Source organism: Capricornis sumatraensis, chromosome X, assembly GCF_032405125.1.
Source record: "Capricornis sumatraensis isolate serow.1 chromosome X, serow.2, whole genome shotgun sequence".
Taxonomy (NCBI): Eukaryota; Metazoa; Chordata; class Mammalia; order Artiodactyla; family Bovidae; genus Capricornis; species Capricornis sumatraensis.
In genome coordinates, this window is record NC_091092.1 from 26160389 (window position 1) to 26215223 (window position 54835).

Here is a 54835-nt window from a genome sequence, read left to right on the forward strand (position 1 = left end):
CACTGGTTAATTTCAGATTTTGTTGTTGGATACCATAAGATTCTTGCTGTAGCGTATTTCTGTCCGTTTCGTTTAATGTAGTGCGATCACATACTTCCGCGTTTAATTGACCTCTCAGGTCATGGATAGGGTCATTCAGGGCTCTCCGCTGCTCCCTAAACTCTTTAATTCTGGATATGGAGCCTGTCCACCTCCCGTCTGACAATCGCTCTTTCCTCAAACTGGTTCCTTTCCCCTGCAGTCCGCGTGGCTCTCGGTCATGGAGCTCTTTTAGTGTTTGCCAGGTTTTTTTAAAATCGTCAGAAGACACATCACAGAGGCTAATCTGTATTTTATCTCCTTCGGAAGAGTTCTGCCCACTTTCCCTGTCTTCTTCACCCATGTCCCCTGCCTTCATCTTGATTCCCTGACTGGGGTTGGGAAACAGTGGAGACAGGCACCACCAAAAAATGGCGGAAGGGCCCCAGACGGGATGACAGTTTAAACTCTCGTACAGACCTGTGAAGCGGCCTCAGGGCACTGAGTGGGCGATCGGCGGAAAAGCGGAGGGATCGAAGACAGCTCGGGGTGGACAGGAGGGTGCAGTTGGGGGGTTGGAAGGAGACACCAGCCTCCTTTTGCGGAGAAGAGCGAAGGCACATGGAAGGGAAGATGGCGCCTTCAAGGCACCCTGTGCCGGACCGGAGATTCGAGAGACCGGAAACGCAATGACTTCTGGGAAAGCCCCACGGAGCTGAAGTGCGTCCCAAAAGGCGGGGGTGGGGAAACTTACCCCTTGGTTTATTTTTGAAACAAGTTAATTTGACCCAATTTTAGCATCTTTCTTCCTGACAGTCAGTATTTTATAATCATGGAAAAGCACAAATACCCATGGTCCTTAGAAAGTTGGACGTAAAGTCAAAAGCCACGCACTCTTTCCTCCCTGTCACCCCTCCGTCTAGGCAACATTGCTTAGTCGCCCATTCCAAAACTGGCAATTCTGTAACTGATTAGTGTTGCCACCCATGCTAGAGCTTTGCTGGTGGCTCAGTAGGTAATGCGGGAGAGCCAGGTTCAAACTCTGGATCGGGAAGATCCCCTGGAGAAGGAAATGCAACCCACTCCAGTATTCCTGCCTGGAGAATTCCAGGGATAGAAGAGCCTAACACATGAATTTTCAAATATTATTTGTTAAAATGCAAAGTATGGTAATATAGGACTAAGATGCTACTGTTGTTCTTCCTAGAGTGTGTTTGGTTCACTTTAGATACATGGGGCAAAGAATCATAGCAAGGTAATTCCCATAGCACTGCAATTTCCTCTTGTTTTCTTCTCTTCCAACAGAGGGCAGTCTTAATCATGCCATGCAAAACCTAGATGCTTCCTTTTGAGTTAGCCTTAAGATACCCATGATTTATTGAATGCTTCTCAACTCAAAGTTGAAATTAACCTGATGGGAAGTGATACATTTTTAAAAGTTTTCCAGAAGGTCATGGTTAGACTGATGTGCACAGTTTCCGGTTTAATCCTAGAACAGTTGCTTGTCTCTACTGAAGCTCGTGAGAAAGGGCTAGATCCAGGGGAAGGCATCAAGTGAAGACAACTGTCAGGTCTGTACTTTTGTTACCCACTCCAGTGTTCTTGCCTGGAGAATCCCAGGGACGGGGGAGCCTGGCGGGCTGCCGTCTATGGGGTCGCAGAGAGTCGGACACGACTGAAGCTACGCAGCAGCAGCAGCAGCAGCAGTATTTATGTTTACAACCTATCAATACTCACTTCAGTTACTAATGTAAACAGAAGTCCCCAACAGCAATTGAGACATATGCTATATATTATTTCTTTCTTCTTTTTGCTGTGTAAGTCTTAGTGGAATAAATACTTAAGGAAACGTTTGTGCGACCCTAAGGAAAAGATTACGTGCTTATTTCGAATAGATATGTTTCAGAGGTAGAGTTAGTCATTAAAGGAAGTTAAATAGATTTGTTTTCTCTTTTAAAATCACTTTCATAGCACTTGGAAAAACTAAAGAGGTAGTTTGGATGGGGTTTATTGCTGAGTCTCTGGGACATCCTAATAATTCAGATGACAATTTCTAGTGTCTCCCCAGCACTGGGAACTGGTTGGGAACTGCTATGGTAACTACCACCATCAATCTTAATCACTGAGATTCTGCTGACCTGCCCTCTGTGTTTAGTAGAGGATGGACAAAGGCTTTTTCCTCAGTGCTTGTATTACCCAGTTGTTAATTTTTTAATGAAACCCTAAAATTCAACGAGAACAAAATAAAAATGTGGGAATAAACATGTTTATCGAGTAAAAAAGTTCTGATCCAAGTTTAACTCCAGCCCAGAGACAGATTGGATAGGCCTCATTCTTAAACAGCTAACTTCAGGAAACCACCCCCCACCCCTGCATGCAACCTGTGTCTCTGAGTGTCCCTCTCACTGTTTTCTCTGACTCTTGCCTTTCCTTATCTCCTGAGAAAAAGACGGAAAATTATTGGAGTATTGTCCACTCTACTCTGATATTTTTGAGGAGAGGAAGGAAAGTAAGAAATTTCTCTAAATTCCTTACTTGTATTCTTATAATATAAGCTATTTTAAATACATAGTAAGCATCATACAGTTTCCAGTGATGTCTCATTTACGCTGAGTAATAGTTGGTAGGATATTGAGTGTAGCACAGTGTTTATGTGGAAATCTAGTCATTTATTAATTAATCTAACATTGAGATACAGTATTAAAGAACTTCATTTCGTAACTTTAACCTTTATTTTAGGGTGCATAATGCCTGGCTGTCAAAACACTTCAGAGTAACCTGAAAATGGCAAACCATGCCAGCTCTGTGAAACAGATCAGGAATAATGCAGGCCAGGCTTCAGCATCTTAATAGCCTGGAAAGTTTATTTACACTTCACCACAGTCAGTGCAAAATGTAGGTAGGGTACTCATTTGAAACAGACATTAATACTATTTAACCTAAATCACCAGTACAGCTGGAGATCATTTTACATACATCGATACATTTGCATATCTGTTTCTGTAGTCATTTCATCATATGTGAATATAAGATCAAATATGCATGGATTATTCTGGCAATTTTAGTTAATAGTGAGTTCTTAGTTTAATATGAAGGAGATTAATATTCTCATAGAACTATTATAATTATGTGATTTTACATTCAATATCCTTTATCTGTACTTCAATGAAAATAATGAATCTGAATAAAACAGTTATATAATATTTGTTTAGAATGACTATTTTTCATTTAGTGATTTTTTTCAGGGGTTACCCATGCTGAGCTGTCTGCAGAGGTAAATGCTATTTTGACAAAGCCATATTTCACACAGGTTGAAATATTAACAAGTTCAGTAGGAAGCTAGAGGGTTATATAAATGAAAGCTATTCTCTGAAAGCAAATCTTAATAAAAAGTCAGAGTGAGAGAATGTTCATCACCAGACAGTCCTTTAGAGGTTGCGTAAGAGGAAGCAAGCAGAACTGGCTTTGCGATATGGACTTATAATAAACACAAATGTCTTGAGCAGATGGATGCTGAGCTACTAGATTCAGGACCTTTCAAAAAAACATGGGAGGGCTACAGCCTTCAGCTTTGCTCTTTGTCTCTTGTAACAATGTATGAAACCTGTGTCTTTCAGTTGGCCCAGATGCTTTGTTTTCCTTCTGATTTAGAAACAAGTCTCACACCACTGGCATCATTGAAAACATCAGGCCATAGGGAACCCCTGTACATAACATAGCTGCTTTTCTATGATTTCTCATTTTTGCACATATAATGAGCAGCACAGCCTAAAATGCCTCCCACGTTATTTCTTAGGTACATACCTAGATCATCACTCACATCTTGTCTACAAAGAAGTAGGCACCTATTTATTTGCTACAGAGCTGTTGATACAGAGCTGCAGTAAACAATAGCAGAATTGATTAACCCAGATCGTATTTGATTAAGGAGTAAATACAGCGAAACTCGTTAAGTCTGCAGGTACTGAGAGCCTGGTGTCTTTTTGCTTGTCTCTCTCTCTGAGTCTTTGGGAGAGAAAGTCATTCCAAACTGTTACGTGAATCCCTGTGTCATACAGTTTTAATTTCCTTTTTAAAAAAATCTCAGGTTCTACAACTGAAGCAAACATTTTCCATCAGGCACTTCTTGAAGGAAATACTGCTACCGAAGTTTCCCTAACAGTGTTATATACCATACCATTTTTCACTCAGTGTTTCAAGGTAAAAATGAAAAGGTAGAATTCAGTCAGTATCATTGCAAAGAAAATACACAAAAGATAACTAGGCAGATGAAGCTTAGTACAGTAGAAAAGCCCCCAGTGAGCAGTCAGGAAACTTGGGTGAAAGACCTAGAATGACCTCAGGAAATCACAGAGACTCAGCCTTAAAATGAGAGAGTTGGACTGTTAATAATTTGTTCCTTATTCTCCTTCTCTGTTATTTTTGTGTTTAAAAACAGGGTTTTTTCATACTTTTATGAAAATATCCAGTCATTTTTAGCCCAAATTATGATTGAGTCTGTTTATCCAAATACCCATTGAAATGAGGTGTCTTGTGAAGCCAGAAGATGTCCAGGCAGGCTGGCTGGCTGGCTTCCGTTGTCAGGTGCTTGTTGGTTTTACTCAGATGCTTGCCTCTCAGTACAAAGCATCATTGCTAGGAGTAAAAAAATAGAAGAAGAAGAAGAAATTGAAAGCAGTTATCTTGCAGGGTTGTTGAAGGTGTAAAATGAGATAATGGATGTTAGAGAGCTTTGAAGAAACACTATATAACTATGTGCTTTGCTGAGTTGCTCCGTTGTGTCTGACTCTCTGGGACCGCATGGATTGTAGCCCAAGGGGCTCCTCTGTCCCTGGGATTCTCCAGGCAAGAATGCTGGAGTGGGTTGTCATTTGCTCCTCCAGGGGATCTTCCCAGCTGAGAGACTGAACCCAGGTTTTCCGCATTGCAGGAGGATTCTTTACCTGCTGAGCTACCAGGGGAGCCCATATAACCATGATGTGAGGTAACAGTAGTGGGAGAAGTCACAAGTGAAAACTTGCTGGCTTTTCATCTGAGTTACACAGATTTTTTTCTTTTCTTTCCCCTTCTCAAAGTAATTCAGTTAATTGCTCAGGCCTCCAGATTTACTATGGAAACCAGGCCTGTGCTTTTCAAAGAGGCTTATAAGGGAAAACTAAATTACATACTAATCAGAAATAAAGTGCAGTATCTTTATATGAAGAATTAAGTTTGTTCTGGTTAAAATGCAACCCAAATTAATTTTTTATTATGCCAGTAAATAAGACATTTGGTTTCATGGTTTGCATTGTATTTCTTCCTCCTGTTCAGACATTTCTTATTGATGTAATAGACATCTCTTGGTAGATGACAGGTACTATCCTAAGTGATTTAGAAATATTCGCTCATTTTTTATTGTGGGACTGGAGGTAGAAAAGGGGACTGCAGATGGGCACCACGGATCATTTTGAAATGATGGGAGTGACTAGATTGTAATATATGGACAACTCTGTAAATTTACTAAAAATCATTGAATGATAAATTTAAAATCGGTAAATTTTGTTGTATGTAAATTAAACCTCAATCAAAGTAAAAGTACAAATGAGAACTGACCTGTAATTCTCACACTAGCTTTGTGATGTAGATGCTGTTATTTTTCCCATTAATTTTTTTTTTCCTTGTTTAGCTCCATGGGTCTTAGTTGCAGCACTCAGGACCTTTGATGTTCTCGGGATGCAGGATCTTTTCATTGTGGCATGCAGACTCTTAGGTGCAGCGTGTGGGATCTAGTTCCTTGACTGGGCCCCTTTGAACCTAGGCCCCTCACGTTGCCAGTGCGGAGTCTTAACCAACGGACCACCAGGGAAGTCTCTATGTTTCCCATTTTCAAGTGAGAGAAGTGAAGCTCACAGGGAACTTAATGTCACACAGCTAGTTGGTAGCAGATCCGGATTCTGATCTTGGCAATTTAATGAGTCCATGCTTCTAAACACTACCCTATTCCTTTAAAAAAGTAGACTAAGGAAATAGCCAGAAAGGAGCACCATCCCGGGATTCTATCATCGTTACCAATAAATCTGTTACAAGTTGCATATTGTTTTGGCTTTTTTTTTTTAGATCTCATTCTAATGTTTTTTTTTTAATTAAAGGATAATTGCTTTACAGATGGAGAAGGCAATGGCACCCCACTCCAATACTCTTGCCTGGAAGATCCCATGGGCGGAGGAGCCTGGTAGGCTGCAGTCCATGGGGTTGCTAAGAGTTGGACACGACTGAGCAACTTCATTTTCAGTTTTCACTTTCATGCATTGGAGGAGGAAATGGCAACCCACTCCAGTGTTCTTGCCTGGAGAATCCCAGGGACAGGGGAGCCGGGTGGGCTGCCGTCCCTGGGGTCACACAGAGTTGGACAGGATTGAAGCGACTTAGCAGTAGCAGCAGCAGCAGTAGCAGTAATTTTTTTTAGTACATATGTGCTTTTAAAGTGGAGAACAAGATTAAGTATCAAAAGAAGGCCTTGTTTGAGGCTTCTTTTCCCTACATCACTGGTATGCCTGTGAAATTGCCAGAAAACCAAATACTGAAATTACATACCTGCAGTTAAAAATAAACTAACAAATATGAAACCCCTCATTGGAAAAGACTCTGATGCTGGGAGGGATTGGGGGCAGGAGGAGAAGGGGACGACAGAGGATGAGATGGCTGGATGGCATCACTGACTCGATGGACGCGAGTCTGAGTGAACTCCGGGAGTTGGTGGTGGACAGGGAGGCCTGGCGTGCTGCGATTCATGGGGTCGCAAAGAGTAGGACACGACTGAGCGACTGAACTGAACTGAACTGAAACACAACTAATTAAGGTTTTAGGTGTGTCTTTCAGATATATTAGCTGAATATTATCTCATCTTTTCAATTAGTAGAAATTTGAAATAAGAGTTTTATGTCTACTAAGTAGAAACCTACACCCATTAGATACTGAAGATAGTTAACTATATTAAAGTATTTCCTTAGAATATTTTCAGAGGGGCAAAAACCTTAAAACTAAGCAAAAATCAAGAACTGTTTGTCTCCATTATCAGTTCTTAAGCTTTAGAATTATAACTCTAGGATTGGAGAAAATAGGAACTGAAATATACAAATTTGCTGTGAATTTTTTTAGACATTAGCTTGAGGCAGCCAGCCTGAATAGCAAACAATGTGACATGTTTCAAGAAGTGGAAACAGTGCTTTTAACCGATCATTGAAATACTGATTTTACAAAACCTTCAAGGGTTGTTGTTTTTTTGTTGTTGTTTCTGAATTTATCCTTCGTAGAAATCAAAGAGCCCTTCTCTGTGTAGGAAAAAAGGATGTTTTGCATTTTAACAAAAGTAATGTTAAATCTAGGAGAAGTTTACATATTTATTTATAGGTACCATCTATTTTTAAGCCTGGAAAATTCTACTCACTTAAACTAGAAAATCTTATTCTGAAATTGTTGCAGTAGTAAATCCTTAGGGTTTCTCTCCCTTAGCCTCTTTGATTCCAATGATCCGAAACACCTGATTTTGTAAATTTTGTGATTAAAGTATCATAGTCATGCCAATGTAACCACGAGTGTTAAAACACAAGTTAAAATCTTAATCTGTTAACCTGTCTTCCAGTCTGAGAAATCCATAACCTAGGTAAGACCTGGATATTCAGAGTAAATAAAAGTACATTTGAGTCCAGGACTGACAGAAAAAATTCCATTTACACTTAAGACAAACTTATTTATCAAAAATAATAGAGCAATTGTAGAACCCTTTGCTGTCTATCAAATATCTTTTATGATTAAAACAAAATCTCTGACATATCAATTGCCAAAATTTTTCAGTTTTCTCAAATTCTATGCCATCTCTGTTGAAGTCATCATAAAGCTTTCTTTTTGATCAGGATGGAATGAAACACTACAGCTGACGCATTGGAGACAGATGTTCGCCTATTTAGAGTGTTTAAGGGAAAAACTAGTTTGTGCCATTGGGTGGTGGGCTGAGTGAGCCAAGACCTGGTCCCCGGGCATCCCGAGGGGACCGCAGAACAGCAGAACGGGGCCATTTCTGGATCCTGCTTCTCAGGCTTCAGGCGCTGAACTGAAAGGCAAGGTGGGGAGAGAGGTGCAGCGCGCCCTGCCTCACCCCCACCCGCAGACTTCTTTCAGCCAGAGTTCTGGCTCTTTGTACCAGAGATCTCAGGGATCACATTTTCTTCCCTTTTCCTAAGTTACCTCTAAGCGGTGATAGGAGGTGTTAGTTACTCCCTGTCCCCAAAATACGTGATCAAAAAACGGATCTAAATTTCCTTACTTCTACTTTGTCTGCAAACCTCAACATGTTCGAGGTGTCATTCTCTGGAGATTAGCCTCCTGTACCTCTTCCTCTTGTCTTCCTGAGACAGTGCACAGCTGTTTCCCCCAGGGTAGACAAGAATCAAGTGTGCATTCTCCCACCGCCACACAGCATCCGAGATTCAGCAAAGTTTCAAGCCTGTAGAGCTCCTCCATCACCCCAGGAAAAGGAATCTCCTTTCCCATAGAGTCTGTTCTTGTCATGCCTTATAGGGTAACGTTGGTCCTTTTCCCAAGTCTCTACACCCGGGATCTGACAGCTTCTGTTCTGCGTAGCTTTTCCTTTCCTCAGTTCCTTCCCAGTTACAGCCTTTCCCCTTTAGCCCTCCACCTGGGGCTCTTATGTTGCTAATCCTCTTCTCACTAGCAGTCTTATTTTAGCAAGGGTAGCTTTCCCACCCTCCCAACTCTCCTCCACTTTGTTCACGGGACCATTCGTGCTCAAGGTAGTGGTCTAGTTGGACACTTTGCATCTTGCTCGCCCGAGGATAACATCAGGAAAACAGAAGCCACAGCTCTGAAGGGCAGAATCAGGAATCCAGGTCACATTCCAGAAAGATTTAAAGCAGACCCTTTAAGACCATGTGACGTAATGGTCCATAGGGCTGGAGAAGAGCCCTCACACACATTTACACTGGCCTAAATTTAGTCACTTGTTTCCTCTGAAACAAGACTAAAGGGAATCAAAGTTTTCCCCAAGCATTTTGAAGACCCACAAAAAAGAGTCCTCTTATCATTGGATAGTTTGTTGGGTGTTGATAACTTAAACAAGGACATGTATATTTATATATATGCATATGTGTGTGTTCGTGTATATATATGTGCTTGTCTATTTGGAGATGTGTCATCAGGCATAGGAATCAACATAATGCATTTAGCAAGAAGAGTGGACTCTGAAGCTGAAAAAATCCTTTAGAGTACACCAGATGATGTAGACCAGAGAGTCCAAAAGTAGCTCTCAATCTGTTTGTTTCTGGCAGGAACCATAGTTTACCCTCCCTCTACTTGAGATACACCTTGAAAGACCCTTTCCTGAGATGCTTTGGCCCCTTTTTATCCTCTCCTGAATCCTGGCCTTTTCTGGAAACCCTGGATGTGGGAATCATTTCAAATAATAATATCCTCAGAGTAGACAGAATTTTTCCCCCAGTCATGGATGTAGCTGCCTGAGCCCTTCAGGGGGTTGACTCTTTTCTTTGTTAAGGACGACATTCTTTACCTGTTCTCGAGTTTGGGGGCCCTCTTCCTTAACTGCCTAACTAACGTTTCACTTCATGAATCAAGTGGGATGTTTTCTACTAAATTTCAAAAAGTTCTCGCGATGCACTGCTACTCAACGAGTGTCCCATAGACCAAGCCATGTGACCCTTTTCCCATCAGAATGCTGAAGAATCTCAGTATGAGGTTTGGCTTTCTTAAAGCTTCCTTCTTCCTTCTCCAGCCTCTAACACCAGGAAGCTTACCAAATATTTAGTCGTGAGAACATCATCATTTCTAAGCATCACTATTGGATTGTAGAACAGTAGATGGCAAAAGCTGTTTGTCCCCTTTGCGACCAGTGATTTTCTACTAACTGGCAGCTTCTGTTATAAGGAGACTGAATTTTCCTTGAAAGTGACAACCCACTAATATAGGGGTAAATGCAAGCACAGCAAGATTGTTTGGACATGTTCCTAAGTGCAAAATCTGTAGGGCAACCATGTGGCCTTCTATCCCCAGACTCTTGTTTGATGGTAACAGTTTGGTCCACAATCCTACAGCAATAGTTTTCAGCTGGGGCTCACTACTTAACCTCCCAGTCGTCCAACTGCAGTCGCTATACCAACTGCTAGCAATTATTTAATTTTATCTTCAGAAACCTAGTTTACTTATTGGTAGCTTTGGTAAAACAAATTTATTAAACACTTGTTGTGTGTTAGGTACCGCTCCAAACACTTTACATTTCATTGAGTTCTTATAAGTAGTTCTTATAAGTCATCTGTTTTCCAGATACAGTCCTAGAGAGAGAAACATGTCTAAAATCACACAGTTAATGATAAAATTGGGTCTGTCTAAGTTCAAAAGCTCTGGTTGTTCCAGTGCCCCATCCTGTTTCTCTGAGGATCCCTTATCCCTGGCATCTATTTTATTTCCTGTCTCTCTTTACAAGCCCTAGGGCACTTTTCCAATTCTCCAGTAAAACTAGGAACTAGAGATGATTACAAAAGCTCATTCAATGTTTACCTGAAAAGTACACGCCCTCTTTGTTTAGGTGACAGAAGATAAACATACACAGGATCAAAGTGTTAATAATTTTTAGACTATATTCAGTTCAGTTCAGTCGCTCAGTCGTGTCCGACTCTTTGCGACCCCATGAACCGCAACCCGCCAGGCCTCCCTGTCCATCACCAACTCCTGGAGTTACCCAAACTCATGTCCATTGAGTCGGTGATGCCATCTAACCATCTCATCCTCTGTTGTCCCCTTCTTCTGCCTTCAGTCTTTTGCAACATCAGGTTCTTTTCAAATGAGTCAGCTCTTCGCATCAGGTGGCCAGAGTATTGGAGTTTCCAGGTTCAACATGAGTCCTTCCAATGAACACCCAGGACTGATCTCCTCTAGGATGGACTGGTTGGAGCTCCTTGCAGTCCAGGGGACTCTCAAGAGTCTTCTCTAACACCCAGTTGAAAAGCATCAATTCTCTGCACTCAGCTTTCTTTATAGTCCAACTCTCACATCCATACATGACTACTGGACAAACCATAGCATTGATGAGATGGACCTTTGTTGACAAAGTAATGTCTCTGCTTTTTAATATGGTGTCTAGGTTGGTCATAACTCTCCTTCCAAGGAGTAAGCATCTTTTAATTTCATGGCTGCAATCACCATCTGCAGTGATTTTGGAGTCCCCTAAAATAAAGTCAGCCACTGTTTCCCGTCTATTTGCCACGAGGTGATGGGACCAGGTGCCATCCCAGCAATCTTGCTTCCAGCCTGTGCTTCCTCCAGTCCAGAGTTTCTCATGATGTCAGCCGGGTGACAATATACAGTCTTGACGTACTCCTTTTCTTATTTGGAACTAGTCTGTTGTTCCATGTCCAGTTCTAACTGTTGCTTCCTGACTTGCATACAGGTTTCTCAAGAGGCAGGTCAGGTGGTCTGGTATTCCCATCTCTTGAAGAATTTTCCACAGTTTATTGTGATCCACACAGTCAAAGGCTTTGGCATACTCAATAAATAGATCATGTCAGGAAACTTGTACTATACCAAGCATTGCAGATGAGGGATAGTCAGAGAATGAAACTTATTTGTAAGTACCTTGAGCTCATCATTTGGGGAAAAGATTGGTAGGATATTAGTAGATAGATATAATTGGTTTAAAAAAAATTTTTTTTAATAACAGAAAATTGCACTTATGACTTTGTTCCTTCCCAAAAGTATGTGTTTATTTTCTAAGGATAGGTAATCCATGTAAGTCTGTCTTTCATTTACAAAACACTTTTAAAAAGTAAATTTGCTTCACTGCTTTTTATTTACACAGAATTATTCCCTAATGGATGTTCAGCCTTCAAGAAAATTACTCCCAACATAGATGAAGAAGGAGCAATGAAGGAGGATGCTGGAATGATGGATGTCCATTATAGTGAAGTAAGACTCCAGGGCCTGCATTGTCAGTTAGATAAATGTAACTTCTTTAAAATATTTACATTAAGAAATTATTACAGCTCACTTAATTTGAAAGGTAACTAAGGGTTGATGGGACTTCCTTGGTGGCTCACACGATAAAGTGTCTGTCTACAACGCAGGAGACCAGGGTTCGATCCCTGAGTTGGGAAGATCCCCTGGAGAAGGAAATGGCAATTCACTCCAGTACTATTGCCTGGAAAATCCCATGGACAGAGGAGCCTGGAGGGCTACAGTCCATGGGGTCGCAAACCATCGGACACGACTGAGCGACTTTGCCAAACTTTGCCAAGGGTTGACGAACTATAAGGATTAAACTACCCAGGGATCAGATGTCCGTTTTTGAAATGTGGAGCCCTATCTCTGCAACGGTTCTTTCTGTCTGGTTTTAGAAATGTACCATGTATCATCATCCAATCACCTTCCCAGTAACCAGATCACAGGTACGTACTTTGAAGACATCTCCATAAAAAATGGAGTTCACAATGTAACAGCTGAAGAGAGGAGGCTTCCAGGTGTTTTAAAGATGGAAAATTTCTGCTCTGAGCTTCATATGGATAGCAAACACCTGAAGTTGTCACTCGCTCAGTAAGGCTTTGGACTTGGTGATCGAAGAGGTATAGAATAATTAGATATGGCTGATCTCTGACCTCCAGAGTCTACCTAAAGAGACAACCCACCTACACAAAATGGAGAAAAGCAAGACAGTGCCATTTGAATAATACAGACAACATGCAGAGTCAAAGGTGAGAGGTAGCTTTGGGCTGAGGAGAGTTAGGACTAGAGAGAGGTTTAAAGAACGAGGATATCCTGAAGTCGTTTCAGCAGCAGCGGAGAATAGCTGGGATAAAAGGGAAGAGGTGGGAAAGGGTAAGGCGAGTTTTAGGGGGCAGAGTAAATGGATCATTTTGGCTAAGCCATTGGGTTCTCATAGGAAAGAGCAGTAGAGGAGGTCTGAATTGGAGAAACTTTGAATGTCTGGAGTTTATTGATTAGAATGTTGAATTGCTGTCAAAGGTTTTTGAGCAGAATAATAATAAGATGAAATGAAGCAGGAGGAAAGGTTAAATTGGTGGTAATGTGGGAAATGTATTGGAGGTCGATGGACGGCGGCTGGGGGCAGAGGCTGGAATGTGGGCTGCCCTAAGTGTCCAGTTGTGAAGCAGCCAGGCCTAAACCCAGCTTGTGGCAGGTTCAGGGACCACTGAGGAAAAGAGGAAGACTTGCTGGCTGTGTAGAAGAGTCAAATGTAACACTGAGATTTCAGGTTTGGATATTTATAGAGAAATGATGGATGGATGATTTTACAGGGAAAGTGATGAAGTTCATGTTTTGATGAGTGTTGAATTTGAAGTATCAGTAGAAGGTTATTGAAATGGAAACAACATCAGGTCATTAGACATTAAGAATTGAATCTAAAGAGAGAGATCAGGGTTGCGGAGCTACATCTGGAAGTCATAGCTGTGTGAGAAGCAAAGCACACTGATAATGGGAGATAATATAGCAAGTGAAGCCCAGAGAATCAAGAACTGAATCACAGTGACGTTCACATTTAAGGAATGTGAAGACCAAACAGAGAAACAACAAAAGGAGGGAGACTGAAGTGCTTGCAGGCCCACAGAAATGAATTTTTTTAAGGTAGTATTAAGAAACATAAAAAGCAGCAGTTTAAAGTGATAGAGACACACTTTGTACTCTATGAAGTGTATTTTTTAAATATAAGCAATTTCAAGCTAGCTCTGGTTCATTTTGCTAAAATGATCTATGCCTAGAAGCTTTACCTCCTACCCCTTTTTTTTCTGCCTACTACTTCTCTATGACTCTCTCCTCAGCAGTATAACTAGAGGCACAGATGTAGAGAGCGGACTTGTGGACACAGTCGGGGGAAAGAGAGGATGGGATGAATTGAGAGAGTAGTATTAAAACGTATACCTGACCATATGTAAAATAGACAGCTAGCGGGAAGTCGCTGTATACACAGGGAGGTCAACCCTGTGCTCCGTGATGACCTAGAGGGCTAGGAGCTGGGGGTGGGAGGGAGGCTCAAGAGAGAAGGTACATACACACACACACACACACACACACACACACACACACTTAATGACTGACTCATGTTGTGTGACAGAAATGAACACAACATTGTAAAGCAATTATCCTCCAATTAAACAGAAAAAAGATTCATAAAAGTAGGAGCCCGTCTAGCCTCAAAAATGCTGGAGTGGGTTGCCATTTCCTTCTCCAGGGCCTCTTCCCGACCCAGGGATCAAAACTGGGTCTCCTGCATTGTAGGCAGATTCTTTAGCGTCTGCACCACCAGGGAAGCCCCAAATGATTAGCACATAGTATGAAATCAGTAAATATTTCTTTAGTGAAAAATAATAAAATAAAGATAATAATACTATCCTGGTCACTTCACAATAAACATGAAGGTTCTTTATAAGTGATTAGGTGGTACGTAAATGTCAGGCTTTATGACTGACCAACTGGATAGTAAAGTTGGCTTTTACTCCCAGAACTTAAAAGACTTGATGTTTAAAACGTGTTTGCTGGATCAATTAATCATAACCGAGAATCAGATCCTTGAATTTTAATCCCAGTTCATTGCTTGACTGTGAAGCCTGGGGTAAATTAATTCATTTTGGGGGTTTTAGTTAGACTTAGATGATTTTCGTGTAAGATCTCCAGTTTGTGTGGGCTCAGAGCAGGAAGATTCCAGGGCGTTCACGGGAGATAAATGGATTAGCACAACTGCAGTTATGTCCTTTTTTCCAAACAGCAGCTTCAGCTTCGTCATCGAAGTGGCCTTAAGCCTGACCCTTTTTTTGTACTCCAAGGGAAAGTAGTAATATGTCTCATTAGTCAAGAACTATAATCAGTTTCCTATGTAAACACATTTGTTGGAACTCTTTTGTGTTCTACAGTACTAATTTATATGTGCTTTTCACATATAAATATGTGAAATATGATAGAATCATATTCTCCATAGTGCCATTTTATGTTTCAGTTTATATAATAGGGCTTTTTCCTCGTGCCCTAGCCACTGGAAAATAACTGCCACTGATTTACAAGTTTTATTGAAGTGAAAGATACAAACTATTGTTCATTTAGTGGATTCTTTAAGTAGGTGAATTAAGCCATTAGTAATTTAGTTTGTTTTTAATACTGCATTTCTGACTTTTGAGTTGAAATAGTTTTAAAGATAAATTAGTATACAGTAAAAGGCACACATATTAGGTGGACAACTTGATGGATTTTGACAGTTGTCTACAGCCATATAACACCGTGGTAACACATTGTCACGAGAAACCAAAACGTAGAACATGTGCATTAGAAAGTTCCATTGCCCCCATTTCCCGTCAGTCTGCCTGGCCCCAATATCTGATGTAGATTACTTTTAACAGTATTTGGTGTCATAAAAATGAAATCATTCAGTGTCTACCTTTTGTATCTGCCTCTTTTGGTTGGCAGAAATTTTTTGAGATACATCCATGTTGTGGAGTAAATCATAAGTTCTTCATGGCTAAATATTCTATTCTCTCGATATAACATTTTAAAACCCATTCTCCAGTGGAAGGATTTTGGATTGCTTCCAGTTTGGGACTGTTATGAATAAGGCTGCTTTAAACATTCTTATCTGTGACCTTTTATGGGCATATGCTTTAATTTTTCTTGAGTAAATACCCTGCTGGTTCCTCGGGAAGTTTCATATGTAACTTTATATGAAACTGTCAGTTTTTAAAAGAGGTTGGGCCATTTTATATCCCAACAATGGATGAGAGTTCCAGCTGCTTCACTTCCTCACCACCATTAGCTGTTGCGAATCTTTTCGTATTTTTGCCATCCTAGTAGACAGGAAGTGGTATCTCACTGTGTTTTCATTTCTATTTCTCTAATGCCTAATGGTGTTGAGCATTTTTCACACGGTCTTGGTCTTTCATTTATCTTTTGTGGAATGTTTGTTCAGTTCTTTTGCCCATTTTAGAAATTACATTATTCTTGTTGTTGTTGTTGATTTATGGGGGTTATTTCTATATTCTGGATATAAGTCCATCGTCAGATATATGTGCTGCAGATTATTTACCAGTGTTGGATTCGTTTATGTATTTTCTTCACTAAGTCTTTTATTGAGCGGAAAGTTTTGGTTTTGATAGAGTCCAATTTACTTTTTTTTAATGGTTTATTTGTGTGTGGGGGTGGGCTGGGGTGGGGGTGTATATTTGGTCTGAGAAATCCTTCCTTACCTCGAGACTGTGAAGATATTGCCTGATATGTTCTGCTATGAACTTTCCTGCTGAGTTTTATGTTTCGGTCTATAGTCTCTTTAGAATTCATTTTTGAGCGTATAATGAGATAGAAGTCAAGATTCATTTTTCATAGACAGGTATTTTACATAGGCCACACCATTTGGGGAGAAATAAATCTTCTTTCACCCCTGCTGAATTGCTTTGGCACCTTAGTTAAATTTCAGTTCTTTATATGTTTGTGATCTATTTCTAGACTCTGTTTCGTGCCACTGATCTATTTGCCCATGTTGATACCAATATCACACTGTCTTGATTGCTGCAAGTTTGTCAGTTATGGAATAATATAGTGTTAGTCCTTCAACTGTGTTCTTTTTCAAAGTCACTTTGGCTATTCTGCATCCTTTGATTTCCATATAGAATTTCAGATCATCTTTTCTCTTTCCTCAAAATAGCCTGCTGGAAGCTTTGTCGAGCTTTTGTTACATTTATATATCACTACGTGGAGAATGGACAGCTTGAACAATACTGAGTCTTTCAATCAAGTCTTGTTTAGGTTTTTAATTCCACCCAGCAATATTTTGTGCTTTTTCAGAGTAGAAGTCCTTTTCTGGATATTTTGTTAGATAGTGGATGTTCTGATGCTACTGGAAATAGTATTGTTTGGGTTTTTAATCTTATTTTTCAATTTGTTGTTGCTAGTATCCATAAAATGGAGAAGGCAATGGCAACCCACTCCAGTACTCTTGCCTGGAGAATCCCATGGACGGAGGACCCCGGTAGGCTGTGGTCCATGGGGTCGCTGAGAGTGAGGACACGACTGAGCGATTTCACTTTAACTTTTCACTTTCATGCGTTGGAGAAGGAAACGGCAACCCACTCCAGTATTCTTGCCTGGAGAATCCCAGGGACAGAGGAGTCTGTTGGGCTGCCGTCTATGGGGTCGCACAGAGTCAGACACGACTGACGCGAGTTAGCAGCAGCAGCAGCAGCGTACATAAATACAGTGATTCTATATGGTGATCTTATGATCTGCAACCTTGCTAAATCCTCTTACTTGTTTTACTAGTTTGTATATTCCTTAGGATTTTCTACATACACCATCATGTCATTTGCACAGAAAGATAGTTTCATATTTCCTGATCTCTTTCCCTTCTCTCTTTTTTTCTCTCTTGCCTTCTTACACTGGATAGCACCTTCAGCACAATAATGAATAAAAATGATAAGAGCAGAAAGTTTGTCTTGTTCCCAAACTGAGGAAAAGAGTGTTCAGCCTGCAGGTTTTTAATAAATGTTCTCTAGCAGATTGAGAACAATCTCTTCAATTCCCTGTTCTGGGTGGATTCTTTTTTAATATTGCAAAGGGATATTGAATTTTTGCAAATTCTTTTTCTGCAACTATTGCTAGACATCACGTGTTTTCTCTTTTAGTCTGTTTACGTGGCTCTTTCTATTTACAATGGATTTTTTCCTTATTGTAAACCAACTTTACATTCCTGGGACAAACATTACTAGTTTTTAATAGATTCTTTTTTTATTTCCCCAGAGTTCCTCCTTTCTACTATTGATAGAAAATTTAACTATTAAATGTTAATATATAGATTATTCAAGTAGCAACATTTAATGAACATCTATTTACTACCACCCTGCTAGTGACTGAAAAATACAATATAATCAATATGTTGTCCCTACACTTAAAGAGTCACAGCCTACTTGTAAAGTCAGATACGTATATAACAGCAAGTATAGTGATAAATATCCACCCAACGTAGTATCATAGTAAGAAAAATAGGCCTCTTGTGTCGCTACTCTGTGTTAATCAAGAGAAGGATCCTGGAAGAGGTGAAATCTAACTTTTCTTACAGGGTTAACTAAGTGAAAGGGATTAAAGGACACGAGGGTACAGAATGGACAAAGGCACAAAGTTAAGACAACACCATGGTGCTTCCGACAAACTAATAGTAGTTCATCACTGCTGGACTTAAAGTACAAGGCTAGCTTGAGGAGTGATGATTTCATAAACTTTCAGCCAGATCGCTGCAAACCTTATGTGTCAAATGAAGGAATTTGTCCTTAGTTCTGCAAATGATGGGGAGCCGTGAGATTACAAGGGAAGACGGCTGTAGTCTGGTTTGGATTTTAATCAAAACCCTCTGACAGATGTGTAGAGGATAGATTTGAAAGTGCCAAGGCTGGAGGCAGGAGGATCTGTTAGAAAACAATAATGACATCTTGAACCTTAGCAATGAGTGTAGAAATGGAAAGGAAGGGTCAGATTTGAGAAATATTTAGGAAGTGAAAGTGGCAGAACTTGACGATGAACTGATTAGAGGATGAGTCAAGACTGAGAGTGTATTAGTTTCCTAGAGTTGCCATAACAATGTACACAAACTGGGTGATTTAAAATAATAGAACTTTATTGTCTCACAGTTCTAGAGTCCAGAGGTTGGAAATCCAGGTGTCAGCAGGGCCCTGTTCCCTTGGAGACTCTGGGTAGCAGCCTTCCTTGCCTCCTCCTAGCTCTGATGGTAGCTGTTGGTCTTGGATTTCCTTGGCTCGTAGCGACATTACTCCAGTCACTGCCTCTGTAGTCACATGGTGCTCTCCCTGTTTGTCTCTGTCCTTTTGGAGTAAGGCTCACCCAGTAAATCACTGCTGCAAGTAAGTCACTCCAGTATGACATCAACTTCACTCATCATTATCACCAGTGACCCTGTTTCCAAATAAGGTTACATTTGGAGGCAGTGAAAGTTAGGGCTTCAGCGTATCTTTGTGAGGGACACAGTTCAACCTATAACCAAGAGTAAAGTCAGAAGTGCTTGTAGTTTTCTAGTTCAGAGTCTATAGGATATGACCCCTGGCTAGGTAGGAAGTGCAAGGGAAAGAGCTAGTTTAGAAAAAAGATGAATTCAGAATTGACTACAGGACATACTTTAAGAGCCATTGTAGCAGTCACTTCTATAGGTCTGAAATTCATCTCTTTAAGATAGAAACAAACTGTTCAGACTTATGAATAGTATGAGTAATTGGCATCACCCTTTCATTGCTGGGAACATGAGATGATGGTTGTTTTATAGAAGCTGTTATTATGGCAAAGAGATCTCTCTCTTGAGGTATTATATTATCATTCTCACTAGTTTTAGAACCAACAGTTAGGAAGGAAGCATTGTTGACCAAAATCACATCATTTAATGAACACTGATGCAGCAGCTTGAAAACTGTGAAATTCCCTTAAGACTCTATTAACTGTGTGTAAACGTAATTTTAGTAGGAAGCAAAAATCATGGACATTTATATGCTGAGTGGAATTTACCCTGTTAGACATTTAATATCTTCAGTTTGGAAAATACTTCTCAACATGTTACCATGTGTAACTATGATTAACATCTTGATTATATGCAAAACCAAGGAAATAGTAGTTTACTATTGTCAATATTCATTTCATACTTTCAAGAATGTGGTTTCAATACCAAATACTTTGAGTATGTCTTTTAGAAAATATGGTCACAGAACAATACTCCTTCTGTACATTTCCTTAAATGTAGTACATCCTGTTTTTTATTCCTTTGAAATAGTTCAAATTACATTTGCCCAGAGCTCTAAAAGTATCTCTAATTCCTCATTACATATTTTTCTCAATGCAGGAAGTTTTGCTGGAGTTGCTGCAACATTGTGTGGATGGCTTATGGAAAGCAGAGCATTACGAAGTAATTTCTGAAATTTCCAAGTTGATCATTCCAATTTATGAGAATCGTCGAGAGTTTGAGGTAAGTAACTGATATGTTTGCATCATTTACCTATATATTTTATTTTGGTCTTAAGTTGCTATCTTTAAAAAACACTGAAATGCACTAAAATTAAAGTCCTTCCTTATATTCATTTAAATTTTCCAAATGAAATTAAGGATGCAATGTTTAAAATATGTATTAGAATTAACATTATGCCAGTTGTTCCTACAGCATTTTTACTAGCAATCTCCCCTTCTCCACTCATGGCAGAGAATAATCCATGTTGTCCTCACTAAAAGCAAAAAGTTACTGGATTTCCATGATGTCTGGGAAGAGATATAGGTGTAATTCTATGCTTTCCAATTTAATGGTGAGACTAAAGTTGCTAGCAGATGACAGTAGCGGAGATAATAAGTTACTAGGAATTACCCTTTTATTTCATGCAAAGATGGGCTCGATAAAGGACAGAAATGGTATGGACCTAACAAAAGCAGAAGGTATTAGAAGAGCTGGCAAGAATACATGGAAGAATTGTACAAAAAAGATCTTCACGACCCAGATAATCATAATGATGTGATCACTCATCTAGAGCCAGACATCTTGGAATGTGAAGTCAAGTGGGCCTTAGAAAGCATCGCTACAAACAAAGCTAGTGGAGGTGATGGAATTCCAGTGGAGCTATTTCAAATCCTGAAAGATGATACTGTGAAAGTGCTGCACTCAATATGCCAGCAAATTTGGAAAACTCAGCAGTGGCCACAGGACTGGAAAAGGTCAGTTTTCAGTCCAATCCCAAAGAAAGGCAATGCCAAAGAATGCTCAAACTACCGCACAATTGCACTCATCTCACATGCTAGTAAAGTAATGCTCAAAATTCTCCAAGGCAGACTTCAGCAATACGTGAACCGCGAACTCCCTGATGTTCAAGCTGGTTTTAGGAAAGGCAGAGGAACCAGAGATCAAATTGCCAACTTCCGCTGGATCATGGATAAAGCAAGAGAGTTCCAGAAAAACATCTCTTTCTGCTTTATTGACTATGCCAAAGCCTTTGACTGTGTGGATCACAATCAACTGTGGAAAATTCTGAGAGGGATGGGAATACCAGAACACCTAACCTGCCTCTTGAGCAACTTGTATGCAGGTCAGGAAGCAACAGTTAGAACTGGACATGGAACAACAGACTGGTTCCAAATAGGAAAAGGAGTATGTCAAGGCTGTATATTGTCACTCTGCTGATTTAACTTCCATGCAGAGTACATCATGAGAAACGCTGGACTGGAAGAAACACAAGCCGGAATCAAGATTGCCGGGAGAAATATCAATCACCTCAGATATGCAGATGACACCACCCTTATGGCAGAAAGTGAAGAGGAGCTAAAAAGCCTCTTGATGAAAGTGAAAGAGGAGAGCGGAAAAGTTGACTTAAAGCTCAACATTCAGAAAACGAAGATCATGGCATCCGGTCCCATCACTTCATGGGAAATAGATGGGGAAACAGTGGAAACATGTCTGACTTTATTTTTGGGGGCTCCAAAATCACTGCAGATGGTGACTGCAGCCATGAAATTAAAAGACGCTTGCTCCTTGGAAGAAAAGTTATGACCAACTTAGATAGTATATTCAAAAGCAGAGACATTACTTTGCCAACTAAGGTCCATCTAGTCAAGGCTATGGTTTCTCCTCTGGTCATGTATGGATGTGAGAGTTGGACTGTGAAGAAGGCTGAGCGCTGAAGAATTGATGCTTTCGAACTGTGGTGTTGGAGAAGACTCTTGAGAGTCCCTTGGACTGCAAGGAGATCCAACCAGTCCATTCTGAAGGAGATCAGCCCTGGGATTTCTTTGGAAGGAATGATGCTAAAGCTGAAACTCCAGTACTTTGGCCACCTCATGAGAAGTGTTGACTCATTGGAAAGGACTCTGATGCTGGGAGGGATTAGGGGCAGGAGGAGAAGGGGACGACCGAGGATGAGATGGCTGGATGGCATTACGGACTTGATGGATGTGAGTCTGAGTGAACTCCGGGAGGAGGTGATGAACAGTGATGCCTGGCATGCTGCGATTCATGGGGTCACAAAGAGTCGGACATGACTGAGCGACTGAACTGAACTGAAATGAACTGAGGAGCTTTTCCAGTTTTGTCTGCCACATAAATCTTTGATCAAGGGGAATTACTAAAGAACAGTAGTACAGCTGTTACCACCAGCACGCAACAGGACTTTTTATATTCAAAAATCTGAGTCTGTATCATAATTTTTTACCCCTGCTATGCTGGAAAGGGGTGCTTTAAGACTTAGCCATTTTTAAAAGCAAAGCAATTTATCCTTAAACATATGTAGCAAGTAGTCTTTCATTGTTTAAGGGTCCAAGAGTGAAAAAATACATTTAATGTTATCTGTGTAGTGTTCTAATCTCTTCTCCACATTGGCTCTTATCAAACTCACTTTTTCTTCCTGGGTTCTGGGTCTTCCTACTCTTTGCCCTGCTTTTGCTGTATATGGGGACATGCCTGAAAAGTCATAGTGGATTTCAAGTGATTATATTAAAAAGTGAGTTAAGTAATGAAATCTATGTCCTGCTGATGACAAACAATAGCTTATGAGACAAGACAAGAATTGGCATTGCTCTTTCTGTCAAAGCATTGCCTCCTAATAACCTTTGTAAAAGTTCCAAAGTACCTACTCTCTTATTCTTAGGTTGAAGACCAAGTTATTAGAAACCCAGAGAACATTTTGCTACTCACTTGACTAATAGGGATAAAAGAAAAATATATATTCCCTACACATTAAAGGAAACAATAGATTCTGTTGGGGAGCTATTCCTATTTCCTTGTAGAGAGGCAAGGGTCTGAATAGATTCCGAACCATCCTGCATGGGATGAAGTAATTTTTCAGTGTTCCTTATAGGGTGGGCTGAAGAGTCTCAGCCACAGCAGCCATTAAGGAAGGAAAGCTTCCCTCAAATTGACTTCAACTGCAGAAGACAGTATGGAAAGAATGTGAAAGAAAGAACATCTGCTTCTGGGCTCCCCTTTTAGCATTGAAATGAAATTCACCAGCATACAGTGAACCGTTTTCTAGTTTGCAGTTCAGTGGCATTTAATGCAGTCTTAATATTATGCTCCAACCACCTGTCTCTAGTTTCAAAACATTTTTATCATCCGATGTAAAACTCAATCTCCTTCCAGGAATCACTCTTCACCCCCTCCCTCACCCCACCGGTGACCACTAATCCGCTTTCCGTCTATGGATTTGCCTGTTCTGGATGTGTCATAAAAAAGATGAATGCAAGATGTGACCTTTTGTGTCTGGCTTCTTTTACTTAGCATAATATTTCGAGGTTCATTCAAGTTGTAACCTATATCAGAACTTGATTCCTTTTTCATGGCTGAATGATATTCCATGGTATGGCTACATCAAAATTTGTTTGTATGTTTGGGTTTTTCCGCATTTGGGCTGTTAGAAACAGTGCTGTTCTAAACAGTTATTATAAGTTTCTATGTGGGCATGTTTTTGTTTATCTTGGAAAAATACCTAAGAGGGGAATTGCAGAGTCACAGAGTAATTCTATTAACTTTTGAGAAACCACCTAATTGTTGTCCCTTTTATCTTCCTACCAGCAGATCTGATTGGCAGTTGTGTTTGGGGGTTCTTTTTAGAACCTAGTGAATGTGGCATCCTAGTGAATGTGAAATGGTGTAACATTGTGGTTTTGCTTTCTATTTCCTTAATGATTAATGATTTTGAACAGCTTTTCATGTCTTTGTTGGCCATTTTTATATAGTCTCTGGAGACATGTCTATTCAGGTCCTTTGCTCACTTTTTTTTTTATATATATATATTTTTTCACTTCAATACTGTATTGGTTTTGCCATACATAGACATGAATCCACCACAGGTGTACATGTGTTCCCAACCCTGAAACTCCCTCCCACCACCCACCCCATATCATCTCTCTGGGTCATCCCAATCTTTGCTCACGTTTAAATTGGGTTGTTTGTCATCGTGTTGTTGAACTATGAGAGTTCCTTATATTTTTTGGATAAGAAAACATCAGATATGTGATTTGCTAACATTTTCTCCTGGTCTGTATGGTGTCTTTTCACATTCTAGATAATGTTTTTTACATAGTACATTCCCTTTTCTGAGTGTGTAGAAGAATATATTTTTTGGAAGTGTCTGTGAACTTGTTATAAAAGCATTCCTCACTCAGGCTTTTACTGGTTTTTTTGTGTCTGCATTTTACTTTCCGTTTCTAAAGTGTTTGCATGATCGTTTATTCCCATCTTTCCACTTTAGGGCTCAAGCACACCATTTTGCTTCTTTTTCAGCTACAATAATTCAGACATGAAGATAAAAGTAGTCAATAACACAGTACTTTTAATGTTTATACTACCATTGAGATATGAATGACATGAAGCATGATATTTAGAATTATAGTGTTATTTGACCATTTTAAGCTCTACCCTCTCACCTAAACTTGTTGAGGCATTTTTTCTGTGACCATGGGAGAAGGGACTGCAAATGACCCCACCAAAACCATTTTGAAAAGGAAATGGTGTTGCTTTTTTCCCCTTATGCATTTATTGTAGACATTTCATAACTAACCAAAAGATAAAGCTAATTTGTTAATTCTCATATTTTCGGAAACTTACTCAAGTTTATAGAACTCTTCATGGAGCTTACACAAAAATTTTGGAAGTTACGCACACAAAGAAAAGACTTTTAGGCACCTTCTTCAGAGTTGCCTTTTATGGCCAAGTAAGTATACTTTAGTTCAAAAGTTGCTTGCCTTTTTAAACATTCACCTTGAATTATTAGGTTACCATAGCAGCAGTTACTGGTTCTAGGGTTCTGTCTGGGTAAAGCACCTGTCCCAACAGCAGGTGTGACACTTTTCTGAGTGTAATGTTCACTTTGGTTTCCATATTTAGTCCACGAGGGCAGAGGATAGCATATAAGATTTGAACATTTCCTTCAGTTTCATTTTCAGTCAGGCTTCTTAAATGTTTCTTTAATACCTAGTACTGAAAGTTTTCAAATAAAAATCAGGTAAGTAGGCAAGTGATGAAAAATTGAGTGTAAAAACCTTCAGGCAAATGATAAGCTCATATGACTGTGAGTTTGAACGTTCTCATTTATTTCAGGTACAATATATGTACGTGGCTTCTAGAACTATTATGTAAAATTTAGCAAATACATTATTTCAGATTACTTAGTAGATGTTCTCTACATGCTGCATTTGCTCATAATGCTTATAAAGTATTCTATGTTTAACTTTATAATAGTCTTTTTTGAAGAAGAGGATGGAAAGGAGTACATCTATAAAGAGCCAAATCTCACCGGCCTCTCAGAGATTTCCCTGAGACTTGTTAAACTTTATGGTGAAAAATTTGGTACAGAGAATGTCAAAATAATTCAGGATTCAGACAAGGTAACATGCCCTGCATTTTGAAATCATTATTTATTAGTTCCAGATGTGGCACATTGCTTCTGACTTTTTCCTTTTTTAGCTGGTGGAGGAGAAGAAGGGGAAATAGAGTCTTTCCAGATCCTAAAAGAAAGGACAGGGGCTTTGGAATCAGAGAGAAGGATTCAGATCTCCATTCTCTGCCACTTACTAGCTGTGTGACCATGGGGAATATACTTAACCTCTCTGGGCCTCATTGTTCTCATTAGTAAAATGAACTGAATAATAGTGCCTTCCTCATAGAGTGTTGCATGAATTCAGTTCAGTTCAGTCGTGTCCTACTCTTTGCAACCCCATGGACTGCACCATGCCAGGCTTCCCTGTCCTTCACCAACTCCCGGAGCTTGCTCAAAATCATGTTCATTGAGTCAGTGATGCCATCCAACCATCTCATCGTTTGTCATCCCCTTCTGCTCCTGCCTTCAATCTTTCCCAGCATCAGGGCCTTTGCCAATGAGTCAGTTCTTTGCATCAGGTGGCCAAAGTATTGGAGTTTCAGCCTCAGCATCAGTCCTTCCAAAGAATATTCAGGGTTGATTTGCATTAGTATGGACTGGTTGGATCTCCTTGCAGTCCAAGGGACTCTCAAGAGTCTTCTCCAGCACCACAGTTCAAAAGCATCAGCTTTCCTTATAGTCCAACTCTCACATCCATACATGACTACTGGATAAACCGTAGCTTTCACTAGATGGACCTTTGTCAGCAAAGTAATGTCTCTGCTTTTTAATATGCTGTCTAGGTTGGTCATAGCTTTTCTTCCAGTGAGCAAGCATCTTTTAATTTCATGGCGGCAGTCACCATCTGCAGTGATTTTGGAGCACAAGAAACTAAAGCCTGTCACTGTTTCCATTGTTTTCCCATCAATTTGCCATGAAGTAGTGGGACAGGATTCCATGATCTTCATTTTTTGAATATTGGGTTTTAAGCCAACTTTATCACTCTCCTCTTTCAATTTCATCAAGAGCTCTTTAGTTCCTCTTCACTGTCTGTCATAAGGGTGGTGTCCTCTGCATATCTGAGGTTACTGATATTTCTCCTGGCAATCTTCATCCAGCTTGTGCTTCATCCTGTCTGAAATTTTGCATGGTGTACTCTGCATATATGTTAAATAAGCAGGGTGACAATATACATCCTTGATAGTTGTAGGGATTAAATTACTCAATGTATGGAAACTGATTAGAGTTCCTGATATATAAGAAAGCATTTGATACTAACAGAAACTAGCATGCTCAATAGAAGTTAGCCATTATTGTTAATGTTGTTGTGCCGCATGAGTGTCAATTTCATACTTTATGATTAAAATCATCTTAGGTGGGACTTCTCTGGTGGTCCAGTGGGCAAGAGTTTGCCTGCCAGTGACGGAGACACAGGTTTGATCCCTGGTCCAGGAGGATTCCACATCTGTGGGGAACCTAAACCTGTGCGCCAAGCTACTGTGCCTGCGCTCTGGATCCCGGAGACCACAACTAGAGAGTACTCCCAGCTCACGACAACGAGAGAAAGCCCACACACCGCAGCAAAGAAGATCAAATGCAGCCAAAAATAAACATAAATAAATGCGATTTTTAAAAGAAAAATCATCTTATGACACACCTTTCACTCTTAAGATAGCCTCAGTTCAGTAGTTATATTGGCAGTGATGTAGGTTTAGGAGAGATGCCTTGATCTAAAGATGATCCATCCCACTAGACCCTGCCAAGGCAAGGATGAGAAAGGTTCCAGCAATGAGGCTGTTTCTTAGAAACACATAGTTCCAGATAGACAGAATTGCGGAAGACCACAATGGGAATGACTGATTGTCCTTAGTCACCATGGGCACGTTCAGGATGAGAGCTGATTTTTAAGGTAGGAAAGACCTTTAATACAGTGCAAGATCTGCAGGCCCCAGAAATACGTACGGAGTGACTGTGATGTGCATGGTGCTCTGCAAAACACTTGCAGCATTGCCAGAGTGAAAAGCCCTTGGCGATGGTAAAGACACTTCATTTTCTACCATGAAAATCATTTCTTCACTTTATAAATTTAGCTACAACTTATGGAGATGATTTTACCTTGAACATATGCGTTGGACGTTTAAAAGTACGTATACTGACAGGCCCAGAATTCATGAATATTTGGCAAAACCACTTTGCTGCTTATCAGTTTCCGTCTTCTGTGTTGTTTTATTGAATTAAGACCATAGAGAAATTTCTCTTTTGTAGCCAGCAAGTTTTAGGCTTGCTACCACACTATTGATAGTATAAATGGATAGTTATTAGAAAGCCAGGCTTGCAGAAAAACATGCAGTTTTCTACTTTATGCTGCCTCTGAAAACCTAGCCAACAGGCACTGATGAGAAACCACCATCAGGCAGCTGGACTCCTGACCCTCTTTGTAAACACAATATTTCAGTCACTCTTCATAGGCAACAGAGAAAAGACGCAGTTGCTACTTTTAAAATCCTTCTTCTTTCTTAGTGTGTGAAGTTAAAATTTCAAACAGTCTTTCGCTTGCCAAAGAACTAAATCTGCTTAAGGGCACAAACAGGTTAAAGAACAGTGGGCAATATTTTCCAGTATTCTAAATGTATGTTTTATTGGATCCAATAATTTTGCATTCAAGATTTTATCTTGTAGATGTACACAAAGATGTACGTTTAGGATGTTTATTGCTATAAGGTTTATATAACAAAAACCTGGAAACAATCTGTGTCCATACTGTTAATGAAATGGTACTACCCTCACAATGGATATAGGTAAACTACCTAAAAAATGTATAAGTATTGATACGAACCAACCAAGATACATTCTTGAGAGAAAAAGGTGAGATGCAGACATTATGGGCAGGATGATTACATTTGTGAAAACTGATGTTTACATACACTCACTTGTGTCTGCTTAGGAAATTTCTGGAATGATGCAAAGTTGCTTTTTAATTTACTTATTTTAATAGGAGGATAATTACTTTACAATATTGTGGGGTTTTTTTTGCTGTACCTCAGTATGAATCAGCCATAGATGGAATGATACAAAAGTGTTAATAGTTATCCCTAAGGAGATAGACTAGAGTCTTACAGAGAAGAAAAACATTTATTTTTCAAGGGTAGCCTCATGTACTACTTGAATGTTTTACCATATACTTTATTTTTTATAAGGTTAAAATCAGTCTTGACCTCTTTTTATTTCTTTTCTATGTTTTGCCTTAGGCAGATAATTAACTTCAACTATTTCCTTAGGTTTCTCTGGAGAAATCTAGATATTTAATGGGAAAGAAAAGAAAGAATTTTTGAATTTAGGCTTTTTGGAGAAGTTTTAAAAGCTACTAAGAAAATTTCTATCCCTGTCACATGATTGAATAGTGTTTGCTATGGGTTTTCCACAGTGGCCCTTGGTCAGATTGTAGTCATTGCTTGTATTCCTAGTTTGTTGAGTGTTGTCATTATGAAAAAGTGTTAATTTTGTCAAATGCATTTTCTGCATTGTTTGAGATGATCGTGTTTTTCTTTTCCTTCATTCTGTTAATGCAGTGTATTGCTTCTTTTGTTGCAGAGCGTGGGCTCTAGAGTACATGGGTTCAGTAGTTGTGGTACCGGGGCTTTTTTAGTTGTGGTGCCCTGGCTTAGTCATCCTGCAGCGAGATCTTAGTTCCCCTAGCGGTGAGTAAACCCACGTCCCCTGCAATGGATGGAGGATTCTTAACAACTGGACCACCAGGAAAGTTCTGTACACTAACAATATTTTAATGTAAAGTCTCTTAAATCATGTGGCAATCAAAAAACAGTGATATGTTGCTATTGTTATGATAATACTAGATTTTATAATTACCCATGGATTTACCTTTACCAAGACCTTCATACAGTTTTGAATTACTGTCTGATGTTCTTTCATTGTGACTAGCAGGACTCCCTCTGGTGTTTCATATGGGGCAAGCCTAGTGGTGTAAAAGCTGGCTTAAAACTCAACATTCAAAGAATGAAGATCATGGCATCCCATTCCACTACTTCATGGCAAATTGATGGGGAAACATTGGAAACAGTGACAAGCTTTATTTTCTTGGGCTCCAAAATCACTGCAGATGCTGACTGTAGCCATGGAATTAATAGACACTTGCTTGTTGGAAGAAAAGCTATGACAAAAAAAAAAAAAAAAAGCTATGACTCACCTAGACAGCATATTAAAAAGCAGAGACATTACTTTGCTGACAAAGGTCCATCTAGTCAAACTATGGTTTTTCCAGTATTAATGTATGGATGTGAGAGTTGGTCTATAAAGAAAGCTGAGCGCAGAACAGTTGATGCTTTTAAACTGTGGTGCTGGAGAAGGCTCTTGAGAGTCCCTTGGACTGCCAGGAGATCCAACCAGTCCATCCTAATGGAAATCAACCCTGAATATTCTTTGGAAGGACTGATGCTGAGGCTGAAACTCCAATACTTTGGCCACCTGATGCAAAGAACTGATTCATTGGAAAAGCCAGGAGCAGAAGGGGATGACAAAGGATGAGATGGTTGGATGGCATCACCAACTCAATGGACATGATTTTGAGCAAGCTCCGGGAGTTGGTGAGGAACAGGGAAGCCTGGCATGATGCAGTCCATGGGGTGGCAAAGAGTAGGATACGACTGAGTAACTGAAGTGAACTGAGTGGTAATGAACTCCTTCAGCTCTTCTTTATCTGGGAATGTCTTAATTTCTCCCTCACTATTAAGGACAGTTTTGCAAGATATAGAATTCTTGATTAATAGATTTGTTTTTTTCTTTAAAGTCCACTGCCTTCTGACCTCCAAGGTTTTGATGAGAAATCTGACCCTCTTACTCAGGATTTCTTGTATGTGACAAGTCTTTGTCTCTCACTTCTTGCAAAATTCTCTTTGCGATAGTAAAGTAATTATCCTTCAATTAAAAAACATTGATTTTTTAAAAAAGAAAAAATTCTCTCTTTGGCTTTGACTTTTGACATTTGATTTTCATATGTCTCAGCATGGATCTGTTTGAGTTACCCTGCTTGGAGTTTGTTGAGTTTTGTGTCTTTCATAAGATTTGAGTTTTCACCCATTATTTCTTCAGATAGCCTCCCTGCCCCTTTCTCTCTCTGTTCTCCTTCAAAGACTCCCATAGTGTGCATGTTCACCTGCTGGATGATATTCCTCAGGTTCCATAGCCTCTGTCCTCTTCAATTTTTTTCCTTTGTGTTCCTCTGATCCATCTTTGACATTGTCTTATCTTTACATTGGCTATACCTGCTGAAATGTGTCCTTGAATCCCTCTGGTGATGTTTCATTTCCGTTATTGTAATTTTCAGCTCTGAAAAAAAAGGTTTTGGTTTCCTTTTCGATTTTCTTAGCTATTTATTGATACCGGCATTTTGTTGATACATAATTTCCTTGACTTTTCCCACCACTTCTTTTAGTTCTTTGATCATGAATACTGTTGTTTTAATCTCTTTTTCTAGGGGCTCTCCTATCACTTTTTTTCAGTGATAATGTCTATTGGTTTATTTTTCTGTTTTGAAAGGGCCATACTTTCCTATTTCTTTGTATGCCTTGCAATTTTTTGTTGTTGAAAACTGGACATTTGAATTTAATATTGTGATCTTTCTGGAAATCAGATTCTGTCCCTGTCCCAGAGTTTCCTGGGTTTTGTTTATGTTTTTAATTGTTGTAAGCTGTGTCTGTCCCAAGAATCAGCCTGAGGTATAAATTTGGGGTCTTCTCTAATCTTTTCTGAGCCTGTGCCTTCCCCTGAGCATGTGCAGTGACTTTCTAGTCACCCTCATTTATGCAGTTACCTTTGAACAGTCTAGTGTTGGATGTCCAGCTCCTAAGAGGGGATGGAGAGGAAAATGAAGAGGAGAGGAGAGGAAAGGTGCTGGTCTGTTAAATCCCCTGAAAGTCATTTTAGGCAGAGTGGGAGGGCATTGCAACAAAGGGAAGAGGTGGTATAAAAATGGCCACAGCCCCCTTGACTGTCCCCCTGTGGTCAGAAGCAGCAATCAGCAGTCATAGCACAGATTCACAATATTTGGAAGACAGGGTCTTTGTTCATCCTGGCTCCTACAAGCTGTTATAAGAATATGCACACAGCTATCTGCCGTAGTATTTCAGGGATGAGGTATGGGTTGCTGCCATTATGCCCAGAGTTAAAACTGAACAAAATCAAAATTAAGGTCATTTTCTGTCCAAGTCTTCCCCTGGAAGTTGCAAGTCTTCAACAGACTCCAGAGTTCCAAAATTGTTCCATCAGATAGGTAATGATGGTGTAACTATTGTCTCTGTAAGGAGATAGATGTCTGGTGCTCTGCCATCTTCTGAGAATCCTCTCTGTAATAGGTATTTTTTGAGGTGGAATTCAAATGTTCAGTTAGCCATTTTAATATATGGGGAACACATGTACAACCGTGGTGGATTCAAGTCAATGTATGGCAAAATCAGTGCAGTATTATAAAGAATTAACCTCCAATTAAAATAAATAAATTGATATTTAAAAAATTAAAAAATAAATATACATAAAGATTTAAAAAAAGAAATTGAATGTAACATAAAAGGAAGTAAAAGTAAATTTTTTAAAAAGGAAATGCTCAGCATGATCTCTGGTTTGTCAATAAATATATATGCGTAGAAAAAAAGATTACAAGGAAATATATGAGAATGTAAATGATGGTCATTGCTGAGTGGTAGCATTGCAGTTTTTTCTGTCTACATTTCTATAATCTCCAAATAGGCTTCTGTAACTTCTTAATAATCAGAAGGAGACAATCCTTGAAGAAAGAGCAAAGACCTCTTCCAAGTGTGTATTCATCTCACAGTGTATTCAATGACACTGTTCCTCAGTTGATCTCAGAGGTGTTAGTAGCTTACATGTACCCCGTTTTCCCTTCTGTTTTAAATAAAAAACAAAACTTTCTTAGTTTCCAGGTAAATGTCAAAGAGCTTGATCCCAAATATGCTCATATCCAAGTCACTTATGTGAAGCCCTACTTTAATGATAAAGAACTCACAGAAAGAAAAACTGAGTTTGAAAGAAACCATAATATCAACAGATTTGTTTTAGAGGCTCCTTATACATTGTCAGGCAAAAAGCAAGGTTGTATAGAAGAACAGTGCAAAGGCCGTACAATCTTGACTAGTAAGTAGGACTTGGCATAACTTCTTTGTTTGACATGATCTTTTTTGATACATACCGGCAGCAGCTGGTCAGCAGGAAAATGTAATTGAAGTTTTAATGGTTTATTGTTCCACTGTTCAGTCACTCACTTGCACAAACATGCTATGTTATAAACCATTCCTTTCCCATATATAATTATGTAATTCATGCTTAGTCTGAGTCGTCTCAGAGAGAATTTCTCCTTCAGTCCTGAAGTAATACGGCACCTATTTGGTTTCTAAGGGATTTTCCAGAGAAAATATGGGGAGAATTAAGCACAGTAGATTTTTGTTTTAATTTGGCTGTTTGATTTGCTATCTTAAAAACTCATTTGTCAATCTTAATCTTTCATAGCTTCAAACTCATTTTCATATGTGAAGAAGAGGATCGCTATAAACTATGAACAGCAGATTCATTTAAAGCCAATTGATGTTGCCACTGATGAAATAAAAGATAAAACTGCAGAGCTGCAAAAGCTTTGCTCTTCTGCTGACGTGGACATGATTCAGCTCCAACTTAAATTGCAGGGCTGTGTTTCAGTGCAGGTATGTTGGTTGCTAAGCATGTATTAAACGTTTCTTGTTGTACGTCTTGCTTTCATAAGGGAAAAGCACTAATTGTAATTGTCTTATACTCTGACTGGGTGCAAAAACCTCTACATTTTTTATTAATTCAATAAAGACATTATGTTCAGTTTCTATAAATTTTGTGTTATGTCAGAGAGCTTTAACGTAAATCCCTCTGACTAGAGCCAAGTCCTATATTTAGATAGCAGAAAGTGTTAACTACCTTGCTAGAGTATAATTTTGGCAGATGATTTGCTTTAGTTAATCTTTTTCAAATAAATTTATAATAAGACAGTAAATATGTTTCTCTGGTATGGATCTTTAACATAGTATTCTTTTTAAAAAGAGAAATGCAAAAATTACTTTTTAAATTATATTCTGACAACTCTCATTTTCTCCTTTTGTAATTTAGGTAAATGAAGGCCATTAGCATAAGCGAGGGCTGTCTTAAATGACAGTCAAGCTAGAAAGTATCCACCCAAAAAAGTAAATGCGTTGAAAGACATATTTAGGTAAGTGCTTTGTAGTTTTCAGATCAGACCACTATTTTTTTTTTTTTTACTCCATTGTCTTCTTAAGTAGAACCAAAATATTCACCAAATAATGTGCCTCGAAAAAAATTCTCGGTTCCCTTTTATAACGTTTAAGTTACCTTCTAATGGTATTTTAGGTAGTGAGGAAATGTGTGATCTCTGTATTGCTGCATGACTGTAACAATCTCCTATTGACCCAAGGCATTAAATATGGCAACCACTTCACTGCTCTGGATATTCTGACACAAACGGAAGCCTCCATTCGTTACGTGATTTCCTCCTTTGCCTGGTTGACCTCATGTCACAGCTTTTCCAGATCGTTTAGTGTAGGAAGGGTTGGATAGGCTTACTTCTATCCTGTATCCTTAGTTCGACTTGGATTCTGCCAGTCTAGGGCATACGACATCATCTCTGGACTGAGAGTCCCTCTAAGCCAAGGCATGTTTGAATGGTCACACAGTAGAAAAAGTCTGTTTTGTGTATAAAAGAGTTTACATTCAGAATAAGAGAGAGAGATGAGTAAAGCAGAGTGAGTAGAAAGATAACTTCCACTCATTTGCTCCCAACTTACTTCATTTATTTTTCCTATCTCTGTATTATCAGCTATCTCAGGTTATAGAGCAACCAGTAGTCATTCATTCAATATTTATTAATGCCTGCTGCTGCTGCTACTGCTGAGTCACTTCAGTTGTGTCTGACTCTGTGCGACCCCGTAGATGGCAGCCCACCAGGCTCCCCCATCCCTGGGATTCTCCAGGCAAGAATACTGGAGTGGGTTGCCGTTTCCTTCTCCAGTGCATGAAAGTGAAAAGTGAAAGTGAAGTCCAACTCTTAGCAACCCCATGGACTGCAGCCTACCAGGCAAGAACACTGGAGTGGTGTGCCATTGCCTTCTCTGTATTAATGCCTGGTATGTACAAAAAGATTCTAGTTGCTATGATAGGGATACAGAACAAATGGTCAGTGAGGTACTTTGTCCCCTAAGTTTTGCATTCTCATTATGGACATTAAACATATGAAACACACAAAATAATGGAAACATATTCTTATAAGTCATCAACTCCCTGTTGCCACTCCTACCAACCCAGGGCAGATACTTCATGCCTATAACACCCAGCACTGTACTGGGTACATAGCCCCAAATTAGCTATTTTTGAATAAATGACATTATCTACAGAGATAAACTACTGTGAGCACAACCATAGCTGATATCATATCAAGTAAGTGACTGAGCAGGTAGGCTTCCTAGAGGGTATATATTTTGACCTAGGTTTTGAAAGAGATAAGAAACCAGAAGCAAAGGTGGAAAAGAAAAGAGATTTCAGACTTAGGAGATGACATTAGCAGAAACACAGTGAGAAAATATGGGATTCTAATCTTCCTTCTAGGCAAGCCGTGGTTAAAGTAAATATTAAATGATCAGTGAGACTTTTGAGTAATAAGTAACAAACACTTTATCTTTGCTCTTCATCTACAGGAAGTTCATCCAAGCATGCAGCATTGCACTGGAACTAAATGAGTGGTTAATGAAGGAGGATCAGATTGAATACCATGAAGGGCTCACATCAAATTTCAGAGACATGGTGAAAGAATTGTCTGACATTATTCATGAACAGGCAAGTATTAGAGTGAATGAAAATGAAAACATGATCTCGGGTCCCTAAAGTGTTACTTAGCAAACCTGTTAGTTTGAAATGGTGTTACATTGAAATCAAGTCTGTTCTTTTAAAATTTGTATATTTTTTAACCATTAAATGATGTAATGAAAATTAGAGTTTTAAAAATTCATCTAGTTTTTAACTGAAAGATAATTGCTTTACAGAATTTTGTTGCTTTCTGTCGAACATCAACATGAATCAACCATAACTATACATAGATTCCTCCCTCTTGAACCTCCCTCCCATCTCTCTCCCCTTCCTGCCCCTCTAGATTGATACAGAGCCCCTGTTTGAGTTTCCTGAGAGATATAGCAAATTTCCTTGGCTATCTATTTTACATATGGTGATGTAAGTTTCCATGTTACTCTCTCCATACATCTCCCCTCTCCTCCCCTCTCCCCATGTCCATAAGTCTATTCTTTATGTCTGTTTCTCCATTGCTGCCTGGAAAATAAATTCTTCAGTACCAACTTTTAGATTCGGTATATATTCATCAGTATTCGATATTTAACTTTCTCTTTCTGACTTACTTCACTCTGTATAATAGGCTCTAGGTTCATCCACCTCATCAGAACTGACTCAAATGTGTTCCTTTTTATGGCTGTGTATCTGTATGACAACTTCTTTATCCATTCATCTGTCGATGGACATCTAGGTTGCTTCCATGTTCTAGCTATTGTAAACAGTGCTGCAATGAACAATGGGATACATGTGTCTTTTTCAATTTTGGTTTCCTCAGGGTATATGCCTAAGAGTGGGATTGCTGGGTCATATGTTGGTTTTATTCCTAGGTTTTGAAGGAACCTCCATACCATCTTCCATAGTGGCTGTATCAATTGACATTTCCACCAACAGTGCCAGAGCGTTCCCTTTTCTCCACACCCTCTCCAGCATTTATTGTTTGTAGACTTTTTGACAATGGCCATTCTGAGTGGAGTGAGATGATAGCGCGTTGTAGTTTTGATTTTCATTTCTCTAATAATGAGCGACGTTGAGCTCATTTTCATGTGTTTGTTAGCCATCTGTATGTCTTCTTTGGAGAAATGTCTGTTTAGGTCTTTTTGCCACCTTTTGATTGGATTGTTTGATTTTCCTGGTATTGAGTTGTATGAGCTACTTGTATATATTGGAAATTAATCCTTTGTCCGTTGTTTCATTTGCTATTGTTTCCTCCCATTCTAAGGGTTGTCTTTTCACCTTGCTTACAGTGTCCTTTGCTGTGATAAAGCTATGAAGTTTAATCAGGTCCCACTTGTTTATGTTTGTTTCTATTTCTGTTGCTCTAGGAGGTGGGTCATAGAAGATGTTGCTTTGATTTATGTCATTGAGTGTTTTGCCTATATTTTCCTCTAAGAGTTTTATAGTTTCTGGTCTTACATTTAGACTTTTAGGCCATTTTGAATTTATCTGTGTATGGTCTTAGGAAGTGTTCTAATTTGATTCTTTTACATGTAGCTGTCCAGTTTTCCCTGGACCATTTATTGAAGAGGCTCTCTTTGCCCCATTGTATATTCTTGGCTCCTTTGTCAAAACTAAGGTACCCATAGGTGCGTGAGTTGATTTCTGGGCTTTCTATCTTGTTCCATAGGTGTATATTTCTGTTTTTGTGCCAGTACCATACTATCTTGATGATTGTAGCTTAGTAGTATAATCTGAAATCAGGAAAGTTGATTCCTCCAGCTCCAGTCTTCTTTCTCAAGACTGCTTTGGCTATTCAAGGTCTTTTTGTGTTTCCATATGAGTTGTGAAAGTTTTTGTTTTAGTTCTGTGAAAAATGCCATTGGTCATTTGATAGGGATCACATTGAATCTGTAGCTTACATTTGGTAGTATAGTATTGATTACATTTTGTGAAGAGTTTTAAGCATAATGGGTGCTGGATTTTGTCAAATGATATTTCTGCACCTATTGAGATTATCATATGGTTTTTTATCTTTCCGTTTTTTAATATGGTGTATCGCATCGATTGATTTGTGTATATTGATGAATCCTTGCATCCCTGGAACAAACTCAACTTGATTATGGTGTATGAGCTTTTTAATGTGTTGTTGAATTCTGTTTGCTAAAATTTTGTTGAGGATATTTGCATCTGTGTTCATCAGTGATATTGACCTGTAGTTTTCTTTTTTGTGTTGTCTCTATCTGGTTTTGGTATCAGGGTGATGGTGGTCTCAGAATGTGTTTGGAAGTTTTTCTTCCTCTGCAGTTTTTTGAAAGAGTTTTAGAAGGATAGCCATTAGCTCTTCTCTCAATGTTTGATAGAATTCTCCTGTGAAGCCATCTGGTCCTGGGCTTTTGTTTTTTGGGAGAAATTTGATCACAGCTTCAATTTCAGTGCTTGTAATTGGGTTATTCATAATTTCTATTTCTTCCTTATCCACTCTTTGAAGACTAAACTTTTCTAAGAATCTGTCCATTTCTTCCAGGTTATCCATTTTCTTGCTATATAATTGTTCACAATACTCTCTTATAATCCTTTGTATTTCTGCATTGTCTGTTGTAACCTGTCCTTTTTTATTTCTAGCTTTAATTTGATTTGATTCTTCTCTCTTTTTTTCTTGATGAGTCTGCCTAATGGTTTGTCAATTTTATCTTCTCAAAGAACCGCCTTTTCATTTTATTAACCTTTACTATTGTTTCTTTCATTTCTTTTTCATTTATTTCTGCTCAGATCTTGATGATTTCTTTCCTTCTACTAACTGTGGTTTTTCTGTTCTTCTTTTTACATTTTAGGTGTAAAGTTAGGTTGTCTCTTTAATGTTTTTCTTGTTTCTTGAGGTAGGTTGTATTACTATAAGCTTACGTCTTAGAACTGCATTTGCTGCATCCCATAGGTTTTGAGTTGCCGTGTTTTCATTGTCACTTGTTTCTAGGAATTTTTTGATATCCATTTTGATTTCTTCAGTAATCTCTTTGTTATTTTAAAATGTACTGTTTAATCTCCATATGTTTGTGCTTTCTACATTTTTTTCCTCATAATTGATATCTAGTCTCATAGCATTGTGGTTGGAAAAGATGCTTGATGTGATTTCAATTTTCTTAAATTTACTGAGGCTTCATTTGTGACCCAAGATGTGGTCTATCCTGGAGAATGTTGCAAGGGTACTTGAGAAGAAGGTGTATGCTTCTGCAGGTGGCTGGAATGTCCTGAAGATGTCAATGAGATCCATCTCATCTAATGAATCATTTAAGACTTGTATTTCATTATTAATTTTCTGTTTTGATGATCTTTGCATTGGTGCGAGTGGGGTGTCAAAGTCACCTACTTATTGTGTTACTGTCAAATTCTCCTTTTTGTCTGTTAGTGCTTATCTTATGTATTGAGGTGCTCCTATGTTGGGTGCATAGATATTTACAATTGTTACGTCTTCCTCTTGGATTGATCCCTTGATCATTATGTAGAGTCTTTCCTTATCTCTTATAATATTCTTTATTTTAAGGTCTACTTTTTCTGATATGAGGATTGCTACCCCAGCTTTCTTTTGCTTTCCATTTGCATCGAATATACTTTTCCATCCTCTCACTTTGGTCTATATGTGTCTTTAGATCTGAAGTGGTTTCTTGTAGACAGCATATACATGGGTCTTGTTTTTGTATCCATTCAGCCAGTCTGTGTCTTTTGGTTGGAGCAATTAATTCATTTGCACTTAAAGTAATTATTGATATGTTCCTAATGCCATTGTCTTAATTGTTAGGGGTTTGTTTTCATAGAACTTTTTCTTCTCTTGTATTTCCTGACTATATAGTCCCCCCTTAACATTTGTTGTAAAGCTGGTTTGGTGGTACTGAATTCTGTTAACTTTTGCTTGTTTGAAAAGTTTTTGATTTCTCCATCAAATATGAATGAGATCCTTGCCAGGTAGAGTAGTCTTGGTTGTAGATTTTTCCATTTCAGTACTTTAAATATATCCTGCCATTCTCTTCTGGCCCTGAGTTTCTGCTGAAAGATCAGTTCTTAAACATATGGGGTTTCCCTATATGTTACTTGTTGCTTTTCCCTTGTTGCTTTTCATATTCTTTCTTTGTGTTTAGTCTTTGTTAATTTGATTAGTATGTGTCTTGGTGTGTTTCTCCTTGGGTTTATGCTGTGTGGGACTCTTTGCAACTCTTGGACTTGATTGAACATTTCCTTTTCCGTGTTGGGGAAATACTCAAATATAATCTCTTCAAAAATTTTCTTATACCCTTTCTTTTTCTCTTCTTCTAGGGCCCCTATAATTCGAATATTGCTGTGTTTAATATTGTCCCAGAGGTCTCTGAGACTATCCTCAGTTCTTTTCATTCTTTTTACTTTATTGTGCTTTCAGCAGTTATTTACACCATTTTATTTTCCAGCTCATTCATCCATTCTTCTGCTTCAGATATCCTGCTATTGATTCCTTCTAGAGTATTTTTAATTTCAGTAATTTTATTGTTTGTATATTTATTGTTTAATTCTTTTAGGTCTTTGTTACTTGATTCTTGGGTTTTCTCCATTCTGTTTTCAAGGTTTTTGATCATCTTTACTACCATCATTCTGAATTCTTTTTCAGGTAGTTTGCCTATTTCTTCTTCATTTATTTGGACTTCTGTGTTTCCAGTTTGTTCCTTCATTTGTGTAGTATTTCTCTGCCTTTTCATTATTTTTTAAAGTTATTGTGTTTGAGGTCTCCTTTTCCCAGGCTTCAAGGTTGAACTCTTTCTTCCTTTTGGTTTCTGCCCTCCTAAGATTGGTCCAGTGGATTGTGTAAGCTTCCTGTAGGGTGAGATTTATGCTGAGTTTTTTTTTTCCTCTGTTGGGCATGGCTGAGTGAGGTGGTAATCCTGTCTGTTGATGATTGGGTTTGTATTTTTGTCTTTGTTGTTTGGATGAGGCATCTTGCATTGGTACTACTGGTGGTTGGGTGATGCTGGGTCTTGTATTCAAGTGGTTTCTTTTGTGAGAGTTCTCTCTATTTGATACTCTCTAGTGTTAGGAATTCTCTGGTAATCTAGGGTCTTGGAGTCAGTGCTCCCATTCCAAAGGCTCAGGGCTTGATCTCTGGCCAGGAACAAAGATTCCACAGGTGGTTTGTTATGGCATTAAGTGAGATTAAAATAAATACCCAAACAGGAGAAACCAGAGATGAACCCCAGACAAATGGCAGTTTCAAAATCAGACAAATAATAATTAAACTAATGGAATATACACATACACATAGAAGAAGAAGAAGAAGAAGTGAAGTTGCTCAGTCTTCTCTGAGTGTTTGCGACCCCATGGACTGTAGCCCACCAGGCTCCTCCATCCATGGGATTCTCCAGGCAAGAATACCTGAGTGGGTTGCCATTTCCTTCTCCAGGGGATCTTCCCAACCCAGGGATCGAATCCAGATCTCCCACATTGTGGGCAGATGCTTTATCCTCTGAGCTAGCAGGGAAGCCCAGACACATAGACATATACACCTATAAACAAAATCAAAACAGTCCAACAAAAATAAAGTACAATAGATTGACCTAGTGAACAAAGGAAACCGAAAATGATATCTACCAGTTAAGATCAAACTAACTAAAGCACAAACTAAAAAAATGAAACTAAAGGAATGTGCCATGTGGGAAGTAAAGCAGTGAAAACAACTAATAAACATGTTGAGAGGAAAGGAAATAAAGAAAAGGAAGAATAGATATGCAAAGTTAAATAAAGGCAGATAAGGAAAGTTTATATTCATTAAAGATTAACTGCAAGAGGAAAAGAAAAGTAGGTTGCCGGGAGGCAGCATGGGAGATCCCACCCATGCCAAAGGTCATGAGGAAGAGGCCTGACAGGCAAAGGCGAGTCAGGACTTGAGGGACCCCCTGGACCTGCTCGAGCATCTACCCCAAAACCAGAATTTGCCTGTCCTGCTATTTTTCACTAACTCCTCTGTTACCAATGGGGGGCTGTCCCCGACCACCTTTCTCTGAAGAAAATTAACTTAGAGCTCTAGTTATTAAGTCTCCTGGACGTAATTGGAGTGTTTCAATTCAAACCCCTCTGATAGCTTTCTAACTTGCCTGACAGGTTTATCCAGACTTTTACAACTACCCATGATTGTTTACAGCTTTCCAGCCGTGAGAGAGAGACACATTCTAGGAATGTAGAGCCTTTCGAGGAGTTAAATATCATTAGAATAGAGCTGGTTAAGTGTTTCATTGTTGAGCCGATACTTGCTGCCAAGTTTTCATATCTTTTACTTGTTGATATAGTTGGTATAGAGAAAAACCAGGTAGTAGCCCTGGCATTAGCAGGTTAGATCTTTGAGTTAAGTACTTTCTTTGTTATAACCCACTGCACGTTTATTCTATAGGAATGTAACTTTATTTAGTACTTTGAGGGTGATGCAGATTAAACAAAAAACACTTCAAGGAAAATGAGTTTTCTGGTTGATTAACATTTATCAAGGAAAAGCGCCATAAAATGTTAACGGGCCTCTTGGCCAGAAGATAATGTAAATCACCTGAGACCTTTTGCATACAGAAAGGTATGCAGAAAGAAAGCCTGGTCTCGATAAGGATCAGGACTGCTGCCCCTGCATGACTCTGTATTTTCATTATTCTCTATGTACAACTTAAGGCATATAAGTTCCCTTTGAAAATAAAGTTGTGGATCTTGCACCAGTTTGGCCTCCCCATGTCGTACTTTCTTTCTCTCTTTATCTCTTTTTCAGGCTAATTCCCTGGAGCTCAGGGGCCATCTGAGTTCACTTTCCTCCCTGGGCTTCTAAGATCCACTCGAGAATGTCCCCAAGGTGGGGGCACCTTACGCTGTTCTAGAGGGCGCCTGTGGCCTATGTGAACAGTGCAAGTCCCTTGTCTGGGATTTTATTGGCTTTCTGTGTAAACCAAGGAATATCAGCCTCTTTTCTCTCCTCTATTCTCTTAACTGCAAATTCTCTCCTTATCTCTCTCTATATCTATATATCTCTCTTGCCACGCCATCCACGCTTCGGATACCCTGGATCCAACGGGGGCTAGTCCCCGGTAGTAGGAAAAGCAAACAAATTAATAAATGTAGAAAAATATAATAATATGTTTAAATTTTTTAAATTAAAAATTTTAAAACGGGATTAAATAAAGAAAAGAAAACTCCACAAAACTGCAAAAGGCCAATGTAGAGGTAGAGATTTATAGCAACAATAAAAAGTGTGACTGAAAAAAAAAAAACCCTTAAAAGCTTATTTGTATTTCATAGTGCTAGTAAAATTGACAACTACAATAGAGGGGGAAAAAAAAGAAAAAGAAAACGTCCAAAAGAAACTGCAGAACAAGTCAAAATATAAGAAGAGTAAATATTTTTCCTGAGTCAGTGCTGTCAGTGTCCTTTCCATCGCTGGGAGTCACACTCCACCTCGCCCTCCTGGGATGCCTTCCAACTCTGGGCCTGCTGTGGGGGCAACTCAGACTCTAATCTCGTCCTACGTGTTCTTGCCTCCAATGTACACAGCTATAGGAAATAGTGGATTTTCTTTTGTGGGCGCTCTCAGTGTCCTTTTATATCTCCCATAGACACAGAGTCTGCCTAGTTGATTGTGTGGATTTAATCTGCAGCTTGTACAGCTGGTGGGAAGGTATTGATCTTCTTTCTTAGCCACACTGCCCCTGGGTTTCAGTTGTGGTTTATTTCCACCTTTGTACATGGGTCGTCCACTTGGGTTTGTTCCTGAGGCTGCCCTAGAGGACTTGGGTCTGCCCCAGTGAGGGTCAGCGGCGGAGGTAGTACAGCTGCTGGGGTCACAGGGTTTCTGGCAACACTGAGCACTCAGGATAGTTGGAAGCTAGGGCAGCAATAAATACAGTGTTCTAGAAGGGTATGGCAACAAATATTGGCCAATACACTCCAATATTCTAGCCTGGAGAACCACCCTGACAGAGATGCCTGGAAATCCACAGTCCACAGGGTCGCAGAGTTGGCCACGACCAAAGCAACGCCATGTGCATAGATGCAGGAATTTTTTTTTGCCTGTGGCAGCTCTGCCCCAGTGAGGGTTGAGCATGAAGGTGGCGCAGCTGCTTGGGTCACAGGAACCATGGCGGCACCAAGTGTTCAGGGATATGGACTGCCTCCGCTGTAGGAGTTACTGCCCTATCAGAAGCTTTTTTGAGCCTCTGGTAGCTGGCGATCAGAAGATCTCTTTGGCTTGTGTTTCTCTGTAGATCCACACATTCAGGCACTTAGTGATCTCCCTTCCCTGGGGTCCTTCGCTATTGTTCAGTGTGTCAGGCACAGAGAGAGGCCCCGCTAGCTGAGGGTCCTACTCTGTAGTTCAGCGCATCAGTCACTTTGAGGAACACCCTGGATGGGGTCCTGCTCTGTAGTTCAGTGCAGTCAGGGGTTTGAAGGGTCAGCCTCTCTATTGTTCAACTGCCAGTGCTGGCCTGTGGGGAGAGAGAGGCTATGGTGATGGCTCCAGCAGTATCGTCTTGCTTCCATGGCTGCCTGACTTTCTGCCACAGGCACTTTCCAACACAATTACCTCCCTCACGTCTCCTAGGTCATTCTTGCCACAGTCAACAGCAGCCCTCACCCTGGAATTGCTCCACAATCCCGGTGCTCCAGCTTCCAGCTGCTGTGCCTTGCAGGGGACCTGCTTCCCTGTCCGGGGTATGTATGGCTGTGGCAAGGACTGTCTGATTCTCACTCCATTTAGGCTGCCACAGATCAGCTGTTTCACTCTCAGCCTCAAATGTTTCTCCTCTGACCCAGACGATTGCCCCAGTGTGGGGATTGGACCCCTGCTTCAGTTCCAGCACCCACCGAGGGCAAGTCCAGTCCTAGTAACACTCCTGCTTTTCCCCCTAGTTTCTTTGTTCTACCGAGTGTTTGCATGGTTCTGTATACTCTTTTCCAGTGGTCGGGTGCTCCTGTCTGCTCTCAGCTGGTGTTTGGCAAGCATTTCTGTGTCTGAATGGGTAGTCCTGATGTATCCATGGAGAGAGATGTACTCCACGTCCACCTACTCCTCTGCCATCTTGTTCTACACCCCAAATCAGGTTTGAAGCAATTACTGACAGTTGCTTTAGCAGTTGTTCAGGTAGTAAACTATTTTGTTCTTTGCACCACCGTGCCATTAGAAGTGAGTAGCTGTGCAAGACTGAGTTGATCTACTGTGAGCATGGCTAAGAGTCTCTCAAGAAGAGTCCTAGAGAAGTGAAATGATTGGCTCAGTAGCCAGATCCCTAAATGAATATCCCTGTTTTAGCTGTAAAAAACTAGTTACAGTTCCCCTTCCATATTTGCAGCTTCCACATCCAGGGATTCAACCAACTGCAGATTGAAAATATTTGAAAAAATTTTCCAGAAAGTTCCAAAAAAGCAAAACTTGAATTTCCTGCTTGTAGGCAGCTATTTACATAATATTTACATTGTATTAGCTATTATACATTAGCTAGAGATGATTTTAAAGTACAGGGGAGGATATGCAAAAGTTATATGCAAATACTGTGTGATTTTATATAAGGAACTTGAGCATCTTCAGAGTTTAATATCCATGGGGGAAGGGGCACAGTGGTCCTGGAACTAATCCTCTGGGGATACTGAGGGACAACTGTATGATCGTTTAGGAGAGATCCTGAGCAGATTCCAAAACTCAGGAATTGTTTTAATACCCATACGGCCTGCAAAACTCTTGTTTCATAATACTTGGCATTCTAATGTTTGACTGTTAATGTCATTTATAACTAACTTAGTTATATAGTCCACAATGCGAAACATATAGAAGCAAAGATCTACTCACCACTGACAGCCAAATTATGTCGTAATTAAGTAGTTAAGACCTTTATAGATCTACTTACCTTAAGTTCCCTGGTAGCACAGATGGTAAAGCGTCTGCCTACAATGCGGGAGACCTGGGTTCGATCCCTAGGTTGGGAAGATCCCCTGGAGAAGGAAATGGCAACCCACTCCAGTGTTCATGCCTGGAAAATCCCATGGACCAAGGAGCCTGGTGGGCTACAGTCCATGGGGTTGCAAAGAGTCGGACATGACTGAGCAACTTCATCATCATCATACTTACTTTAAAACCAGAGTACTCCTGAATTATCCTGGTAAATGTCATTCCTATATTAGGCTCCTGAAATCTGTGTTTACAACCACTCTGTACATGGATTGTCACTCGACTATTTTAACATCTTTACCACAGATGTAAAAGTCATGGCCTGATGGTCTGGTCCCTCAGTGCATGAGCCCTATTGAGCTTACCTAATGTCTCTTTGCTTTCCTTAAAAAGGAAAACATCCAATAAGATCAATATTTGCTTCAGAAACTGTTCAGACTCTCAATTTTTAATGAAATTCAGACCCCTTAAAAGAAACAAGGATCACTACAGCCCTTTAGAGAACACATTCTTATTGCTGGTTCCAGAAAGGAGAGCCTCCTCTGTCCTGGTATGAGCATTTCACTGCTTGCCTGAAGACACTCCCCTGGGTGAGACCATCACATGGAGGGTGTCCTTACAAATAGACTGACCATGGTTAGTGCCAAAGGACTGCAGTGTAATGGTGGGCGGGGCAGAAGAGAGATTTCAGGGAAAACAAGAGCTAGTTGACTCCAAGCTCTCTTTCTCGTGGTATCTTGTATGCTTTCTGTTAGAAAGGACTATGGGAAATCTACTACAGTTAGTCCAAAGTTGCACTGCGTGACCAGGAGTCCCATTCTCTGACCATGGTCATCTTCTCAGCATGGAGAAGCCAGGCAGCTAGCCTTTCCTCATCCCATCTTTCAGTGAGTGAGTCATCCCAGTCTCCTCTCCTGTTTCGTGACACGGACTCTCGCCGGCCTGAGGAGTCTGGACTCCGTGGTCTGTTTCCTCTTTTTGTCATCTTGACTTCTGTTAGCCCACTTAGGCGTGAGTGTAAACCATCCCAAGGCAAAGCTTTGCAGCTCAGTTTTCCGAGGTCCTTTTTTGTCTCCTTGCCAAAGCAGTCCGGTGATCAGGACTAGGCAGGCAGGGAATCATTCCACTTCCTTTATTGTCTGTAGCTCAGGTTCAGCCCCTGAGTCCAGTGGGGACATGCCTCTGTTCACCCTCACACTTCTGGGGTATGTTGAAGTGTTAGTCATTCAGTCATGTCCGACCCTTTGTGACCCCATGGACTGTAGCTCACCAGGCTCTTTTGTCTGTGGAATTCTCCAGGCAAGAATACTGGAGTGGGTGCCATTTCCTTCTCCAGGGGGTCTTCTGAACCCAGGGATCAAACTCAGGTCTCCTGCATTGTAGGTGAATTCCTTACTATCTGAGCCATCTGGGGAATACTTTAATCAAATAGGCTACATAATTTGTTCCTAGAAACTGTCCAGTTTGCAGGGTTCTGTTCTCCATTGTCCTTAGGAAAAAACAGCAAAACTCCTCCTTTACAAAAATATGAAAGAATTATAGCATTTTCAACCAATATATATTACAGTTATAGAATTTGCATGCAACTGTATGACCTAGCCTTGAACTCTAAATTATTCATATTGAAAGCAAATTATTCAATTTACTGCTATTATGATGATCAAGTTATTTAGAGCTTTCTATACAGTTCTTTTTTCCTTGTTAGAAAACAAAATTCAACTGTGGTTGTTCAGTTGCTCAGTCATGTCCAACTCTTTGCAACCCCATGGACTGCAACACACCAGGCTTCCCTGTCGTTCACCACCTCCTGGAGTTTGCTCAAACACATGTCCACGTATTCAGTGATGCTATCCAACCATTTCATCCTCTGTCACCCCCTTCTCCTCCTGCCTTCAATCTTTCCCAGCATCAGGGCTTTTTCCAGTGAGTCAGTTCTTTGCATCAGATAGCCAAAGTATTGGAGTGTCAGCTTCAGAATCAGTCCTTCCAGTGAATATTCAGGACTGATTTCCTTTAGGATGGACTGGTTGGATCTCCTTGCAGTCCGAGAGATTCTCAAGAGTCTTCTCGAACACCACAGTTTGAAAGTGTCCATTCTTGGGCACTTAGCCTTCTTTTTGGTCCAAGGCTGGAAAAACCATAGCTTTGACTATATGGACCTTTGTCAGCAAAGTAATGTCTCTGCTTTTTATTCAGAGTCAGGTGAGTCAGTTTTAAAGCTTTGGGCTTTATTCAGTGATCCACGAGTCCAGCAGGATCCCATGTAGCAGACTGAAAGGAGCTCTGAAGAGCCATAGAAAATGGAAGCCTTGTACAGGTAGAAGGAGTCAGGTCAAGGAAGTTATTCTAAAAGAGACCTGATTGTTTCAGGCAAGGTCACCTTCCTCTGGAGCACAGCAAGTGTCTGTCAGTTGGATTACCTCACTAGTGCTGACCAGGAAACTCCAGACTTGAAAGTGATATATGTACTTTTCTGACTAGTTCAGATGACCTACCTGGAAAAGGCCAAAACTACAATTAATATATTATAACTCAGGTGATGTGGGTTTAGCACAAGTGACTCCATTTTGGACCTCTTGTCTCTCTCTCTCTCTCTTTTTAAAATGTATTTGTCTGCACCATGTCTTAGCTGTGACATGTGGGATCCAGTTCCCCGAGCAGGGGCTGATCCCACTACTCCCCTGAGCATAGAGTCCCATCCTCTGGACCACCAGGGAAGTTCCTTATCTCTTTTTTAACACCCCAAACTTGGGTTTTATGAATCTGCACCTGTCTTTCTCATATTATTGCTAAAACCGTGACTATTATATTTCGTTCTAGAGACCAAATTTTAGACCCTTGACATTATATATTATATGTTATGCATTCTTCTATCTTATATATTATATATAATATATTTATAGCTAACCAAGAAAATCTTGCTTTCTATTGGTTTATACTTATGAAAGCTATACAGTCATGATGTATCATATTTAGGTGTACTTTAGTTTAGGCAAATGTTGAGTTTTAGTGAAGTTTTATAAATCAATATTTGCAAATAGAGTCCCTTATAAAATAACTTTTCAGTCACAAAATTTGAGATTTATTATTTCCCAAAGGTAACTATAATAACATAAAATAAGATAAAATATAGCTGTGCATTGAAATCTCAATTATCTGTTTAGCTCCATAAATGATGACTCGACAAAAAGATATGGCCTTGGATATTCCTTGGCCCTTTTCAGTGTAATCTGTTACACTATATCAAAATATGAAGTCCTTTTAAAACGTCAAGCTTTTATAAGAGGAAAATCTTCTATTATGGGCTTTATAATAAAGATGTGATTTGTAGCAATACAACTGATATGACCCATTACTGCCACCAGAAGCCATTTGCAGGCTTCCTACTGAAGTTTCAAAGCTAACTTGAGAACCTAGTCTTGAAAGCTCAAAAGCTTTTAGCTTTTGAGATTGGGGATTGTTCAGTAAAGAGGTTGGTATGCAATTCTTTCATCTAATCCATGCATGAGATATCTGTTACATTCGATCACACAAAATGGATAATTTTTAAAATGTCTATATGATTATGAATATATATGTTTCTATGCTTGCAGGTTATAGAGTTATTAATACATTTGTGAAGTTCTTCATTAAAACTTTTTTGCATCAATCAGTTTACGTAATTGTGGTGTATATTTGGAAATATTGACTTATTTACTCTTCACTTAAAATTATTTCCCAAGTCTCCAGGAAAGGGGCATGGGTATCTGCATATTGAATAGCCCCCAAGGGAACTTGAGAACCACTCTTAGAGGATGATCTACAAACTCATATCAAAAAGTTCACTGTTGAGGCTCTTTTCTGACCATCTATTTAAAAACATTTTTAAACATTTTATTACCTCTCAATTTCTGTTGAATTTTACATTTTACAACCTTTCGTTTTTCTTAATGAGTAACCAGATCTTTTCTGCTTTTTTAATACCCTGCCTTTGTAATACAGCTTTGAAGACTTGAGTCGGTAATGTTTTTCTTGGCTCTTTCTGCTTTACATCATTTTAAATAGCTAAATGTCAGTGATAAGTTGGAATATGCCTGTGATTTTGTGTACACATACTGTTTTTGGCCATGGCTATTTTGCTTTGTGATAAACATGCCATTTCTTTCCTTTTAGATAATACAAGAAGACCCGATGCACTCTCCCTGGATGAGCAACACATTACATGTATTTTGTGCAATTAGTGGTACGTCAAGTGACCAAAGTTATGGTTCCCCAAGATACACTGCTGAAATATGAGGACATGCAGATGTCAAGTGACAACAAGACTGAACTTCTCAGGAATATTGGGAGGGGTGCAAATGTTAAAAATTTAAAGATTTGTTGTACACAGATTTCTGCTGTATAGTAAAGTGATTCAGTATACACACACACATATATTTTTTCATATTCTTTTCCACACAGTTTATCATGGCATGCTGAAAATGGCTTTTTGTGCTAGGCAGTAGGACCTTGTTGTGTATTCATGGTATATATAATAGTTGGCATTTGCTAATCCCAAACTCCCAATACTTCCCTCTCCCACCCTGCTTCCCCATGGCAACTGGAAATCTGTAAGAAACATTTTTGATTTCTGATGGTTTCTTTTTTCTGTGCTGCCAAGGATAGGATGATTAGAAGTAACTACATGTCTTTTAACATGACCTTTTCCTTTCTGGAAAAGTGAACTACCACAGCAAACTGCTCCTTGAATGACACAAAACTCTGTCCCAGAACAAACACCTAGAAATGTTGTATAAAATACAACATCACACATAGATATTTCACACTGTCTCCCCTCTCCTCAAACCTCCAGTTTCTTCTCTACCATGCCACTCTCAGCAAATGATCTTTCTTCTGATTTCACTGAAAAAATAGGAATCAGAAGAGGATGTCCACATCTTCCCTGCTGCCAGCTCCCCCAAACTCTATGCTCCCTTTCCTCCTGATCTCCCCTCATCTCATGACCACGTGTATGCTGATGACTCCCACAGGCATATCTCCAACCCAAATACCTCTAAACTTGCAAATGCTATGCCCAACTGAATCATGTCTCCCCTTGCATATCTCACATGTAACCAGGTCTCTTGATTTCCATCCCCCAAGCCTGCTTGTTTCCCAGAATTCCTCGTCTCTGTAAATGACATCACCACTCAATGTTTGCTCAGGCCAGAAACCGAAGACTTGGTTCTGTCACCTATGTCTCACACACACCTTGTCTTGACCCTTCAGCATATACTTTTGGCTGAACCTTCACAATATACCTGTAATTTTACCCTTTCTAGTCACCCCCATTCTGCTGTCCCGTGCTAAGTCACTTCAGTCATGTCTGACTCTTTGCAGCCCAATAGACTGTAGCCAGCCCAGCTCCTCTGTCTGGGATTCTTCAAGCAAGGATACTGGAGTGGGTCGCCGTGCCCTCCTCCAGGGGATCTTACCGACCCAGGGATCGAACCTGGGTCTCCTGAGTCTCCTGCATTGCAGGCAGATTCTTTACCACTGAGCCACTGGGGAAGCCACCTCCATTACTGCCATCCTAATCTGAGTGACTTTCATCTCCTGCCTGGCCAGCCACAGTAGTCTTCTCACTTATCTCCCCCATCCACCGTTTACTACCTTAGACTCCGTTCTCAACTCTGCAGCTGAAGTGGTCTTCATGAAACTTAAGACAAGGTCTTCCCTGGTGATCCAGTGGTTCAGCGTCCATTCTTCTGTTGCAGGGGGCACAGGTTTGATCCCTGGTTGGGAAAATAAGGTCCCACATGCAGCGTGGAGAGGTCAAATAAATAAATGAAATGTCAGTCAGATCGTGGCATGCCCCTCTGGTCAAACCCTCCAGTGGATCTCTTCTCACTCCAATAAAAGCAAAAGCCTGCTATGCTCTGGCTGATCTGGTGCTTTGGCACCTTTGGTGTACCCCTGATCTCTTTCTCTCTCTCCACTTTCCCACCATGCTCCAGTGACACACACCCTATTGTTGTTCCTTGAACACACAGTGTCCACTTCCACCTCAGGGCACTTGGTCTTCCTTCTGCCTGAAATGCTCTCACCCAAATATTGGTAACCACTTGCTCCACTCCCAGCAGTCCTCATCCCCTTAGTAAACATGCTTTACTTTTCTCCATCCCAATTCATACCCTCTGACATTACGGTATTGCATATTCTGGTTTGCTTGTGGTCTGCCTCCCTCAATTAGAATGTAAGCTTCATGTGGGCAGGGCATTTGTCTTCTTCACTGGTGTCCTGCTCTGAAAACAGTTCCTGGCTTCATAGTAGACACTCAATAAATAATTATTGAATGACTGTCTGAAAGGCACAGTTGAGAGTACAAGAAAATAAGGTACCAGAAAGGATGAGAGAACTAAAAACAAGAGGAGTATATCGGCAACTTGAGATTTGATGAGATTTGATCTCTGTGGCCAAGCCTGTTAGCCCCCAATATGCATTCTCCTGTGTATCTAAAACCAAACTCCTAATCTTCAGTTGGGCAGTCATCCAGAATAAAGATGACCATGACTAGGTTCTGACCAATGGGATATTAAAGAAAATGTCATTTGGAAGCTACTGAGAATCTTCCTCAAAAGATAGCTGCCGTGTCCCTTTTTTTTCACCTCTTGCTCTTTTCTGCTGGCTGGAATGTAAACGTGAAAGCTAGGGCCTTCTTGGACTATGAAGTGACCTGAGATACAGAGGCCACATAGACTGGCACAAGAAGATAGAAAGAGCTTGGGTACCTGAGGACATGGTGAAGATAAACACTCTATGCCAGCCAAGACTGCCTTTCTCTGGACTGGCATATGAGACAGTTTTGCTCTTATCGATGTCTCTAGTATTTTGGAGTATCAGGTTCAGCTCTCAGCTGAGCCTAATACTAATCCGTTCAATGTACATACAGAGAGAGGAGCCAAGGCTTTGAGACCAAGACCCTCATATTAATCGTGGGCCATTAATTCGTTATTCCCTCAGTGAAATGGAAAATTAGGGAAAACCATGTGTCCACTGGCAGAGGAGACTAAATGAAAGATTGCCTACCTAGGCCTGGGCTCTGTCCAGAAAAATAGAGTTCCCTTGGGAATTCATAACCACTAATAGGGAAGAATACTGGAGTGAATTGCCATTTCCTTCTCCAGGGGATCTTCCTGATCCAGGGATCAGATCTGCATCTCTTGTCTCCTACATTGGCAGGTGGATTCTTTACCACTGTCACCACCTGGGAAGCCCCACTAATAGGGAAGGGTTTTTTTAAATAAGACATAAAAAGCACAACCCAAAGGGTGAAATGATATATCTGAGGATGTTAAAGTTAAAAAAACATAATTCTGAATGACAAAAGACACCATAAATGAAGTTAAAGACACGCCAAAGAATACATAAGAAACAAAGGATTAGTGCAAGAAAACATAAAGAAACCTATAAACCACTCAGAAAAGGCAATGTATACCAATTTCTATGACTGTTTCAAATATGTTAAACAGGGTCTTGGAAATGTAGAATTTTGATGCACTATCTTATATGAGTAAAAACATGCTATATTTGTAAAGCATAATTGAGTGGAATGTAATTGTTGTTAAAACAAAGTGTGCTTGCTCAGTTTATAAATACTTGACACTGTTAAAATTTGACCTGTATTCAGACAAATCCCCAAACAGGTCAATTAAACAATGAAATATAACATCTCATTGTCCAACCTGTTTCATATCAGGGAAAAATTACATTAATGTATTTGATTGCTTGATCTGATATCTATTTGTAATGAACAGCCAACATCTTTCTAGTAAACAAGGCATTTGCTTTTCAACTGGGGCCCGGTTCCATCTTCAGCGTTTATGTAAACACAGTCTAAATCAAAAAAAGAAAGAAAAGAAAAGACAATGTAGTAGAACAATGGGAAAAAGACCTGAGAGGTACCTTATAGAAAACTTTTAATGACCAACAAACAAATGAAAAGGTGCCTAACCCATATTGATTATCGTACTGATTGTGGATATGGTCATTAAAATAGTAACTCACCCTTACTCAGACCCTACTATGTGCCAGGCCAAATTCTATGTGCTTTCCATAAGATATCATTTCACATCCATCAAACTGGCAAAACTTAAAAGCACAACACATATCAACTTTTGGCAAGGATGTGAAGCAATGGAAACTAACTGGCACTGCTGTTGAGAATACAAGTACTTCACAGAGCAATTTAGCAATATCTGGTCAAGCTGAGGATGCAAATATCTCTTTTAGATGGACATTTAGAGGAATCTGTACATATCCCCAAGAATTTTCAGAGCAACCCCATTTGTAATAGGCAAAAAAATGGAAAGGATATAAATGTCCTCCATCCAAAGAAAGGATAAATAAACATAGACCTTCTGGAATTCTCTACAACAGCGAAAATGAACTAGCAACATGAAGGAGTCTCAGAAAGTGCTACATGAAACTGGTGTTTCAGAATGATACATGTACAGATTACCATTTGTGTATAATTGTTTTTAACTTTTTATTTTCTATTGGGGTATAGTCAGTGAACAATGGCATGATAGTTTCAGGTGAACAGCAAAGGGACTCAGCCATATGTATTCAAACTTCCCCCACCAGCCTCCAGCATCTAAGCTGCACATAACACTGATCAGAGTTTCATGTGCTATATAGTAGGTTCTTGTTGGTTATTCTTTTTAAATATAGCAGCGTGTACATGCCCATTCAAAACTCCTAACTATCCCTTCCAACCACAAGTTTGTTCTCTGTGTATATAGTTTCAAAATATGCAAAAACCCTATACTATTTATGAATACCCTCACAGTGGTAGTAGTATACAAATACTCAAGGGCACTTCTAGGGAGAGATGGTGTCTGAGAGACTGAGAAAGGTGCATACAGGGTGTCAACTCTGTAAACTTTTAATTTTTATGAAAGGAAACTCAGGTACACAAGGCCTAGGGTTACAGTTTATTTTTACTTATTTTTTAAAGTGAACTTTTATTTGCTAGATGCTTTTATTTATTTATAAGTTCCAGACATACTTTTTATTATATTTCAAAAATTTTTTGAATTTTATGTATTGAGCTGAGCCTGGTCTTCATTGCAGCACAAGGGATCTCTTCCTTTCTTTTCTTTTAAGCTGTGAATGTAGGCTCCTCAGCTGTGGCATGTGGGATTTTTCAGTTGTAGCATTCGAACTTTTAGTTGGGGCATGTGGGATCTAATTCCCTGACCAGGGATCGAACCCTGATCCCTGCACTGGAAGCACAGAGTCCTAGTCACTGGACCACCGGGGAAGTTCCTAGGGTTACCGTTTAACAAAGCTAAGTAACGGGTATATGTGTGCTCAGCATGTTCAGTTCAGTTCAGTTCACTTGCTCAGTGGTGTCTGACACTTTGGAACCCCATGGACTGTGGCACGCCAGGCCTCCCTGTCCATCAGCAACTCCCGGTGTTTACTCAAACTCCTATCCATTGAGTCGGTGCTGCCATCCAAACATCTCGTCCTCTGTCATCCCTTTCTCCTCTCGCCTTCAATCTTTCCCAGCATCAGGATCTTTTCAAATGAGTCAGTTCTTCATATCAGTTGGCCAAAGTATTGGAGTTTCAGCTTCAACATCAGTCCTTCCAGTGAACATTCAGGACTGATTTCCTCTAGGATGGACTGGTTGGATCTCCTTGCTGTC

At 39.8% G+C, this 54835-nt stretch overlaps 1 protein-coding gene across 1 annotated transcript; it reads left to right on the top strand.

Moving 5' to 3' along the window:
• The first annotated feature begins 651 nt into the window (after positions 1 to 651).
• On the top strand, positions 652 to 38074 carry LOC138071584 (dedicator of cytokinesis protein 11-like). Its single transcript, XM_068963099.1, is given in 12 exon segments — positions 652 to 704; positions 8575 to 8633; positions 11882 to 11988; positions 19910 to 20032; positions 22911 to 22923; positions 24652 to 24756; positions 25280 to 25425; positions 32351 to 32561; positions 32934 to 33132; positions 33568 to 33657; positions 35156 to 35294; positions 38069 to 38074. Coding segments are annotated over 12 exon segments (1251 nt in total).
• Positions 38075 to 54835: the final 16761 nt, after the last annotated feature.